General features: G+C 36.4%; 1 protein-coding gene and 1 long non-coding RNA gene across 2 annotated transcripts; one reads left to right on the top strand and one right to left on the bottom strand.

Moving 5' to 3' along the window:
* Window positions 1-14,196: 14,196 nt before the first annotated feature.
* Window positions 14,197-39,969, bottom strand: LOC309791896. The gene is made up of 3 exons (XR_014291577.1): window positions 39,883-39,969; window positions 18,744-18,810; window positions 14,197-14,926 (listed from the first exon to the last, which is right to left on the bottom strand). It is a non-coding gene; the product is annotated as an uncharacterized lncRNA (long non-coding RNA).
* Window positions 39,970-64,103: 24,134 nt separating this feature from the next.
* On the top strand, window positions 64,104-68,177 carry LOC309791689 (intersectin-1-like). The gene is given in 6 exon segments (XM_082600703.1): window positions 64,104-64,515; window positions 64,517-65,192; window positions 65,194-65,859; window positions 65,863-66,263; window positions 66,265-67,453; window positions 67,457-68,177. Coding segments are annotated over 6 exon segments (3,426 nt in total). The 5' UTR covers window positions 64,104-64,372; the 3' UTR covers window positions 67,808-68,177.
* Window positions 68,178-72,089: the final 3,912 nt, after the last annotated feature.

The raw sequence follows: 72,089 nt of genomic DNA, 5'->3' as shown, positions 1-72,089 counted from the left end.
GATAGCAAAGATTAATAAAACTAAAAGCTGGTTCTTTCAGAACATAAACAAAATTCATAAACCAAAAAAAATTTGATAAACCACTAGAAAAACCCATCAAGAAAAAAAGGGAGAAGACTCAAATCAACAGAATTAGAAATGAAAAATGAGAAGTAACAACTGACAATGCAGAAATACAAAGGTTCATGAGAGATTACTACAAGCAACTCTATGCCAATAAAATGGATAACCTGGACGAAATGGAAAATTCTTAGAAAAACACAACATCCTGAGACTGAACCAGGAAGAAATAGAAAATATGAACAGACCAATCACAAGCACTGAAATTGAAACTATGATAAAAAATCTTCCAAAAAACAAAAGCCAAGGACCAGTTGGCTTCACAGGCGAATTCTGTCAAACATTTGGAGAAGAGCTAACACATATCCTTCTCAAACCCTTCCAAAATATAGCAGAGGGAGGAACACTCCCAAACTCATTCTATGAGGCCACCATCACCTTGATACCAAAACCAGAAAAGGATGTCACAAAGAAAGAAAACTACAGGCCAATATCACTGATGAACATAGATGCAAAAATCCTCAACAAAATACTAGCAAACAGAATCCAACAGCACATTAAAAGGATCATACACCATGATCAAGTGGGGTTTATTCCAGGAATGCAAGGATTCTTCAATATACGCAAATCAATCAACGTGATACACCATATTAACAAATTGAAGGAGAAAAACCATATGATCATCTCAATAGATGCAGAGAAAGCTTTCGACAAAATTCAACACCCATTTATGATAAAAACCCTGCAGAAAGTAGGCATAGAGGGAACTTTCCTCAACATAATAAAGGCCATATATGACAAACCCACAGCCAACATTGTCCTCAATGGTGAAAAACTGAAACCATTTCCACTAAGATCAGGAACAAGACAAGGTTGCCCACTCTCACCACTCTTATTCAACCTAGGTTTGGAAGTTTTAGCCACAGCAATCAGAGAAGAAAAGGAAATAAAAGGAATCCAAATCGGAAAAGAAGAACTAAAGCTGTCACTGTTTGCAGATGACATGATACTATCCATAGAGAATCCTAAAGATGCTACCAGAAAACTACTAGAGCTAATCAATGAATTTGGTAAAGTAGCAGGATACAAAATTAATGCACAGAAATCTCTGGCATTCCTATATACTAATGATGAAAAATCTGAAAGTGAAATCAAGAAAACACTCCCATTTACCATTGCAACAAAACAAATAAAATATCTAGGAATAAACCTGCCTAAGGCGACAAAAGACCTGTATGCAGAAAATTATAAGACACTGATGAAAGAAATTAAAGATGATACAAATAGATGGAGAAATATACCATGTTCTTGGATTGGAAGAATTAACATTGTGAAAATTACTCTACTACCCAAAGCAATCTACAGATTCAATGCAATCCCTATCAAACTACCACTGGCATTTTTCACAGAACTAGAACAAAAAATTTTACAATTTCTATGGAAACACAAAAGACCCCGAATAGCCAAAGCAATCTTGAGAATGAAAAATGGAGCTGGAGGAATCAGGCTCCCAGACTTCAGACTATACTACAAAGCTACAGTAATCAAGACAGTATGGTACTGGCACAAAAACAGAAAGATAGATCAATGGAACAGGATAGAAAGCCCAAAGATAAACCCACACACATATGGTCACCTTATCTTTGATAAAGGAGGCAGAAATGCACAGCTGAGAAAGGACAGCCTCTTCAATAAGTGGTGCTGGGAAAACTGGACAGGGACATGTAAAAGTATGAGATTAGATCACTCCCTACACAAAAATAAGCTCAAAATGGATTAAAGACCTAAATGTAAGGCCAGAAACTTTCAAACTCTTAGAGAAAAACATAGGCAGAACACTCTATGACATAAATCACAGCAAGATCCTTTTTGACCCACCTCCTAGAGAAATGGACATAAAGACAAAAATAAACACATGGAACCTAATGAAACTTCAAAGCTTTTGCACAGCAAAGGAAACCATAAACAAGACCAAAAGACAACCCTCAGAATGGGAGAAAATATTTGCAAATGAAGCAACTGACAAAGGATTAATCTCCAAAATTTATAAGCAGCTCATGCAGCTCAATAACAAAAAAACAAACAACGCAATCCAAAAATGGGCAGAAGACCTAAATAGACATTTCTCCACAGAAGATATACAGACTGCCAACAAACACATGAAAGAATGCTCAACATCTTTACTCATTAGAGAAATGCAAATCAAAACTACAATGAGATATCATCTCACACCAGTCAGAATGGCCATCATCAAAAAATCTACAAACAATAAATGCTGGAGAGGGTGTGGAAAAAAGGGAACACTCTTGCACTGCTGGTGGGAATGTGAATTGGTACAGCCACTATGGAGAACAGTATGGAGGTTCCTTAAAAAACTACAAATAGAACTACCATATGACCCAGCAATCCCACTACTGGGCATATACCCTGAGAAAACCATAATTCAAAGAGTCATGTACCAAAATGTTCATAGCAGCCCTATTTACAATAGCCCAGAGGTGGAAACAACCTAAGTGTCCATCATCAGATGAATGGATAAAGAAGATGTGGCACATATATACAATGGAATATTACTCAGCCATAAAAAGAAATGAAATTGAGCTATTTGTAATGAGGTGGATAGACCTAGAGTCTGTCATACAGAGTGATGTAAGTCAGAAAGAGAAAGACAAATACCGTATGCTAACACATATATATATGGAATTTAAGAAGAAAAAAAAAGTGATGAAGAACCTAGGGGTAAGAATAAAGACACAGACCTAGTAGAGAATGGACTTGAGGATATGGGGAGGGGGAAGGGTAAGCTGTGACAAAGCGAAAGAGAGGCATGGACATATATACACTACCAAACGTAAGGTAGATAGCTCGTGGGAAGCAGCCGCATAGCACAGGGAGATCAGCTCGGTGCTTTGTGACTGCCTGGAGGGGTGGGATAGGGAGGGTGGGAGGGAGACGCAAGAGGGAGGGGATATGGGAACATATGTATATGTATAACTGATTCATTTTGTTATAAAGCAGGAACTAACACACCATTGTTAAGCAATTATACTCCAATAAAAATGTAAAAAAAAGAAAGAAATCAGAACATGCATACATTACCAACGTGACTGTAAAATGGTGCAATTGTTTTGGAAAATTAGTGATTCATCAAAACATTAGAGTCTACTCCTAGGTATATACTCAAGTTAAAGGAAAACACGTCCACAGAAAACTTTTACACAAATGTTTATAGCAATGTTATTCATAATAGGAAAAAGTGGAAGCACTTAAATATCCATTCAAGATAAATGGATAAACACAATGTTATATATTCACAAATCGGGTATTATTTGACAATAAAAAGAGTAGAATACCAATACATGTACAACATGGATGAACTTTGAAAACATTATGCTAAATGAAAGAAGTCAGTCATGAGAGGTGACATATTATATGATTCAATTTACATAAAATGTCCAGAATAGGGAAATCTACGTATAGAAAGTAGATTAATGGTCACCTAAAACTGTGAGTATTTTGGATGGCGGGGAGTTGGGTGGTGGTAATAAAGAATGACTGCTGATGAGTATGGGTTTCTTTTTGAGGTGATGAAAGTGTTCTAGAATTAGAATGTGGTAATGGTTGCCCTTTCTGAATATATTTTTTAAAAACGTTGAAGTGTACACTTTAAATGGGTAAATTGCATGGTATTATGAATATCAACAAAACTATTTTAAAACTCCTATTAGGAAGATATAATTTTAATTAACTCCTTTGTGCCCACATGCAAAGTATGTTACCTAGTTTTCTCTTTGAAAAGTTTTCAATAGAAAATTGTTTGCTTAATAATTTAGCATATTTTCACCTTTGTTTTATAGTTTTAGTTTAAAATCTTTAAATCTGTCATTTGGAGTATTTTGACTAAATATTGTTTTGCTCTTTTGTTTAATTTTCTATTTTAAATTTCAATCGCTGGAGGATAATTATTTTTATTATGAAGAGTATAATTTAAATGTTCCTGTTAAAAATACATGCTTCCTTCCCACGCTTATGAAAAAGAAGATACTTTATTATACTGCTAGGATTGTATTGCTCAACCACTTAAAATTTATCATTATCACAATCACTGTTTTGTATTTATAAAGTCCATTAGAGTCTATTAATGATTTTCAATTATTATTTAATAATTAAAACCAATGAATCATGAATGTAAGTGATAATCCTAAATCTTTATTATGTACATTCTGGGACACAGTACTCATGGACAAACTGTTCTGCAATTAATCTTGTTTAGGAGAAGTAATTCATACACACTTAAGCTATACATAGAAACTGGGTGTGATTGTGATCAGGGTTGTTGATAACCCCTTCATAAACTAAAGTCATGCCAACATGAGAATCCTAATAAATTTTAGTGGAGCTTGAAAAAAGAATAAGAAAAAGACATGTTAATTTCTCCAATTATAGCTGTATGTTTATCTATTTCTCTTATCTCATCAAATTTTGTGTCATGTATTTTGCATCTCATGTTTGGTGAATACACAATTAGAATCTTTATGTCTTCATGGTGAATTGATCATTTTATCAGTGTATACTGTCCCTTTTTGTCTCTAGTAATTTTATTTGTTCTGAAATCTACTTCTTTGGATAATAATATACTCACTCTTGCATTTGTTTCCTTAATATTTGTATGGCATATTTTTTTTCCATCCTTCGGCTTTGAATCTACCTTTGTTATTGAATTTGAAGTGAGTCTCTTATACATGGCATACAATTTGGTCATATTTTTCCTCCATTCTGCCAATCTCTCTTTGATTGAGTATTCAGACAATTTATATTTAGGGCAATTGTTGATAATATTAGGTCTTAAATCCATCATTTTATTATTTGTCTTCTGTTGGTTTCCTCTGCTTCTTTTTCTTCTGTTCCTCTTGTCTTGCCTTCCCAAGTTACTTAACACTTTTTGTGTTTTTGAATATATCTTTATATATTTTGCTTACTGGTTGCTCTGGGTATTGTAATAGAAATAGTTGATTTATTACCAGTCTACTGGTATCAACATTTTGAGTAAAGTGTGAAAGCTCTGCTTCCATTTAGGTCCCTTTACTGTCTCCACCTTTAAATATCATGTCGTGAGTATCATCTTGTGTTATAATTTTGTTCCAATCATTAAATATGATTTATAAAACTCATGAGGAAAAAGCTACTAATTGTATGTACATGTATTTCTGCTCTTTCTGTGCTTTTCCCCTTCCTGATGATCCAAAATTCTTTTATTATTGCCTTTCTATTTCAATAACTTCCCTTATACAATCTTTAAGGGAAGGTCTGCTAGTGACAAAGACATTTAATTGTCCTTTGCCTGAGAATGTTTTTAGTTACTTTTTTATTCCTGAAGGGAAGTTTTGAAATTTCAACACCTGAAAATTTTGTACTTCTTTCTTCTGGCCTCTATGACTTTACATAAGAAAAGTACTGTCATTAGAATTAGTATTCCCTTATAGGTAATACACCACTTCTCTCTCTACATTGATTTTTTTCTTTGTCCTTTATTTACTTATTTTTATTATTATTATTATTATTATTATTATTTTTTTTTTTTTTGCAGTATGCGGGCCTCTCACTGTGGTGGCCTCTCCCATTGTGGAGCACAGGCTCCGGACGCACAGGCCCAGCGGCTGTGGCTCACGGGGCCAGCCGCTCCGTGGCATGTGGGATCTTCCCGAACCGGGGCACGAACCCGTGTCCCCTGCATCGGCAGGCGGACTCTCAACCACTGCGCCACCAGAGAAGCCCTATTATTATTATTATTATTATTTTTTTTTTTTTTTTTTTTTGCGGTACACAGGCCTCTCACTGTTGTGGCCTCTCCCGTTGCGGAGCAACAGGCTCCGGACGCGCAGGCTCAGCGTCTATGGCTCATGGGCCCAGCCTCTCTGTGGCATGTGGGATCTTCCCGGACTGGGGCACAAACCCATATCCCCTGCATCGGCAGGCGGACTCTCAACCATTGTGCCACCAGGGAAGCCCTGTCCTTTATTTTAAAAAAACCTATTTATTTATTTATTTTTATTTGGTTGTGCTGGGTCTTAGTTGAGGCAGGCAGGCTCCCTAGGCATGGCATGCAAACTCTTAGTTGTGGCATGCATGTGGATCTAGTTCTCTGACCTGGGATCAAATCCGGGCCCCCTTAATTGGGAGCATGGAGTCTTAACCACTGTACCACCAGGGAGGTCCCTGTCCTTTATTTTTTAAATATAATTAACATGTTTCTTGGCGCTCTTTGGGTGTTTACTGTTTGGGACATCTTTAGCTTTTTTAATCTGTACGTTTGTGTCTTTCATCAAACTTGTGAATGTTCAATCATTATTTTTGTGACTACTCCTCCAGACCCATTCTTTCTCCAGTCCTGCTGGGTCTTCTTCAATGATATAAACGCTTGAACTAAATCTTTTATTATAGTAAGTAGGCAGTCATCCTGTTTTGGTTTAACATGCACATACCTGACTATTTGTTTGCTGTGTTTTCAAGGACAATTTAAAGTTAAGGACTTTTGCATGTTATTTTTGGTTGGCCTGGTTTATCTGGTGCTGCTGGGGCTCTAACTAGTATTTACTAATGCTACGTTAGAGGACATAAAGGTTTAATCAGCACCAGGCATCTGCTGTCCTTCAGTGGAGGAGGAGAATCTCAGAATTACATGGATAAAGAGAATTCAAGGGCTGAACAACTGTGTTGGCCAAATCTGTTCTGGCTCTGTTGGACAGAAACTGCCTGCTGGGATGGGCACATTTTGTGGCAGCCTCCCTCACCAGTGCCTACCTGGAGGCTATTTCAAAATTTTGTTTAATTGCCTAGAATTCCAGTTAATCATATAAAATTATTGTTTTTATAACATATTAATGTAATTATACATGAATACTCTCTTTTCTGTCTAGATTTTTATTTTTTTAATTAATTAATTTATTTTTGGCTGAGTTGGGTCTTCATTGCTGTGCGCGAGCTTTTTCTAGTTGCAGTGAGCGGGGGATACTCTTTGTTGCAGTGCATGGGCTTCTCATTGCAGTGGCTTCTCCTGTTGCAGAGCACAGGCTCTAGGTGCACGGGCATCAGTAGGTGTGGTATGCAGGCTCAGTAGTTGTGTCTCACTGGCTTAGTTGCTCCACGGCATGTGGGATCTTCCCAGACCAGAGATCAAACCCACATCCTCTGCATTGGCAGGCGGATTCTTAACCACTGCACCACCAGGGAAGTCCCTTTCCATCTAGATTGTTAATTAGAGTCTTAGATTTCAGAAGCTCCAATACTGCTATTCTACTATTTGTTTAAAATTTAAAATATTTAACTTGCTCTCAAGAAGAAAGTCTTTCAAGTCTTTTAAAATACCTAGAGCTCACTAATAGCCTAGTAGTTATATAGTTATTAAAGATGAAGTTCTTTTTTTTTTTCTATGAGCCTGACTTGTGATTGGGCATACTGGCTGGCAGCATATGCTTCATATGGAAAGACAAGGTAGAGATGATAGCATGGGAAGACCACACATTCTTTCATTCTTCAAGCATGATAGATAATGTAATCTGCAGGGTAAGAATCCCTTGGTTTGGAGTCAGGAAGACCTAGGCTTAAATGTTGTCCCCCCCACCATCTTCTAATTGTATAAACTTTACTAATTTGCATAATTTCTCCAGACCTCCTTATTGCTGAACAGTGAACAATAATATATATCTCTAGGTAAGTATGTCTTAAATGATAAAATGTAGGACGTTTCCTTTCATCAATTCTCAGTACCATTAGGGATTGTTCAGGTTGTAACTTGCCCCATGGTCAAATCAAATGTGACTATATCACTGTTTGAGAAGAATAATGAACTGAGAAGTTCTTTTTTTTAACTTCCTACAAATGGAAAGACATCAAATTTCCAAGAGTCTTCAACTATTTCTGACTCAAGAAATATAGCAAGAAAATGACTAAAATTGTAGAAACAGCTGCTGAAGGAATCCCTAGTTCCTCTAAAGAGCCCATTTCAACAGCACCAATTTCAGAGGATACTAACATTGCTCAGAGAAGTAGTAATAGTAACACAGATGAATAGGAAAGGAAAGCAAGTACTGAAGTAGTCCCATTAATGTAATCGCTCATCTTAATAACTTACTTTATAAAATAAGATTTATAGCTTTACAAGTCTACCTCTGCCTAAATATTATTCACTTATAGGAAATTAATATTCTTGAATAATTATCCTCAAAATGACTATTATTTTTAGCAAGGTATCTTGCATTAAGTGGAAAGAAATTAAGTTGAATTAATGGTTGAAATGTTTTTTGTTGTTTGTTTTTTGGTTTTTACTATATATTTTATGCCCTTCTCTATGGTCCTGGGTTTTAGTCAAACCATGTGCTAACTCAGAACTCAAGAACTCTGGCCCCACTCCAGACCTACAAATTAATTTTCTCTAATTATTCAAAATAGTTAACCATATGTTGATGTTTCTCTATATGTTGTTTAATTATTACTGGAATTCCTGGACATCCAGCATCTTAGTTTTATGATTTTTGTTCCATGTATATAGTCCAAGTTCTGTCTGATCAACATATACAGCATCAAGCCCTGTTAAATTCTGAAATAATATGCATCATGCCCACCTTTTTAACTGTTGTACTTATGCAACTGTTTTACTTATGCAACTGTTTTACTGTAAGGTAAAAGTCTCATATTGAATTTCCATTGTTCTAAGAATATTCAAGCAATCTCAACAGTAAGTTCTCAAAATATGTTTACTATTGTATCTATAACATGATTTATTATATTACTACTATATTTTCTTTTTTTAATCCATAGCTTAAAATACATTTATAAGGCATTAGTTATAACATGAGAAAATATTTTTGTTATCAAAGTTAGGAGGGAGTATTTAAAATAACATATGACAATGTCAATAGCTAACCTTTACTGAACATTTGCTACATATCAAGCACTGTTTCAAGTGGTGTATATGTAGAAGTGTCTCAACTATGGGGGAAAATGTAGTTAGAAAAATGGGACTAGAAATTCACCAACAATATTAAAAAGTTAATATCTCCAGGTGATACAGTTATAAATAATCTTAGTTTTTTCTTTTTTCTTTTCAGAACTTTCAAATTCTAAGTTTTATTTATATATTTTATTTACATTTATGATCATGTACTATTATACTAATGAGGAAAATCTTTGTATTTTTTAAGTTGACTATCTTTTCAAGAAAATTCAGGCCACACTGAACAACAGCAGAACAGATTTTCATCTAATCTCCCCTTGATATAGGATACAGAAAAGTCAAAACAAACAAGTTTGCAGTTTCTTACATATATTTTGGTAATCCTGTAGCAGCTAATCCACAAGTACTACATTTTCATTGTGCAATTTTCTTTGGAATTAATTTCCAACTTCGCTTCTACACTCAATCACAATTTTTAGACTTGTTGAATATTCCTGCTTTTTTCTATTTTTTGAAATAGTTTTCATTCACTTCTTTATTTATTTGTTTGTTACCTTAAACAAAACCAAATTTTCTACTTTCATATCTGGACTAGACTTTAAGACTCCATACAGTACTACCCCTACCTTCAGACAGATAAAATCAAAGTTTTTCCAGATATTGAAGACTTCTAGTTTTTAGACTTTAAGACTCCATATAGTACTACCCCTACTTTCAGACAGAGAAAATCAAAGTTTTTCCATATATTGAAGACGTCTAGTTTTTGAGCCACCCCCAAAAATATGCAATTTCCTTGTTTTTAAGTACACAAATACTTAGAGACTATAAAGACTATGGAGAAATATAGAAACAAAGACTTTCAAACTAACAAAACGGAAGTGTTCACTGCCAGAACACCTGGATTAACACAAAGAAATAGAGTGTTTTGGAATGAATTAAGTGAAGGTGAAATAAAATTATTTTTATTTCTTCTTAAAGATATATATATATATATATATATATATATATATATATATATTTTTTTTTTTTTTTTTTTTTTTTTTTTTTTGCGGTACGCGGGCCTCTCACCGCTGTGGCCTCTCCCACTGCGGAGCACAGGCTCCAGACGTGCAGGCTCAGCAGCCATGATTCATGGGCCCAGCCACTCCGTGGCATGTGGGGTCCTCCCGGACCGGGGCACGAACCCGTGTCCCCTGCATCAGCAGGCGGACTCTCAACGGCTGTGCCACCAGGGAAGCCCCTTAAAGCTATATTTTTAATAGCTTTTAAAAGATAACTAAGGAAAAAAATAGCAATTCATTTTGTGCTCATAGTATATATAAAGGTAAAATGCGTGACAAAAAATAGAACAAGGGTATGTAAAAGGAATTGTACAGTATTGCAAGAACCTTAAATTACAAAGGAAGCAGTATGATATTCTTTCAGGTATACTGATGAATAAGTTACAGATTAATAGAAGCCCAGCAAGAGGAACAGAATAAAGATTTTTAATTCCATCTTCTCAGCTTAAAATGAATTGAGAGGAATCATTCTACAGATATGACTCAGAAAGAAGAGCATAGTGTTAAAGTACAGAACATTATAAGTTACTGTAAACATCAAATATAGGAAAGTCTTAAGTTGTATATCAAAAGAACATACAATTTCTCAAAGAACTCACCCTTCCATAATTATGAATTAAGTCAAAATAACAGTAATACTATGAATTTCAGGCTACTGAAATTATTTTCTCCATCTGCTGTCTAACGCCTTTCTATTCAAAGTTTAGTCTGTAATCCAGTAGCACCTGCATCACCTAGAGTTTGCTAGAAATGTAAAATCTCAGGCCCCAATCCAGACGTACAATTTAACCAACCTCTAGTTGGTTTGTATGCAATTACATTTTAGAATCATTGTTCTACTGCATTTCTAGATATATTTAGATAGTATTTCTTATGCACTGATGAATGAGTCTGTTCTGTTGGCACCACAGTTGTTTCCCAATTAATCATACCACCTAACATAATACCTGCCTACTAAATGCAGGTGTGCTGAATGACTGTGTAAAGAAATGAATGAATGATCTACTTGGAAACTAACACCTACAATAGCAGTAAATTTTCTGCATCTCCAAACACAATGTCATGTTCAGCACTGGAAACAAATGAAATTTTTCATTTTAATTCTGATAATTAAAACTTGTTTTTCCTTCCCTTAAAAAATACAATATTAAATTTAAAAATGAATAGCCTATGTACTTAAGTGTCTGAAAAGTATTTTTATACAAGTTTTTAAAAATTTTACTATGAAATTTTAGGCTTAAATACTGGATAGATTTTTCTGTCATCATTCATTTTACAACATTTAAAATATGTATTTGCTAATTAATAGTTAATGCTCCCACCTGGTTCCACAAGAGATTTGAATATCTGGCAATAAAAAAATCCCTTATACTTAGTATAAACAAGTGTTCCATAAATATATAAAGAGTTTTCATGTTATTGTGGCCATTACGTAGAGTTGTTTGATATTCTCTTTTTAAGATTTACATTAAGAATCCAGAATTTAGAGACACACAATAGTAATATCAATTAATAATAACAATTCATATAACTGTCCTTTACATCAATCATAAAATCAGTCAGGTTGGTTTGATTTTCCTAACTAATGGCTACACAGAAGAAAAATGGTAACATCTGTGTCCTCAAAGAACTGTCTAGACTGAGTCACATATTCAACAGATTTTGAAGTGTTTGTTGTAAGTGTAAAAGTTGTTTTGGGAGGAAAATTGGAGTGGTACCCAACATAACAAGGGGAGGTAAAACATACACATAGATGAGATTTTAAATGTATGCTTTAATATTTTTTAGAGTTACTTTCTCTTGGCTCTTTAGTTCTGAACATACAAAAACAACTCACTATCCTGAATCTAATAACACTCAACAAATAAGATAAATTTATTTGAACTGTGGAAACCATGTTTATGAATTCTAGTTATGCTCCCTATTCACAATGTGAAAATTAATAACTTGCTTCAACTCTTTGAGACTCAGTGTCTTGCTCTAAAAGGAATAATCACTATCAAGAATGTTATAAATATCAAATAAGGAAGTATATATAAAAAAATTGTCAGAAAATTCTCTTAAATAATTAGTAAATAATTTCTGATTATATCTGTAAATATTTTTATTTCAGTTATTTCATGTAGTAGCTTTGGAAAAGAAGAAAATGTACTACAGTACATGTCTGTACAGTACAGTACAAATATGACTGTAATAAAATGTTTTAAACATGGCATTTTAAAAAATTATTTAAAAAACCACAATAAATCAACATCAATTTAATTATAGAACCAAATTGTTAGCACATCAGAATATTAAAATTTAAAGCAAAATAACTATTCATGCACCTGCAAAGGAATAATACTAACAATTTAAAGAGACAGTTTTAATTTTCAATACTATTGAAGATGAGAAACTGATTTTTTAAATAATTTACAATAAAGTTATAACAAAAAACATAATACCCAGCAAAACACATTATATCAGTATAAATGGATTTAATAAAAAAACAGAAGTTCTATTATTCTATTTTATTTATAAATTTTGTTATATATATATCAAAAAATATAAGGTATTAGCAATTACAGAGGTATAATTTCTTCATATAATTTTCTAGTTTACTCTCATTTTCTAAATACGTCTCCAATTCCTAATGTTTTCTTAAAAGCATTAAAAGCCAAATCAAAATATATAGACAAAATGTTTTAATACACAGAGAACAAAAAGTAAACATGTTGTAAAACGTGATTTGGAGGACTATACTATATATGCAATTATATTTACATATGGGTTTTAAAGTGTATATTAAATATAATAAGGAAAATAATCATGAAAGGCATAGTAATTTTTTTCCCTAGAAGCTTAGACAATGGAAGGAATCTAGAATATTACCTAATGGCTTCAGAATAGCAAAATATATTTCAGGCTATGAAAAGAAAATGGATTTTACAAGAAATAAAAGAAGTGCTATCCAACCTTACTCTAAAGTAATATACAGTTATATGTGTATTTTTATTTGTATTGTAAATATAACCATTACTGTTCTTCTTTCCTTTTTTCAATGCTTATAATGTGCCATTCTCTAAACTGAGTGCTGGAAATACATCAGCTAGCAAGGTTAGTTAACATGACCCCTCCTTTCTAGAGGTGACAGAGCACACTAGCAAAAAGCATATAGTTTGGATTCAGGTTCCTGAGTCCAAATCAGGCTTGGCCTCTCACTGGCCTTTTGACTTGGGAAGATGATTTAACTTCTCTTTGCCTCAATTTCTCCAGCAGCAATACTGGAAGGCATATGATTCCCTCAGAAGGCTGTTGTGGGATTAAACTGCTCAAAATGGAAGCTCATGAAGAGCATCTGGCACACAGTGAGTTTTCTTTACCTGTGAGCTATTTTCAGTTGAGACACTGAATAGCACAATGGTCAAAACCATGGGCTCTGAAGCTGAACTTCCTGGGTTAATTAAAAGTCCACCCTCACCTATTGGTGGCAGAGTGAATTGGAGCTCATTTTTTAATCTTGGTGAGCCTCAGGTTTTCCTCTGAAAAATGGACAAGATTAGTACCTGCCTTAGAAGAGTACTGAGAGTTTTGCCTTAGTTTCTGTATATAAAGCACTTTTAAAAAATGCCAACCACATGGTAGGCATTCAAAAAAGTTATCATCATAATCATCACCACCATGGAGATAGACAATACTAAATAAATTTATTAAAATATAAGCAATAAAATATCACTTAGAAAAATAGGCAATTCAAAGAATTAAATATGTTGCCATGATGAAGAATGATGGGATGAGCGGATATGAACTAAGGCTCACAGAAGCCTATCTCTGAAGGTGACACTGCAGTGAGGTTAGGGTGTCAAGAAAAATCCACAGTAAGATAAGGGAAAAGAGGTCAAGGGGGAATTTCACACACACAGGGAGAATTACTACCATGTATGAATGCACTTGGAGTGCTGGTTTGGGCAACAGGACATAGATTCAGAATCTGGTGAGTAAATGGGAGAATAAAGTGATGGAAGGTATGAACTCATTCCAGGACACAAGCTATTCTTTCGTCACAAAGCTCTCACCCATGAACACTGATACTTCTTTTCACATGTCCTAAAGATTTTGATCTAAACTATCATTTCACTCTGAAACACTGGTAGTCTAATTTTTTTAATGTTAAATTTTTATTTTGAAATTCTAGTATGTAGTTATTAATATACCAGCAATTTATTTTAGTGTAGATTTAGCTGATTTGAAATAGTATTGGCATTAAGTAAGGCTACTGAGAGATAGTTTCTCTTTAAAGAGGAGGCTTTAGTAAATGAGAAACAGTGTCAACAAAGCTAAAAACTAAATATCTTTTGTAGATCCAGGTCCAGAGAGCATCGCACACATAGGTCTTGCTCCATGTCATGGGAACAGAAAAGGAAAACTCCACCCAAATCCCGGGAGAAACGCCACTGCCACAGGTCCCGCTCCAGCAGCCGTAGTCACAGCTGCAGCCACCAGAGAAGTGGGCACAGTTCAGCAACACGTGTCCTTATTCTTAGGCATCATCTCAATCGTCTCTCTTCATATTCCATTCAAAGATTCAAGACAAATTGTTGCTCCACCTGGGCCCTTGCTGGCTATATTCCAGCTACTTCAGGACTGTCTGTAACAACTGCTGTAGAGAAGGACCAGGTCTTTTGCCAACTCCCTCGTAGGGTCCTCCACTTGATCCAGCTCTTCCCTATGTAAGGCAGCGGCCAGCAGAGTGGCCTGTTGTTTCATTCTCTTGTTCCCTTTTCTCCTGAGCCTGGTCCCGGCTTGCCAGGCATGTCTACATGAAGCACATCTGCCTCCTCCCGAGCTTTATCCAGCACCATTCTATGTTCTTCTGAAGTGAGAAGGGTAGTTTATAAATTTTGAACATCCACAAGACGTCTTCCAAACCCAAAACCGTCTGCTACAAAATGAAATGTCAGTGGCACCTGGCAGGGGAAATTTGGGGATGGTCCTGGAACAAGTGGACCAGGTAGCTGCTTGGACCCATCCACAGGCTCTCAATACTGGCAAGGGGCCAACAAGCCCCAAGCAAAAGGTCCATCTGGACTTCCCCTCCTGCCTGGCTGGCCAACTTTTTACCGAACCAGGGTTTTCTGGCCCGATGCACAGCCAGCCAAACGCTGAGACGCCAAAGTTTGGGGCAAAGAGCGGGTTTATTCCAGCTGAGAGAGGAGAGAAGAGAGCAGAGAGAGGAGAGGGAGGAGAGGGAGGAGAGGGAGGAGAAAGGAGGACAGATCTCAAATCTGCCTCCGGTAGTGTAATTAAGACAAAGGAACCAAATTTAAGGCAGAAAAACATCCGCTTCTGACAGTGAAAGCAGAGAATCTTTAGTATCTTGAAGCAGCTAGAATTTGCAAGCAGGGCATTAAGAGAGGAGGGAGTTGCACAGAGTGGGGTATACCAGCAGTCAGTGTGGTCATTCACTGTAGTCTGAGCCTGTGAGATAGACATAAATACTGGAATTCACTTAGGACTGACAGCTAGGAATTCAGCCCTAACTGGAATAGACAGAACTCCTAAAAACCTTGGTTATTCAACTGAGATGCAGAAAAGCCGTACAAAGGAAGAAAGATGATGACTTAATAGCCACACCCCAATGTTAAAGACAAAAATAGAGTGACACATGCTGTGGAGCAGCTAGGCCCGTGAGCCATGGTCGCTGAGCCTGCGCGTCTGGAGCCTGTGCTCTGCAACGGGAGAGGCCACAACAGTGAGAGGCCCGCGTACCGCAAAAAAAAAAAAAAAAAAAAAAAAAAAAAAATAGAGTGACATTGTCTAAGAAAGAATAACACTAATCCTGGCAGGATAAAATGGATGTACTAGTAATATAACTGCCTGCCAAAACAAAGCTCAGCTCCTTTTAAAAGAAGAAAACATAATTTGGACTCCGTATAAACTATGGTCTATATTGTCCTGCACAAGCAAATAAACAGGAAAACTGACCCTTAAAAAGAAATGTCATAGAATCAGGTACCAAGATCACTTGGATATTAAAATATGCAAGAATGGGGTTTAAAACAGCTATTTAGATAGATAGGTAGGTAGATAAGTAGGTAAATATTGAGTAGATAGATGATTGATTTAAAGAAAAAAATGGATACAACTTGTAAATAGGATATCTTGGGATAAATATAAACTATTAAAAACTACAAAAAGTACTAAATGAAAATTCTATAACTAAAAAGAATAATATTTAAAATAAAAGAAAAATTCTGTATAGGTAAAACAGCAGATTAAAGAAGTAAAAAAAAAGCCTAAAATCTTTAAGATAGATGAATACAAAGTACTCACTATGGAACACAAAGAGAAACATATATACAACAGTATGCATTTGCATTTGTGTGTTTAATTGGGTTTGCATACATTTTATAGGTAAATTTACAATAATAACTTGTACTACCCAGTTTTTCCCCAAAGACAGTTTAGGGACTATAGTAACACAAACACACAAACCAACTTCTATATACACAGAGGATAATACTTGTAAAGGGAAATAAGAAGGGGAAACATTATTTGATCATTTGTCCTCATTGTGTGTTTCTATTAAGATGGAGGGCTCAACTGATAATGGCAGTATTCAGTCAGTAGCCCTCTGGGGCTCGTAAGCAAGTATGTTTTTCTCCTGGAATGTTGAGGTAAAATTTAAATGAAATCCTTACCTATGTGATATTTTACTTGGATGTCATCTGAAGTAAAACTGATAACCAGAATTCAAGTCTATAACTCTTAGCTTTCACCCTATCAACAGGCACCATATCTTTCTGGGGGTAGAGGATTCTTTTTTTTAATCTATAGCCTGAGCCTCCAGTCTAAACAAAGCATTTTCACTTGTATTACAGAATACGTTTTCCTCTTAGCAAGTCTTCTGTCAATATTAATATGTAGCCTATTTTACCAATGTAGCTTATTTTACTTATTTACCTAAAATAACTAGCTTTTTTTTTTCAACAAAACTAGTTATTTTAGGTGAACAGACGTTATATGTCATATGTTATCTTACATATATATATTTACTGAAATGTATTAAAAATACATATAGATACTAATTTAATATCCATAACCATACTCATAATAATAATATTTATACAGAATTTTTGAATAAATAGCTTATAAAGTAGAAAAGAGAGAATTAGCATTTCTCTGCCATGAAGTGGTAAACTGTCCTGTTTTCTGACTTCCAAGTATCTTTTGAATATTTTTGTATCCTTTAGAGGATCACTTGTCTTACATGCCCTGATTTACCAAGGTGGAAACTAGAAAATTCACTCTCTCATCATTTCTGCTAAGGAACTAATAGGTGACATGAGTTTCACCAACATGATATATCTGTGTGAGCTGTCAATACAGAAAATGAACATAAGAAAAATTTTGATTTGGAGAATTTATCTTCTGCCTACTTCAGTCATTGTAAGTGTTCATCAAATCAAGGGCTGTAGAGACAAAGCTTCTGGCACCTAGGTGCAGGAGTCATCAATTCCCACACTGCAGTAGTTTATGAGCTGTTAAACTGATGTTTAGTGGCAGATGTGAGAATTCAACTGTGAGCTCCCTGTATAAGGTGCTTGTTCCTTGTAGCATTGGCTTTCTGCTTCCCAGATTTTTGCCCCCAGTATTGCTAAGTAAATGTTTCCTTACATTATCTCCTTACACTATCATTTGTCCCTACATTATCAAGTATCCTCTGAACACTTCAACAACTATACTGTCTACCTACAACTAGTAAAATTGGGCCACAAGAAAAAAATAAGCTTTGTATCAGTTATCTTGCATGCCTTAGTCTGAAGATAATGGAATGCAGCTAATATTAAAGGATAAGACTCTGGAAGATGATGATAAGCATTGTTAAGACTGTCAGTTCAGTGAATCAGGTATATCAGGGCATGTATCTGCATGATTCTTTTTTCCATTTCTCATTTTTATTATTATGTGGCCTCAATATTGATCCTGTATCTTTGCTGCAATATCTGCATTCCAACAGGATTAAGGGAGAGGAAAAAGGGGTGTGGACATCTTAGGAAAATTAAAATACAATCCAGGAAAGTACATCAGAATTTATGTCAGCCAAAATCATGGTACTTGGGCATCTCTTGCTTGAGAGAAAGGAAAAAATGACTTGGAAACATTGGATTAGGCCTAACAACAGTGGTGTCTGACACATGTTTCTACAAATTATATCCTCTAGAAATTTATTTTTATTCAGGTGAACAACAAAGCATAGATTCATTCAAGACAGATTCCTACACATCATATAATTTGTTTTATACCCATTGTTCTCTATCTTCATTGGTAACTCGGTTTTTCTGCATGTCAGATTTTAGAATAGATTTTAACACCTTTTAGTTCTCTATGCAGATGTCTTTACAGTGCAACAGTTATAAAGATTTAATTTATCCTCAAGTCCAACCTTCCATAACTCCTTGATTTAAAAAAATCTTTTATTTTCTCATACTTCCCTCCTTTTATGCATTTCTGACTTATACTTAAATTTAATGCAAATGATATTACATAGAGTAATTTTATTGTGATAGATAAGTGACATTTTTTTCTTTTAAATTATCTTACTACATCACAAGTATCTGTATTTAACTGAAATACATCACACGGACAGAAAGCAGTAAGAGCCTCTGCTAACTGAGGCTGCTGCTTACCTTAGGCTTCTAAAAATGCATCAAGCATCCACTGCATAGAAGTCTGATTTTCTCCTGTTGTAATTCACTGTCAAAGGGAAATGAACAATTGATGAAGCAAACTATTCCTTTATTTTTTCCAGGTCAAATATCAGTGATTTACTATTCACAACACTGATGTCTCCCTCTTTCAAAGATTATTTGTTTAATTTTCTTTTTACTATACCAGTAATATGTTTTCTGAAAAGAAATTGACTTTTCATATTTAGAATGTGTTTCCTATATCTAGTGGTTGAAAGGAAGCATCTGTCATATTATGTCAGCTTTTCCTCTCTGATCCCCTAGGGGGAAGTTCTGAATCATTAGTTTATAATCAGTTTTTGTTTTTAATTAAGTATCAGCCATATGACTCAGAGAGAAATAGGATTTTGCTCTTGGTCTCCCAAATAAATAGATTTATGGAAATAATATTTAGCAGAATATATGATAGGCTAATGGAATAAATTTTATAAGAAAAGCATTATTTGAGTTTTCATACATAAATTACTTTTAGGAAATCAGGAAAAAGTTTGAACTGTGTAATATCAAAATCAAAATATTATTCCTTGAGTAACTGCTATATATTCAGACTTCAGTAAGTATAATACATAAAATGACTTTAATTACTCATAAAAAATCTTTTACTAATTTATTCAATAAATGATTCTATCAGTTCATTACCAGATCTTTGAGACTGTGAGAGTATGCTGGTATGTGACTGTGTGTGTATGTTTGTGTGTGTGTGTGTACATGTCCATGTGCATGTATGCAAATAGACCTGTAATAATTTACATACTTGTTCCCAAGTAACCAAAAATATATTTAAGAGAATTTATTTTTAAGATACTTTTGAATGAGCATACCAACATATTTATTGATCTTGGGATGGATTAATTTATTGGCATATATGATAAAGAAAAATATTAGGCAAGTATGAAATTATGAAACAACTCTATTCAGATTCAGTAACTAAAATTTTATTAAACATATATGTTATAGAAATACAAGACATATAAACTTAATAATATATTATATATATATCAAGAGAGAGAAAGAAATATAAGGGAAACTGATTTTCAAGTGAAGACACCAAGAAAATCAGTGAAACAAATCTAAAAATTGTCTAATGGAAAAATTGAAAAATCATAGTAGAAACTTGTAAATTAGAAGCAGTAGAATTTTTCAAATATCTTTTTCTGTATAGAGATCAAACTGAAAAATGCCTGATTTTTTTAAAGTAAAATAAAAAACACAAGTATTCTAGTATACGCTGTTAGGAATTACATATGTTACATGATTCCAAACAAAGAGGAGATCGAATATTTACTAATTCTATAATATTAAATTAAAAACTCAACTCTATTTTTCTCAGAAAATTAAATTAACAAAGCCAATTCAATATGAGGCATAAAATGAAAGACCAAAGCCCTTGAAGGAAATTAATTCTTTTTTCCACAAACTGTCTTCTGGTGGTCTTTGGATCTTTTATGTTTATGGTAAAATACTTCCAAAACATTATGTTTGCTTACAAAATATGATTTAATATAGTAAGACTAAGGTTATTCTGTACACTATGGCAACATAATTACTAAAACCTTCACCCCTTCCCCATTTCTTACTAATACAACAAAATATTACATAGAACATTTATATTTTTACGTTTTAAATATTAAAAAGATAATCCTTTTTCAAATCTTTATACATTTGTGCTATGTTCTGGGAGAACTCCTATGCTCCATTTTCTACTTCAATAGCTTACTTTTTTTTTTTTTTTGGTGGTACGCGGGCCTCTCACTGTTGTGGCCTCTCCCGTTGCAGAGCACAGGCTCTGGACGCGCAGGCTCAGCGGCCATGGCTCACAGGCCTAGCCGCTCTGCGGCATGTGGGATCTTCCCAGACCGGGGCACGAACCCGCGTCCCCTGCATCGGCAAGCGGACTCTCAACCACTGCGCCACCAGGGAAGCCCAATAGCTTACTTTTCATTTGTATCCATTCTATCTAAAATTTATCATAACAAGTGTTGTTTCCATTTCTGTGCCAGGTAAGATACTTTCAGCTTTGAGAAACAGTAACTGGTTTAATTATGCCTCCAAGTTCCCATTTCTTCTTCACACTGTTTTACTTTTGTGTTTGCTTGTTTATCTTTGTTTTATGTTGCTCTTCTCTTTGGCATTTGCATAATTTTAAGCCTGTTTTTACTCATGGTTTGAAAATGACAGCCAGTAGAGTTCAGGGCTAAATGCTTTAATTTCAAGTCCAGAAGGAATGAGAGGGGAAAATAAATCCACAAGACAAAAAAAGAAGTAAACAAAACAGTCACCCAAATACCCCAGGATATGAATTTTAAAGCTTCCCACTAAAGCATACTGCAAAGAATTAAGCCACCTTACTAGAAAATAGAATGAAATAATTAGAATGGATGAACGAAAGACTCATCCTAGATAAAGGAATGGGTTGTCTTCCTCTTAGCCACATGGCAAAACAGCTGCACAAATATGTTTCTCTGTTAGTAGATAAAACAGCAAGAATGGGTGATGGTTAGACAACCAACAAGCTCCTAGTCAGCTCTTTTTAAAAAAGTGATCCTTCTTGTTTCTAGAATATCACCTTATTTCTCTGACTATATTAAGTATGCTCATTTTAATATCTTAGCATCCCATTTCTTAAGATTTGTCAGGTACTGTTGTCGACATTGCTTTTTTGTTAATTTATTTTCCCTTGGAGGACTATTGATTTGCTTCATATTGGTCTCCACTTGTATAATCACCTGGCACACACCCATTGCTGCGAGTGTTTCTAAGAAAGAAAAGCCTAATACCTATGCACAAGGGGTTGTCAGATTGCAGAACCTCTATACAACATCAGAATACAAAGGATTTATAAAATTGCTTTTATAGATCCTCAGAAAAACAACAAATTCCATTTCTAAGAACAAAAGTATTTCTAGATAAAGAAGAGATATGGCTAAACTTGAGGAAATACCCATTAAAAGGTATACTAATAGAAAGCAGAATTTAAAAAAGAAAGAGAAAAAGGAGGTAGAAAAGTAGGTATAGGGTCAAAACAGTTTACAATTATTGGAGGAAGGAGGAAATTTCAAAGGAGAAGGAGAATCAATAATGCCAAATGCCATGCAGATTGATGAAGAATAAAATCTCGAACAGATCAGTCATCTTGGTCTTTGGAAATCACTGGTGTTCATTTAAAGCATTGTTTTGTTCAATCATGGCCAACATTCTGTTTGCAAAGAATTTAAAGATAATTACAAAAAGTAAGAAGCAATGTTTACCACCTACACATATGAAAAACCTGGCAATAAAACAAAGAAAATCCAAATGATAACCTGATGAGGTGACAGAATTACAAATATTGTATTTAGAACAAGACAGAAGGTCTACTGAAATGTGGTAGTCAAAAAGGAAATAATGGAGGAGAAAAATGTCTAAAATATATGGTTTAAAATAGAGATGTATACTTAAAGCCTCAGGGAAGGCTTTGGACAGATATTCCCCATGGAGAATGTACATAATACATAAAATCACTATATAATTTATCATAGATACCAGGAGACTTTGGAGAGTGAAGTGGGACTATTAATTAAGACAATAAGATAAGCATGGCCCCAGATTGTCCAGGTAACCCAGGCCATACTGTCCTCTACTAATACATCACAATATTCTCCAGCATAGCTCACATTTAATCTGACAGTGAACAGCTAACTGGTAAACAGACTTTTCTATTTTTCCTTAGTACTACTCTTCCAGGTCTCCTTTAGAATTCTGTTGGCTTGAGGTCTAGCAATGATGGGCTGTGAGAAGTGATATGACCACTTCCAGAATCGGCCCATAAAAATCTCCTACACACTATCCTCCACGTTCTCTCCCATTTGGTGGCTTGAGTTTTTTTGAAAGTCTAATGTTAATATGGTGGATCCACTAGATTGAATCAGCATGGGTTATGAATAAATGATGAGAGGTAAAATTCACATTTAGAACTGTAGATTAATCATAAAAAATCTTCTACTAGTTTTAGAGACATTATATATTCAGAAATTTGTTAAGCAGCTATTATTATTATAAACAATACAGAGTTTCTCTGAATACAACACTTCAGTTACTACCGGTGGACTGAAATAAACATAGAGCAAAATTTCATTAACTATTTTGGCAATAATGGGTAAGACAGAAAACAGATTAATCTTGAAAAAGGAAACAGGCATCTTGTCTTGAATATAGCAAGAGCAGAGAGCAAAAGGGTACAGAGAAAAGATAACAGAGGCCAAGAACAGGAAACAGAATTAGGTGGGAACATAAAGTAGATTGAGATTAAAGTTATTATGCAAATAATAGAAATTTTAAGGATTTATTCTACAGGTGTAAGTAGGTTTTTTATTTGTTTGCATCTTAAGCATTGCTTAAACTACTAACATCTGAAACATAAAATCCTGTTCCCTCATATTGTTGACAATTTGGGTGTAATCAGGTAGAACACTTTAAACTTAAACGTTACATCAATACTTGTATCATTCTGGAGGTGAACACAGTAACAATGATAAAGTACTGAAAACTCATGGTGCAGGGAGATATACATAAACTATACATAAACTAAACTATTATATTCCATCTTTAATGTAAAAAATGCATGGCAAGCCAATCTGAAAAGGCTACACACTGTATGATTCAAAGTATATGATATTCTGAAAAAGGCAAAACAATGGAGACAGTAAAAAGATGAGAGGTTGCCAGGGAAGGGAGAGATGAACAGGCAGAGCACAGAGGATTTTTATGAAGTGAAATTATTCTGTATGTATAATGGTGGATACATGTCACTATAAATTTATCAAAACCCATAGAATGACCACCACCAAGAGTGGACCCTAATGGAAACTATGGACTTTGTGTGATAATGACATGTCCATGTAGGTTAATCAATTGCAACAAATGTACATCTCGAGTGGGGGGATGCAGGTAGCAGGGAAGGCTGTGGAAAGGGGCAAAGAGGGTGTACAGGAATGTTGTACTTTCTGCTCAATTTTGTTGTGAACCTAAAACTGCTCTAAAAATAGTCTATTAAAATATTTTTAAATGCAAGACAAATGAAAACATGAATTAAAGTAACTATAAAAGGTCCTAACTGAATAGAATTTTAAGTTGCTTAAAATATTCAATAGTTTACAAGAACCAGTAGGTGTCTCTCATGCTCTATATATTTCTAAAAAATAACCTCAAAAACTGATGCATATGGAAAGAGGAAACAGCATAATGGTTGAAAAGTAAAAATAATGACATCTTTATCTTCAGTTTATTTTTGGACAGAAGGGCAGGTTTGCTTATTATCTTTTAATAGGCACAAATAATATACTATATATTCAATCAAGTGGCAGCTTAGGCAATTCTTCCCTTGTGTAATACATTTGGAGAGCTTCCATTTCACATTTGTAACCACATAACTTCTGTTAAAATTAATGGAGCTCCATAAGAATTTGCAGCATTTTGGAAATCATTAGGGATAATCCATGATCCATGCATATATTCTTAAGATGCCTGCCACATTTAATCAAGGTCATCATATTTCACAGATACATAACCTTGTTAATTTCTTTTTTTCTACATGTCTCATTTGAATAAATCATCTATCAAATAAACAGACACAACTACATCCATGAAATTCACAAACATTCATTAGGCTGTGAAAAGGGGTCTGTTTTCAAGTGAAGAGGCACTTTTGCTTACCTAATAGGTGATTTGTTTCCAAATTCTATCACTAGGCACCAATCACCACACGCATTTGAAGATGTAGTACAAAGAAGTCATAGGAGTAGATGCCAAGTATTTAGACAAAATGTAAAACTGAATTAAACATTTTTAATGAAGCAAATAGTGAAAAGCATGTATATGTAATTTAAAAGTTAAGGACACGAAATGAGAAAGGAAATCATTCTTTTGTATTTGTCAGAGTGGCATTCTTCTCCAGACTTTTGTAGGTACCAGTGGTAAAGCTTAAATAAGTCTGATGTTTTAAATTGTAATTAGAGCTCAATGGATAAAAGAATCCTGCTAAATCTTGTGATTTGAAGAATCACAGGAAACTTCCTAGCTAATAGAAATGTGCCTTATTTCCCAAGATCTAAACTTAGAAACTATTATTTTTAGAATGTCTGTGCTAAATTATCTCAATTTATTTTGTGCATCCATCAGCAAGATGTGTCCTAAGGTAACTGCTTCTTTCATTTATGCCATTTCAGCTTACAAAAGGTTTCATAGGAATGCTCTACTTTCAGACTGTGAGGGAAAGCTGTATTTTATTTTCCAAATACATATTTTAAATAGCTATATCTAGGTGAAATTACATATTAAAGCTGTAATCTTATGATAATCATTTTAGATTTGACTACTTATTTTTAACATCATAATTCAGTACCTTCAATCAAATTTCTATCATTATCTCTTTGTGGCTGAAATTAATTTTATATTTTGTTTTTCTGTAGTAGTTTGAAATTCACAATATTATAACATGAAAGTCTAAACTATAAAATGTTTACATGTTAGGGAAATTTAGAAAAAATATAGTAGTATAAACCTCAACCTATTATATAATAATTTACTTTGAATTCTATATATAAACACACACAAATATACATATATATATATATAATCACTTATCCTTACTGAACTATGCACCTGATATTTTTGCAGTTCTAATCATAGTAATTATGGAAATGATAATGCTGTTGGAGATATTTCTATTTTACATTATATTCTGTGTGTCAATCAAAATGTTAAAAATGTTTCACTATCTGATATAGCACTTAAAGTAAGTTAAATAACACTTTTTTATTGTGGTAAAAAACATATAACAGCTCTACCCTCAACGAATTTTTGTACAATACAGTATTGTTAAATGTAAGTACAATGTTGTACAGAGGATCTCTAGAACTTTCTAATCTTGTATAACTGAAACTTTATACCCATTGAACATCAACTCTCCATTTCCCTCTCTCTCCAGTCCCTGGTTACTACCATTCTACCTTCTGCTTCTGTGATTCTGGCTACTTCAGATATCTTGCATAAGTGGAGTCATGCAGTGTTTGTTCTTCTGTGATTGGCTTATTTCACTTAGAATAATGACCTTTAGGTCATGCTGCAAATGACAGGATTTTCTTCTTTTTCTAAGACTGAATAAAATTCCATTGTATGTATTTAACACGTTATCTTTATCTATTCATCCCTTGATGGACATTTAGGTTGCTTCCACAACTTGGCTATTGTGAATGATGCTGCAATGAACATGGGAGAGCAAATATCTCTTCAAGATCCTGACTTCAATTCTTTTAGATTTCAACTTTTTTAGATACTCAATTTTAAATATCCAGAAGTGGGAATGCTGGATCACATGACAGTTCTATTTTTAATTTTCTGAGGAAACTTCATACTATTTACCTTACAGGCTATATACCATTTTACATTCCCACCAACAGTGTACAGAGTTCCAATTTCTCCCCATCCTTGACAACACTTGTTATCTTTTGTTTTGATAACAGCCATCCTGACAGATATGTGGTAACATCTCATTCATATTTCCCTGATGATTAGCGATGTTGAGCATGTTTTCATATACCTGTGGACACTTGTATGTCTTCTTCGGAAAAATGTCTATTCAAAACCTTAGCCCTTTTTAAAATTCATTATTATTTTTTTGTTACATTTTGTTTTTAGCTGTTGAGCTGTAGGAGCACCTTATGTATTCTGGATAATAACACCTTATCAGATATATGGTTTGCAAATATTTTGTCCCATTCTTCAGGCTGCTTTTTTTTAGTCTACTGCCTAAATTTAGTAGCATATTCCTGTATGTAACACTGTGCCCATTTTTCTAGGTCACGGTGTGGTATTTTAATATATAGATTCAGTTCACTGTTTTTCTTAAATTATAAGTTATTTCTCTATTATTTTAGTTAGTTATTATTTAGTTATCGTCACATGCAAACAATAGTTCTCTAAAATCTATTAATATATAATTATGTTATATGAAAGCAAAACAAGCAAAGAACAACAAGATGACTTTTTTCAAGAAGGAAAATTACTTCAAAATGAACAGACAGAAGATTTTCTTCTGGATGTGTTATTACATCAATACTTTCATAGATAAAGTACTACTTTGATGCAATCCAATGCAAATATCAAATTGTTATTTCAGAAAATGATAAAAAATGTGTTTTATATTAACCTGGAAGAAAAGAAAGGGACCCTCAGAATGGGAGAAAATATTTGCAAATGAAGCAACTGACAAAGGATTAATTTCCAAAATTTATAAGCAGCTCATGCAGCTCAATAACAAAAAAACAAACAACACAATCCAAAAATGGGCAGAAGACCTAAATAGACATTTCTCCAAAGAATATGTACAGACTGCCAACAAACACATGAAAGAATGCTCAACATCATTAATCATTAGAGAAATGCAAATCAAAACTACAATGAGATATCATCTCACACCAGTCAGAATGGCCATCATCAAAAAATCTACAAACAATAAATGCTGGAGAGGGTGTGGAGAAAAGGGAACACTCTTGCACTGCTGGTGGGAATGTGAACTGGTACAGCCACTATACAGAACAGTATGGAGGTTCCTTAAAAAACTACAAATAGAACTACCATGTGACCCAGCAATCCCACTATTGGGCATATACCCTGAGAAAACCATAATTCAAAAAGAGACATGTATCAAAATGTTCATTGCAGCTCTATTTATAATAGCCAGGAGATGGAAACAACCTAAGTGTCCATCATCGGATGAATGGATAAAGAAGATGTGGCACATATATACAATGGAATATTACTCAGCCATAAAAAGAAATGAAATTGAGCTATTTGTAATGAGGTGGATAGACCTAGAGTTTGTCATACAGAGTGAAGTAAGTCAGAAAGAAAAAGACAAATACCATATGCTAACACATATATATGGAATTTAAGAAAAAAAATGTCATGAAGAACCTAGGGGTAAGACAGGAATAAAGACACAGACCTACTAGAGAATGGACTTGAGGATATGGGGAGGGGGAAGGGTAAGCTGCGACAAAGCGAGAGAGAGGCATGGACATATATACACTACCAAACGTAAAATAGATAGCTAGTGGGAAGCAGCCGCATAGCACAGGGAGATCAGCTGGGTGCTTTGTGACCACCTAGAGGGGTGGGATAGCGAGGGTGGGAGGGAGGGAGACGCAAGAGGGAAGAGATATGGGAACATATGTATATGTATAACGATTCACTTTGTTATAAAGCAGAAACTAACACACCATTGTAAAGCAATTATACTCCAATAAAGATGTAAAAAAAAAAGGAGAAAATGTAATTAAAAAACAAACCATAACATAAAAAATAAACAATAGAAAGTAGTTAAATTTAAATCACAATAACATTATATCATTTGTAATATTAATCAACATAAAGCATTTACCTTTAAAAAGACAGTTATAATCTTAAATTAGAATAACTACTCATGTGTTATATGTAAAATCTAAATATCATATAAGGAACTTCCCTGGTGGTGCAGTGGTTAAGAATCGCCTGCCAATGCAGGGGACACAGGTTCGAACCCTGGTCCGGGAAGATACCACATGCCGCGGAGCAACTAAGCCTGTGCGCCACAACTACTGAGCCTGCGCTCTAGAACCCACAAGCCACAACTACTGAAGCCTGCGTGCCTAGAGCCCATGCTCTGCAACAAGAGAAGCCACTGCAATGAGAAGACTGTGCACCATAACAAAGAGTAGCCCCCGCTCGCCACAACTAGAGAAAGCCCGCATGCAAGGAAGATCCAACGCAGCCAAAAAAAAATAAATAAATTTATATATATATTAAAAAAATTGTAGGGCTTCCCTGGTGGTGCAGTGGTTGAGAGTCCGCCTGCCGATGCAGGGGACACAGGTTCGTGCCCCGGTCCAGGAAGATCCCACATGCCGCAGAGCGGCTGGGCTCATGAGCCATGGCCTCTGAGCCTGCGCGTCTGGAAAAAAAAATGTATAAAAAAATACATAAATAAAATAAATATCATATAAAGAAAGTGACTGTGGATAATTGTTTTAGATATCTCGCTGGTCCATTTTTTTAATTTAAAAATGTTTTAATATTTCAATTTTCAGTGTTTCTTTTTTCTATATTCACACTGATGTTACCAATATGATAAAATATTAACATAATGTTATCATCTAATTAGATTCAAGGAGAAAAAAAGACTCAATTTCAATTATGCTAAAAAAGTAAATAATTATCCTTGATAGACACCCTCCAATGTTTAGCTTTACACATCTTTATTATGTCCAAATAAAAATTAAAGATCAACACCATATTAAAAAGGTCCATTAACTATAAACTAGAAGTCTACTTGTAAAATTCAGTTGGGACACGACTGGAGAGGACGACATGGGAATGGAAGTGAGGAGGTGCTCCAAGGATCTTTATCTATAAAATTCCATTATTATATATTCATATCCTGACTGTTATGATAACATAAAACTATCTCTTCTTTATTGGGTGATAGATATTTTATATTAGTATTTGTAATTTTTATTTAAAATGTAAATTATTCTATTTTTTTCAAAATTGTGGTGGGCTGAATAATTGCCCTCCCCCCACAAATGTATCCATGTCCTAAACCCCAGAACCTGTGAATATCTTACCTTACTAGACAAAAGGAATGTTCCAGATGTGATTAAGTTAAGGAACTTGAGATGGGGGGGATTTTCCTGAATTATCCAGATAAACTAAACGTAATTAAAAGCATCCTTACAAGAGACAGGAGGGTCAGAATTTGAGGTGATGTGACAATGGAAGCAGTGTGAAAGAAGATATGATAATGGAAACAGAAGTCAGAGTGATGCAGAGCTCTGAGCCAAGAAATGTAGGCAGCCTCTAAAGGCTGGAAAAGGCAAGGAAACAGGCTGGATTCTGCCTTAAAGCCTCCAGAAGGAAGGCTGCCTTGCTGACCCATTTTAGACTCCTGACTTGTTAAACCACATGATAATACAATTCTGTTGATTTAAATCCAAAATGTGTGGTAATTTGTTACAGAACCAATAGATAACTAATAGAAAAATATATGTAGATATTTATACAATTATAAACATAAACACACTAAAAGTAAATTGTTTGCACACACATATACACTCATACACACACAAACAATAACTAGCTGACTTGAGTCAGATAGGCTTACTTCATTTTGTGAGAAAGAGAGAGAGAGAATGTGTGTGTGTGTATACTTTATAATTAGGAAGATCGACTGCAACTTCCAGGTTTCCCCCTATCTACCACCCTAACGTCTCATCTCCTAGTATTATTATGCTTTCAAGAAGAAGGAAGGGGAAGAGGAGGAGGAAGTGGGAAAATGAGGAGGGTGACAGGGAGGGTAAGAAGGGAGAGGAAGAGGAGAAAGAAGCGATGCAAAATCCTTTAATCCATTGTTCAATATTTAAAGATCCGTTTAATTGAAGATGTTTAAATAACTGTATAGCAATCATAATCTATAAATAACTACTTATCAGTGTCTTCCCCAACTTCAAAGATAAGTATAAAATGAGAAAAGCATAGGGCATTCTATTTGAAATTGAGGTTAACAATCTCATAGCAGAAAAGAAAGAAGAGACTGTACATGGACAATAAACTTGAAAGACTTCATAAATTTCCCTTGGGTTGACTGTGTTTGCTTCAATTGGCCCATAACAAATAGAGGTTCCTGAGTAAAAATATTTTTTTCATGTAGCAGCACAGCAGTCTGCTTCATCAGAATTATGAAGATTTTTTTTTATTCAGCTGACTCAGTATGAAAGGACATTTTCTACAGAGAACACACTAATTGAAGCATTACTACACAGTTCCTATTTAAAACCTTTCTATGTCTTACAATATTGGATACATCCATACTTATTTAGCAGTTTCTCAATAAGTCCCTTCCAACTTTTAAGTAAAAAATGACCCACCATATAACACTAAAAATGTGTGGGGGTTTACTTTTATTATTTTCCCTTAATTTGTATATTTGTTTTATTCACTACTGCTTTCGATAGCTCATCAAAAGATAATAGCTGTTTCCCTTGACTTTGATTGAAACACTTCATAAAAACACTAAGGTAAATGTTTTTGAGTTAGGGAATGAATAATCATGAATGCTTTAGTCTATAAAGAAAGAATTAAGCCCATCCAATATCTACAGGATCAAGGGAGATTTATGGGATTTCAACAATTCACATAAGCTTGCGTAAGTTTAGATGAACAAGCAGGGTATTTAAGAAACTTGGAAACAAATCATTTATAGATAATTAGAAATCCCACCTTTATTCATCATGTGCAAGAGAAAATTCTGAAATAAGAAAACAGAATGGCCAAAAACGTACATTTGAGGATGGAAGAAAATTAAGTCTCTATAGCCACAATTAACAGAAAATATGAATCAGCTGGAGGTAGAGTTTCAAAGAACCTGACTATTCAAAGAGCATACATTTAAACTTGTGGATCATGAGTTACACAGGTGTGGAATAATTCAATCATATATACTGGATGATCTTCCCAGAAATGTTATGGACCAGACTAGATTAGAAAGTTTCTTGTGACATTGTGTTCACTATTAACTGTAAGAACAAATAAAAGTTAAAAGTAGGAGGCTTAATTATTTTTTGAAAATTAGAGAAAATATTCCCTTCCCCTACTTTTCCTCCTTAGAGGATTTATAAAAGAAAACAAAATTATAAGTAATTCCTCCTTTCTTTGAGATTCATATAAGTTATTTGAAAACAAAATAGGCTTTTTGTTAGCTTTGTCAACCAGGGATGTCTTTTTCAAGGACCTATGAGCCATCATTTTGAAATGTGAACATTAAGAAAGACAGCATCCTTATTTCCCAGTTTGGGGGACAGTTAAGAGCCTAAAGCCTAACTTCAACAGACACCTTGCTCCAAGTTGCAAAATTACCTCCTATCATAAGGATATGAGAAGTTTGTTTTTCATCCGGATAGAGTCAATAAGCTAACACGGATGGTTACCCCAATTACTAAGTAAAGTTTGTATAAACTATATATGACAGAGAGTACTGGCAGGTCCTCTTACTTGAGAACTATTATTTATCATGAAAACATGTATTTAATGGCTTGTATAAGTTTGGCTATACAAGGGAGTAAATTCCTTCCTGTCTGTAATCTCTTAGTGGATTGCCTGTGATATGCATCACCTTCTGGTTTAGTCTTACTTAATAATAAAAGTATTTTCTTTCTCTACTACCTTTGTGAAGTAGTTGAGAGAAGATTTTATTTTTAATTATAATTCCCCAACAAAACCAAATGAAAAGCTTCAACTTCAGCCTTTATTTTTCTACCCTCCTCACAGCTTAAGGTCAGCCTATCAAAGAAACCTTGAATCTGAGCTGGGATTACTAATTTATTTGACCAATAAATTGGAGCAGGAATGACGTTCTTGGACTTAAGTAGCAAAGCCATAAACACTATTCTAGGAACTCTGGCATCATAAGAAGTCCAAGCCACATGAAAATATCATGGTCAGTAGCACTAGCTTAGCATCTAATTGACATCCAATATCAACTGCCACCCATGTGTAGAGCCCCCTCAGGCTTCTAACTCAGGCTGGTATAGCTTTAGATCACTGTAGCCTTTGCTTCTCACTGAAATCACATGTGAATCTTCCTTTTGAGTCCACTCAACCACAGGATTGTGGGAAATGTCTTTAAATGTTTTCGCTTTATGTTTGTTTTAGTGTCTAAAATTTGGGATGGTCTACTACAGATCAATAGGTAGCAAGAGTATTGCCAAAATTACAATATAACTTTCTTTTACCAAACATTTAAAGAACACATTATACCAATTCTTTACAAACTCTTTCAGAAGACAGGAGAGGAAATACTTCCTAGCTCATTCTATGAGACCAGTATTGCCCTAACATGAAAAACAAAGACATTACAAGAAAATGAAACTACAGACCAATATCTCTGATGAACACAGATGCAAAAATAGATCTTCAACAAAACACTACAAATCAAACCCAACAATGTACAAAAAGAAGTATATACCATGAACAAGTGGAATTTATTCCAAACATGCAATGCTGGTTCAGCATTAGAACACTGACTAATGCAATTCATCACATTAACATTCTAAAACAGAAAAATCACATACGTGCAGTAATAGATGTAGAACAAGTATTTGACAAAATCTAACACCCATTTGTAATAAAAACTCTTAGTAAACTAGGAAAGCAGAGGAACTTCCTCAACTTGATAAAGAAGATGTAAAAAAAAACCCTACACAGTTAACATCATACTTAAAGGTGAGTGAACAAAGCTTTATCCCTAAGACTGGGAAAAAGACAAAGATGTCTCCATTCATCACTCCTTTTCAACACTGTATTTGAACTCCTAGCTGATGCAATAAGCAAAGAAGATGAAATATATACTGATTGGGAAAAAAGAAACAAAGTTGTCTTTGTTCACAAATGAAATGATTCTCCATGTAGAAAATCTGAAAGAATCAACCAAAAAACCACAACTAATAAGAGATTATGTAGCAAGGTTGCAGGATGAAAAGTTAATATACAAAGGTCAATCATGTTTCTATATACCGGCAACAAACAAGTGGAAATTAAACTTAAAAACATAGTAACATATACACTAGCACCCGCAAAAATGAAATGGTTAGGTATAAATCTAAGAAAGTATACACAAGAGCTATATAAGGAAAACTATAAAATGCTGATGAAAGAAACTAGCTGATTCACTTTGTTATACAGCAGAAACTAACACAACACTGTAAAGCAACTATACTCCAATAAAGATGTTAAAAAAAAAGAACTAAATAAACAGAGAGATATTCCATTCATGGATAGGAAGGCTCAATATTGTCAAGATATCAGTACTTCCCAACTTGACTTATATATTCAATGTAATCCCAATCAAAATCCAAGCAAGTTATTTTGTTAATTTTGACAAACTGGTTCTAAAGTTTATATGGAGAGCAAAGGACCCAGAACAGCCAATACAAACATTGAAGGAGAAGAACAAAGTTAGAGGACTGACACTGCCCAACTTCAAGACTTAAAGAGTTACCATAAAGCTAGAGTAATCACCACACTATGGTATCTGCAAAATAATAGACAAATAGATCAATGGAACTGAATAGATCCCAGAAATATACATGCATAAATACCATATCTTGATCTTTGACAAATGAGCAAAGGCAATACAATGGAGCAAAGACAGTCTTTTCAACAAATGGTACTAGAAAAACCGTAAAAACACAAAAAGCTAGACAGAGACCTTACATCCTTCGCAAACATTAACTCAAAATGGATTGCAGACCTAAATGTAGTATGCAAAACAATAAAATAACATAGGAGAAATCTAGATGACCTTGAGTTTGTCAATGGCTTTTTAGATATAACACCAAAGGCTCAATCCATGAAAGAAAGAACTGATAAACTGGACCTAATTAAATGTAAAATTTTCTTTTCTGTGAAAGGCACTGTCATGAGAATTAAAAGTCACAGACTCAGAGAAAATATTTACAAAAGACACATCCAATAAAGGACTGTTATTTAAAATACAGAAAGAACTAACTCTTAAAACTCAACAAGAAAGCAAAGAATCTAATTTAAAAATGAGTCAAAGACCTTAACAGACACCTCATCAAAGAGAATATACAGATGGAAAGCATATATATGAAAAGATGTTCCACATCATCTGTCATCAGGGAAATGCAAAATCAAAAAAAAAAAAACCCACTGAGATACTATGACGCACCTCTTAGAATGGCCAATATCAGGAACACTGACAACACCAAATGCTGACGAGGATATGTAACAATAGGGGCTCTTATCCATTGCTGATGAGAATGCAAAATGGTAAGCCACTTTGGAAGACAGTTTGGCAGTTTCCTACAAAACTAAACATACTCTTACCATATGATCTAGCAATAACACTCATTAGTATCTACCCAAAGGAGTTGAAAACATGAGTCCACACAAAAATCTCCACACTTATGTTTATAGCAGCTTTATTCACAATTGCCAATGTTTGGAAGCAACAAAGATGTTCTTCAGTTGAAAAACAAACTGTGGTATATTGAGAAGTGGAATATTCAGAGTTAGAAAGAAATGAGTTATCAAGCCATGAAAAGACATGGAAGAACTTTAAATACATATTACTAAGTGAAAGAAGCCTATATGAGAAAGCTACACATTGTATGATTCCAACTATATGAAATTCTGGAAAAGGCAAAGCTATGGAGACAGTAAGAAGATCCATGCATGTTGGGGGGAGGAATAAATGCATAACAGAGTATCTTTAGGGTAGTGAAAATACACTGTATGATACTATAATTATAGGTATATGGTATCATGCCTTTGTCAAAACCCACAGAATGTACAACAGCAAGAGTGAACTGTAATGTAAACTATGAAATTGTTGATAATGATGTTTCAATGTAGGTTTATCAACTGTAACAAATATATCACTCTGGTGGGGGATGTTATTAATTGCGGAGGCTATGCATGTGTGGAGCAAGGGGCAATATGAAATATCTCTAACTTTCTCTCAATTTTGCTGTGAACCTGAAACTGCTCTAAAAAATAGTCACAAAATATATATAGCATAACCATAAAAATCAGGAAATAAATATTGATAATCATCCTACCATCTAATCTACAAACACCATTCAAATTTTACCCTCTATCCAATAAAGAACTTTATAGCACAATGATATGTCCAGGATACCTTTCATAATCTTAATATCTTGAAGACTACAAGCTTGCCATTTTGTTGATTATGTTAGTTTACATTTTTCTGATGTTTTCTCCCTCTCCCTCTGCTTAGATTCTAGTTATGAATTTTTGACAGAAATATCACAGAAGTATTTTATTTTCATTACATCTCATTATATCTTATCAGAACTGTGGGGTTTTTTTCATTATATTTTATCAGGTGATACAAGGTTTTGATATCTTCCAGTATTGGTGATGTACATTTTGGTCACATGGTTAAGGTGGTATCTGCCAGGTTTTTCCAGAGTTAAGTTACTAATTCAAAGTCTATAATTATTGAGTGTGTTGTGAGGTGATGCTTTGAAACTAGTTAAAGTCCTATTTCCTATTATGCTTTCATTCAACAATTTTAGCAACCATTGATGATTTTTCTCTTGTCAAGTGTAACTATTTTGGTTGCTAAATGGTGGTCCAGTAATTCCACCAGTCCTTAAACATTTTACTAGGAGACATTTTACAATAAGGAAGAACATTTCTTCTCCCTTATTCATTCATTCATTCAAAGGAGTATATAAACTCATGAATCTTACTTTTCTCAGTAGATTATAATCTGCCACTATTATATATGCTGATATTCAATTATCCCATATTTGGTAACTACATATAAGCTTTCTTATATATCATTTTAATATGTCTATACAACTCCTCAAGCACTTCTTATTTTCTGGACACATATGCACACACACATCCACATATCTTTGTCTATTTATATTTTAGTTCTTTCTTTTTAAAATTTTTATAGCCAAAACATAAGTTCTTCAAAGCCAAAAATGTTGCCTCAATATTTTGTTTATCCAAGATAACTTCACTTAGTGGTTTGCCTGCTTTGTCACTTATCACATGATAGCTGATTTATTGGCTTTGCTGAAGGGTCTTTCCTGAGGCAGAGGAGAACAAAGCTCTAGTTCTACATCCAGCCTATTTTTGGCCTTACTTTCGATGCCGAATCCCACTACTGCTAGTGCAGAGAAGCCAGTGAACAGGGAAAGGTGTAGGTGGTTGCATTAAAAATACATAATACTGTTCACCTGATTACCTTCTTTTCTTTTTTTTTGATTCTTAAGGAGCTCATAATTTATTGAAGCTAAACAAATAAATGCAATTAAAATTATCTTATTGTAAATCAACTATACTCCAATAAAATTAATTTAAAAAAATAAAATAAAATAACCTTTATTCTCTACTATCTCCAGGGGTACTAAGATAAAAACTGTTTTTATCTATAAGTAGATATTTTGTTATATCTATGGGTGATAAAATCCTAGAGCCTCTGTTAGGCACATAGATACAAACCCTGCTAAATATTTAATATTATCAGGCTTGTGTGGTTTGAGCTTGGTTTGCAGGCCAGCAACCTGATATCTCTTCCTGTCTGCTTGGGTGTGAGCCCTACAACACCACTGGTCTATGCTCATCATAGGCAGCTTCCTCTCATGCCATACATACAGTCATACCCTGCTTTTTTCCAGACTGAGGTCTACTCATCCTTTGATCATTTCATTTCTGCTGTTTTAATTGATGTAGTTTGTTTTCTTATTTTCTACCCTAAGGGCTAAAAATGCACTCTTCTCCAAAATAATCATGTCCACACTAACACTCTGTGGCATCATGAAGAGTGATCTCCTGCAGCATTTTGGTGGCCATGTATTTGTAGATGATGCCCATGCTGGACTGCATGATTTTGACCAGTGCAGATACAATCATTTTCTTCCTGTCGAGTAATAAGCCCTGTGTTCTAGGTACACTTTGATGAACATCATATGTGCCAAAGCAATCTCTTTAAATTAGGGAACTCATCAGTTCATTATGTGGAAGAATAGGAGTGGTGGTGATCTTCTAGGGAGAGCTTTCTGGAAGAGATGACATTTAAGCTGAGTCTCACCTAAAATGAGTGGGTGCTTGCCACATGCATGTGTTGGTGTCAAGAAGGACAGCCAGATTGGGCAGAAAGAGCAGGGTATGAGACTTGAAGAACAGTCAGAGGGCAAGATGTGCTGGAAGCAGCATCAGGATACAATCAGGAGAAAGAGAAGGAAATGTTTTGACCATAAAATTCTGATGCTAAAGCTATGTTTGAACTCAGTCTCTTGGAATACATTGGTGTTTTTCAAAATTAGGGTCTCAGATAGGCTACCATGAAATAGAAAAGGGCAGTGTAATAGGTTTTACATAAATTTAGTTAATTTAAATAATTGAGTATTGAGAAGAGATGGTTCTGTTTGGTGTTCAGTGATCTTTTAGAAAAATATTGTTAGATTGTGGGGTTTTGTTTGTTTTAAAGGGTTGGCAGCCGTATGTGAGATGATGCAGATAGAGGGTGGGAAGTCATGGAAGGAGTGTAAGCTGAAGTGATGGGTGATCTGAACTCTACATTTTCAGTCCGTACTTCTTACCTGTTGTTTTTATTACCTATTTATTTATTTGTCAGTCCCACATTTCGTCATCAGTGAATTTTAAATTTATCATTATCTCCCTTCCATTCCATACTGTCTTGATATATGTTCACATAGCCAGAGATAGAGGTCTCGATTCATCCTCGATTCCAGCATCTTGACTTCTACATGGAGAGTTGCCTAGTTCCAGGTCAGCCCTGCTTCTCCCTTCGTCCTTGCCTTCCTCCCCGGAGGTCCCTGTCACGCCTCTCTACTGCTTCACTTGCTTTCTCCCTCTGCTGGGATGTTTTCCCATCCTATCATCATGTGCTAAACACATCCTTCCAAGATTTCTTTTGAATTCATCTTTTCTTCTGAGCATTCTCTGAGTCACTGGGGCAGATTACCTGTTCTTTCTCCATGCTGTTTTATAGTATACCCTGTGCATACTTCTATTAAAATGTGAGTCACAAGGGAAACGACTGCCTCTGTTTCATTCAAGATTCTAGTGTCTAAAATCATGTCTGGCCTACAGTGGGTACTCAATAAATAAGCTTTTTCTCCCACCAGACTATGAACCCTTTGGGAACAAATGCTTTATTTACTTAAAAAATACCTAGCATTTCACGTGTAATCTAAAAAATAAAACAAATGACATATATAACAAAACGGAAACAAACTCACAGATACAGAGAACAAACTAGTAGATACCAGTGGGGAGAGAGAGGTGATGGGAGGGTCAAAATAGGGGAAGGGGACTAAGAAGCATAAACTACTAGGTATAAAATAAATAAGATACAAGGATAGCACAGGAAATATAGCCAAATACTTTATAATAACTTTATATGGAGAATAATCATATAAAAATATCAAATCACTGTACACCTGAAACTAGTATTACACTGTAAGTCAACTATAATTCAAATTTTTTTTTAATTTAAAAAGACAAGGGACACAAAGTTTACCATAAAATGCCAGTTCAGCTTTTTTCACAGAGAGAAAAGTGTGACAGTGTATATAATTGAGGTCTATAAATTATAAATTAATAATATGCAGCACCTGAATTTGTAACCAAATTCCAGATCAGAACAAGAGCCTCTCCCTGTATTCCCCATCTCAGAGAATGTCTCCATTCAAAAGATATTCAAGGGCTTCCCTGGTGGCGCAGTGGTTGAGTCCGCCTGCCAATGCAGGGGACATGGGTTCGTGCCCTGGTCCAGGAAGATCCCACATGCCTAGGAGCGGCTGGGCCCGTGAGCCATGGCCGCTGAGCCTGCGCGTCCGGAGCCTGTGCTCCGCAAGGGGAGAGGCCACAACAGGGAGAGGCCCGCGTACCGCAAAAAAATAAACAAAAAAAAAATTTAGGGGCCTTTTACCTCAGGAAAGTTTCTAGAGGTACAGTGGTGTGGGCATGTCAAGCTCTCCTTTTTTTTTTTTTTTTTTTTTTGCGGTACGCGGGCCTCTCCCTGTTGTGGCCTCTCCCCTTGCAGAGCACAGGCTCCGGACGCGCAGGTTCAGCGGCCATGGCTCACGGGCCTAGCGGCTCCGCAGCATTTGGGTTCTTCCCGGACCGGCGCACGAACCCGTGTCCCTTGCATTGGCAGGCGGACTCTCAACCACTGCGCCACCAGGGAGGCCCTCTCCCTTTTATAGCCATGAATAAGTTCCTGTATCTGGCCCTTCCTACAGAAAAACAAAACAAAAACACAACCCCCCCCCCCCCACACACACACAACGGACTAGTGGGCCTCAGAATTTTGAGGCAGTATAATCCTCATTCGCGTGTGCTACTCCCGCGCATTTACTAACCCGAAAAGCAGCTAGTTTCCAGCGGAGCCTGGAACAAAAGAAAGCTTTGCATCAGGTACAGGCTGCCGTGTGAACAGAGGTTTCCTTAAATGCCTGAAGCAAAAGTAAGAAAACACTACCTTTCCAGTCCTTGCAGATTGGCTTTATTACGTCACTCTTCTGACGCTCAGCAAGGTTGCTCACCGCTCCAGCCCGCAACTCGCTTCCCGCCTTTAAGCGGGAAGATCAGACCAGAGGAAAGCTTCCGGTCTTCTCAGGTCTCTGAGCATGCGCGTTGTCCTGGGCATGCGCGTGACTTTTAAATCCCCAGTCTGTGTCGGATCTTTCCCATACCCCGCTTCCCCGGAAAAAGCCCTCTCCTCAGCTTTTCCTCTCAGACTCCCTATAGTTTTCTGTTTTCCTCAGCTGGGAATCGTTTGTCCCAGGTGGCAGAGAGGTTTTTCATTTGGCTTTCAATGTTTTGAGGCTGCCAGCTACATAGCAACTTTTCCTCCCTCAGAGAGTTCCAATTTCGTTATAACAGAGCAGTACTTAAGGCAGCTTCTAGAAAAACGGACAGATGCAATTTTATGAGAAGGTCTGCTCTGCTCCGTGTGGAGCCGGGCCGCACACTGGGAACCTGGGCTGCCTTCTTCAATTCCGCCGGTGAGTCGGGGAGTCTGGTGGCTCAGGACAAGTAAAAATGTTGCAAAGCCCTCTTACTCCTTTTCAGGTGGCTTTTATTTGATTTAGCGTTCACTTGGTTCGTGTAAACTTCTCACTGTTTTCCAGAGTTCCCACAAGTTGATTCTAACACTTCTTGCTCATTTTTTCGCTGTTTTTGTGGAGAGATGAGCCCTGGAAACTACCTACTGTGCCATTGTTGCTAATGTCATTCCTCTTTATACTAACTTTTGAAGTCAGGCAGTGAAAATTCTCCATTTTTTTTTAAGGCTGTTTTTGATTCTCGATGTCTTATGCTTTTCCTTATGTATTTTAGGAGTTACCTTGTAACTTTTGAAAAATTCTGCTTAGACTTTGATAGAGACTGCACTAAATCTGTAGAACAGAAATTGCCATCTTAATAATCATAAGCTTTTGAATGCATGGACATAATATTCTTCTGTACTTAAGATTTATTTTAAATTTACCTCAGGAAGATTTTGTGGATTTGTGTCTCCCTTTTTCCACTTCTGTTGTCAACTATACTTCTAACTATTCTTTTTGATACTATGTGTATATACTTAGTTTCTTAATTTCATTTTTTGGATTATTTATTGCTAATGTTTGGAAATACATTTGACTTTTGTATATTGATCTTTTTTCTGAGTCCTTCCTGGACTCATTAGTTTTCATAGATTTTTTTTCTGTATAATTCTTAAGGTTTTCTTTATACATGTTCATACTGCCTGCGAGTAAAGCAGTTTGAAACCCGGATATCTTTTATTTTTTCATCTTGCCTGATTGGCTGATTGCACTGGCGAGAACCTTATGCACCATACTGAACAGAAGTGGTAAGAGGGGACATTTTGCCATAGTCCCGATTTTAGGGAGAAAAAGTCATTCTTTCACTATCTTAGTTTGTTGAGAGTTTTTTTGAGATACTTTCACGGTAAAATATGTTTACCTTGAGCCATTTCCTTATTAATATAATACAGATGACATGTTTTCATGTGTCTGATGATCATTTAAAAAAACAATGAACACACTTTTGTTCTATCACGAGCCAAAATAACATATTTGCATTTAGGGAACATGGATATTAAAAATTTAGTTATTAATCTACAAATTTGCAACATAAGTATCACTTTAATTGCCAAGAAATATCAGTAATTATTCCTTTATTCTAAAGCTCATATGAGTTACTTGAACTATCAGATGTTGTTTACTTAATAAGTCTGAATAGTAAACCATCTACTGTGATTTTTCAGCAAGCCTCTTTTCATATTCTCTTGCATTTAGGTCCACTAAATGTTATTTTCTTTATATATTAATATGTTGATCTTTGACTCCATAGTGTCAAATATGCAGATAAAAATTATTATAAAGAAATAAGCTGTAATGTTAGGTGAGGTTACCTCTGAATGGATAGACAATCATATATCAAAGGACTAGGAAGGAATACACTAAAAGGTTAACAGCAGTTATATATCAATGCTGGATTATGATTAATTTTAGTATTTCACATGCATATTTTCAATTTTATTTTTTAAATATTTTAATATTTAAATAGGTTAAATAATTCATCTTGATTTTAGCAAAGAATAACACCTCAATTCTTGTCCCCAGGCTATCATTCCCCTATGGATAATTTTTTCACAGATTTTACACATTTTTTAAAGTTATCTTCCTTTTATGCATCTAAATTGCTTAGGAATGTCAAGTGATAGGAGCAGGTAAAAAGGGATAAATATGAAGTGCACCGTAAGAGAGAAATAAGGCTTTATAATGGCATCTAGGAGAATTTGGGGACGTGTGTAAACAAGGGAGGTTTAAGAAACATCAAACATTTAACTTAACCTTATTTGCCATTTGCATTGCAATGTTAATGATTTTCCCATAGATCTTGAGTATTTTTGCTATCTAAATATACATATATTGTTTAATTAGTTTATAAGAGACATCATGTGAAAATTGAATATTCCATATTTGAATTGATGCTGGGCAGTGAAATGAGACATGGCAACAGTGAGTAAGAGAATTTGGTAGCAATAGGATTGGAACCAGAGGGAAGCATGAAATCATAAGCCATGGGTATTTGTCAGCATATTGCAAAATATATTGACCTTCCACAAGACTAAGGAGGTATTTAAATCACCTGTAATTTTAGTGATTCATGCAGCCACCTGGATTAAAGTTTGGTTTCTTCACATATAAAGCTATTTGAACTGTGGTGTAGTAAGAGTCCAAACCAGCCAACTCTTTTTCATATTGTGCTTGTGATTTATTCCTACAATTGTCAAAGTTTGGAATATTTTGAGTCTCTCTGAATTTTATTCACCATCTGTTTGTCTCCTTTGAGTGCAAAAGTCACCATTTGCTCTATTGTTGCTCAGAAGCCAATTTAACTTGCTTGTATGAAACTCCAAGGTTTACTGTGCATCTGCACTATTGCACATTGGAGTTCAGAAAAACATGTCTCTGAAGCTTAATTTATATATTCAACCAAATGCAATTATTTGGAAAGTACAGAATGATCACTATACTAAAATTTATCTACTCTAAAGAGATTTAATATATTCAGTGATCAATTCCATGCAAGTAGTGTAAATTTCACAGAGACTAACACTAACAGATTGCAGGGATTCTAATGAGTGAGTTTCTGTGTCTTCTAGGACCTGTACAAATATGCAGCCATGGTAAATTAGAAGAGCTGAAAAAAAGAAAAGTATGCACACTCTTCACAAGGTAATTACCCAAGTGGAGATTATATTAAAATAGATAGTTTGCTCAATTTCTAAAATAAATTCACATGTTTTTACCTTAAAAATGGCAACATATCTGGAATATTGCCTGAGTATAAAATCATTGTACAGGTGTTTTCACTACAGTGAGGGGATGTTAAGAGAGAGTATTAAACTCAATAATTCAGCAAATTTCAAAAGGTGTTACAGTAACCTGGAGTTGGCAGTTATCATGCATAATTTTCACATACAATTGCATAAAACTTTCTAATTCTAGGCATCAACTCACATTCTGAGAACTTATAATTTACTTTCTATTGACACCAGCACCTTGGTAATAATATATGATATGTCAATATTATCTGAGTAATGTTTGTATGTGAGATATCAACATAGCTAAAAATATATTAGAAGGAAGTCTGAATTCCTTCCCCTAAAAGACAAAGAAAAAAAATATGGTCTTTCAACAGTTTGTCTACTCTTTCCAAACTTTCACAAAATAATGCAAATGTAATCCTACAAAGAGAAATCAAGTGCTGTTTTCAATATCAGTAAAAGAGATGAAATAATTGAGCATAAATGTTGCTGCTAAAATTTATCTCTAAGTTGAGCAGTTAACCAAATTATGATTTGTTATAAAAGATAACTGTGATGGCTATCTATATGAGCCATATTGCCCCATTTACACAATGATAAAAGTTTAGTAGTACTGGACATTCAGTGTCTAATTTGTGTAACTGTCAGGGTGAGGGGCCAGGGTCTTAGACTACACATATTAAGATGTTGCTAATTCTGGGACACCAACTCCTCCAAAAATTTCAATTCTAATGCTTTTATCATTTGTGGTATTGAATGCTCTTACTTGTTTTCCAGTTTTTTGGGTTTCAAGTTCTGAAGGCAAATTTATTATATCATTCATACAGCCCACAGTCCTCCCTTAGAACAAGGATAGAATATATTACCAAATTGTTATAAACTCCAGTATTGTCACAGATTTCTAGATGGCAATTAAATGTTCCAGTTAGACTAATAAAAGTGATCTCCTAAAATGGTGCAAACTGACAAAAGTATTCTGATTTAGACATTGCCTCACTTTATTTCTAGTATCCATTTCTTTTATTTTTTCCCCGCAGTGGGAAAAGATGGGTAAAACAGCATCTTTTTTATTCTCCAAAATGGAAAGAAAAATAGTGAAATAGATTATAAGCCTGCTTTTCAGCAACTTAATTTGGCTTTAAAGACACACACACACACACCGCCCCTCCCGATATGTGTTAGCTGGTTTCCAAAGATAGTGTGAAACCTATTCACCATCCCCTTCACTATCTACCATCAAAAGTGGTAATGCTCCTCCCCTTGAACCTGAGCTAGTCCTGTGACTGCTTTGTCAATAGAATGTGGACTTTAAAGTGGGGTTTCAGGGCTTCTGACCCAGCCATTAAGAAGACCTGGCAGCCTAAGGTCTCCATCACAGAGTCCTGAGCTGCCAAGAAGTCCAAGTTGTCCTGCTAGAAAGAGAGCCACGTGATGAGGTCTTAGAAGATTAGACACAACATAGAGAGGCCACAAAGAGAAGCAGCAGACAGCCCAGCTACTATCTGATTACACCTACGTAAGATTACACCTACATCTACGTAAGAGACCTCAAGCTATATCTGTAAAGCAACCTGCTAGCTCTTTCTGGCCAACCCACAGAATCACAAGATAAAATAAAATCATTGTTCTATAAACCACCAAATTTTGGAGTTATCTGTTATTTGACAATATTGAAGTGAAATAGACTTATATAGAAATGGTATATTGCTGTCACACCAAAAAAAAAACCCAAAAAAACCCCTGGGCTTCCCTTGTGGCGCAGTGGTTGAGAGTCCACCTGCTGATGCAGGGGACACGGGTTCGTGCCCCGGTTCGGGAAGATCCCACATGCCGCGGAGCGGCTGGGCCCGTGAGCTATGGCTGCTGAGCCTGCGCTCCGCAAGGGGAGAGGCCACAACAGTGAGAGGCCGGCGTACCAGAAAATAAAACAACCTTAAAATGTGTCATTCATTTTGGGACAGTGTGGTGGGTAGAAGCTGGAAGCACCTTGAGAAGACTTAGGATTGAAGGAAAGAAGGAAATTATTTGAGCTGGAAAGAAAGAGACCTAAGTTATAATAAACAAAACAAAATAATAAAACAGTCAACGAAGGCATCACAAAAGATTGAAAGGAAACCTATAAAACTTGTTGGTCTGGCTAATGAGATATCTAGGCAGAATGTTGAGAATGTAAACTGTTTTATGGTTTTGTTTGGTTAAAAACAAAATAAAATCTGTCGATGATGAAGTATAGAAGAAGCCAGATGAGCTAAAAAGGGACTCCTCAATTTGGCAGGATAATTTAGAGGAAACATAAAGAAGCAGGAATGTTCTAACTCCAAAAATAAAACTTTGTCTTATTTTCAGTTTTTCTAGAAGGAAAAGGAAATAAAGTAGGCAGTAGCCTCAGAGTAAAGGTCAAATCTGGGCCATTGCCAGTAAAACCTAACCTCAGAGTAAATTTTAGATCAAGGATTAGTGTAAACACCTTTGTTAAACCTAAGAAAAATCTAATTTGTTATCTCTAGACATTTTCACCTAGATGAAAAAGCCTCTTGGTCCAAAATAGGATTTCTAAGAATCTTAAGGACACTTTACCTCAGCAGCCTCACAGGAGGCCCAAGGTGGCTAGGATTTCGCCTTTGAAAGAAATGAGTGGTATTTTTTTTTTAATCTAAAGGATTTTATTATAATTTGACACACAAAAATCCATAAATATTATTAAAGGAATTATATCACAGTGTTCTGAAAGGAACAGATGAAATTCATAATGGCAAGAGTCACGCTGGGACCTCAGAATCTATAAGCAGGATGCAGGCTGAAAAAGTTACTGAGCTGCAAACATGAGTCATTTCTTATACAAAAGTGAGGGTAAGTCAGAGGACAAAGTGAATGCTGGAGATTGGAGCCAACATCTGTGGGGAACCACTTTAATGGAGCTGGAAGCTCTAATCAAGGAACTAGATATATATATCCAGTTGCATATTAAAATTGCTTTGAGGGCTTCCCTGGTGGCGCAGTGGTTGAGAGTCCGCCTGCCGATGCAGGGGACACGGGTTCGTGCCCCGGTCCGGGAAGATCCCACATGCCGTGGAGCGGCTGGGCCCATGAGCCATGGCCGCTGAGCCTGCGCGTCCGGAGCCTGTGCTCCGCAACGGGAGAGGCCACAACAGTGAGAGGCCCGCATACCACAAAAAAAAAAAAAAAATTGCTTTGAGCTGCTTATTCCTCTCTTCCTACTACTTTCCACTTATTTGTGTGAGAGCCAACTACAGATTCTTTGTCCCTGCTTGCTGTTATATGTTGGGTGAATGGAGTACAGAAAACTCCCTATTTCAAAGGTTCCTAGTTCAAAAGTGTCAGTATCCAAGGAGGTGAAACAGAAATTACACCAGAGGAGCCTCATCCACACTGTTCCTAATTTAGACAAGGGAATTCTAGAATTCAAGCTGATACTGTAAAGGGACAATACTTTGGGGCATCTAGTAAGGAATGGGTATACATGGCACATGGAAGGAAATAAATTGTTATGGCCAGGAGGTGGATGGCCTCAAAACATCTGCCCCTCACAGTATGCAAATGGTACTCCATAAATCAGGAGGTGGGTCTTTCCAGTTGAATTCAGGCTAGAATTGTGACTAATTTGATAAATAGAATGCAGAGGAAGTGGCATTCTGGAAGTTCTGAGCCCAGGCATTAAGAAGAGCATTAAATCAGAATGGGAGAAAATATTTGCAAATGATGTGACTGACAAGAGATTAGTCTCCAAAATTTACAAGCAGCTTATATGGCTTAATATCATCAAAACAAACAACCCAACCAAGACATAGGCAGAAGACCTAAATAGACATTTCTCCAAAGAAGATATACAGATGGCCAAGAGACACATGAAATGTTCAGCATCATTAATTATTAGAGAAATGCAAATCAAAACTACAATGAGATATCACCTCACACCAGTCAAAATGGCTCTCATCAAAAAAAAAAAAAATGCCCAAACAATAAATGCTGGAGGGGGTATGGAGAGAAGAGAACCCTCCTACACTGTTGGTGGGAATGTAAATTGGTATAGCCACTGTGGAGAACAGTATGGAGGTTCCTTAAAAAACTAAAAATAGAGCTACCAGATGATCCAGCAATCCCATTCCTGGACATATATCCAGAGAAAAACATGGTTCGAAAGATACCTGCACCTCAGTGTTCATTGCAGCACTGTTTACAGTAGCCAAGAAAGATTTGAAAATATTAGCCAATATTGTACACACATGCCAAAACATTTATATAAACACCAAACATTTAGGAATAACAAGTTTCTAACCATAGCAACATACTTAATAAATTAAACCACCTCTGCCACCCTCAAAGATAGTTGCACCTCTCCCAAATGTTTGCTAGAATATGCAACTACAACCACTTTTGAATTAAAGACTCATTGGGTTGCTTTGAACTGGCAGTACCTAGGAAGCTGCATGCACACCAGAAGCAAAGGAATCTGGAAACGTTTATTGCCTAGTTTTTACCTTAGGAAACCCAGGCTCATAATGTGGAAAATTACTATGTTATAGAGTGCATGCCCTACAATGTTGGACACAATATGTGTTCACTGTAAAAATGTCTGCTTTCTATGCTATTTATATAAATATGTGTACTTTTTAATAAGCATGAAAAAGACAATTCTTCCCTCCTTTGATGGTCAGAATTCTTCTCCTTTTACAATGAACTCAAGCAAATAGGTTTTTATTGACTTGATATGCAAGTTAAACGTTGCAGAACATCTTTTTTATCTAATTTGATTTATTATTTTGTGGTGAAACTTAATCACATATGTTTTAGCGACAACAGCATAATTTTAAGCATAGTCATAGCAGTATATACATAACTTGTTTTTAAATCCTGACTACACCATTAATTAGCTATATGATATGAGTAGTGATTTTACCTACTATTTATTTTTTTCTTCATCTATAAAATGTAGTAATAATTGTGGTTAAGTAATAATGTTGTGAGGACTGATCTACTTGATATGTATAAAGAATTTAGAACAGTGCCTGGCAGAGAGTAGGCACCTTATAAAAGTTATTAAAGTAACTTTTTTCCAGATGTGGAACTTTTTTTTTTTTTTTTTTTTGCTGTACGCGGGCCTCTCACTGCTGTGGTCTCTCCCGTTGCGGAGCACAGGCTCCAGACGCTCAGGCTCAGCGGCCATGGCTCACGGGCCCAGCTGCTCCACGGCATGTGGGATCCTCCCGGACCGGGGCTCGAACCCGTCCCACCTGCATCGGCAGGCGGACTCACAACCACTGTGCCACCAGGGAAGCCCCAGATGTGGAACTTTTATTCAGACAGGCATACAGAGGACTATGATTTGACTATCTTTATTGTCCTCCGTGTGTCTTTTCCAATTGCCTACCCACATACACATGTTTTTCAATACTATTTTGCAGAAGTGAAAGTTACTTCCTACCTCTGTTTATCAACTATTCATTTCTAACTATGCCCCCCCCCCCCACACACACACTTTGTACTCACTGGAGGAAACTCACAGCATTCCTAGTTTTAGGATGTTACAAATAGGCATGAAACTTTATTTCAAGCATTTTATGTATTTAAACAAGAGTATAAATTGGTTTTATATGAGATATACACATTAAAATCATAGCAGGAAGAAGTTATTTCAGCTCTTTCACCTGAGGGTATTAGGGAAGACTCACTAAAAGGAAAAAGAAGAAGGAAACACAGTATACCATTGCTATTATAGGGCTTGTGCATCCTCCCCTCTCCCGATTGAGGACTGATTGTTATTAAAGAGTCATGAGGGTAAAATTTGGAGATTCATTCCTTCCACATTTTTGCATGCTCAGATACTCCTTATACTTGCAGATTTGGTGATCTTCTATGCATGTTGATGTACTAAAATCCTGCCTTGATAGAATGCTCTGATATAAATGATATTATGTGGTTCCTGGGAATGTTTTCTTTCTATGTCTCGATGGTCTTAGGAGTACCTGATTCCAAGAAAATTATGCTAAATCCTGCTCAGATCTGTCTGTGGAAGACAGTCTTCTTTAATATCATAAGCTCCTCTGTTGAAATGCTTTGTAAAGTAAAATGTCTCTGTCTTATGGCCTTTTACTATTACAAACTTTCTAATATAATTTCTCATTGATATCTTCTCGTAAACTAAATTTAAGACTCAATGTTTTAAACCCATTATAGTTACAATTTATCCATCAATTCATACCTATTAACACTCACTGCCATATCCATTCATAGCACCTCACACTGACAGTTAGTATTTTACCCTACAATAAAAAATGCTATTAATACATTATAACAGTTTCATTATAATAGTTTCATTGGTAACATAATATTAGCTTTATTGTCTTCATCTGAAGATAATATATAAAGTGACCTGAATGGGATTCTGTTTAATATACTATCAGTGACCTGTACAATAGATTTAAGACAAATAGTAGGTGTGTAGTTAAATACCAAACATTTCCTTTAATAAAATGTGCTGTTTCTACAAAAGTAGCTATTAGCCTATCCCATCATTATCCTGTTTAATGAATTATTTAAATTTTTCTGAAAATCAGATTCCTGTTATAATTATTTTCTTTATGGCTTAGAATTAATGTTATTTTTAAAATACCAGTTTAGCATATAGAAAACACTAGCAAAACATATAATCTCACTTTGCACAAATTATTGTATTGGTTTCAGTATTTATGTTTGAATCTGTCCTGGTCCAGCCAGGAAATAGAAACTGCACAACAGTAGAAATTAACACTACATTTAAAAAAACTATACCCCAATTTAAAAAAAACACAATTGTTTTAACAGACAACATTTATTATAAAGTTTAGTTCTTGAAAAACTAAAAAGGCTTTATCAGTTTTATACTACTATGTAACCAACCACTCCTTTACCTAATGACTTAACACAATCATGATTATTTTTTCTAATGATTCTGTGGGTTGGCAGGGATCATCCAGGCTGTCCTTCTATTCCAAATGGTTCAACTAGGATAAATCAGGCAACTTCATGCAACTGGGAGTTCAGCTGGAGCTAGAAAATCCTAACAGCTCATCCACGTGTTTGGCATCTCAGTTAGGGTAGCTGAAATATCAGGGTCTGCTTCTGCTTCTCTGAAAACAGCAAAGTTGGACTTCTTACATGGTGGTGCAAAACTCTAAGAGAGCAAATATAAAGTTGCCTCGCTTCATTTCTGTCCCATGCTATTGGTCAAAGCATGTTGCAATGCCAACTCAGATTCAGGAGGAAGGGAAGTAACTCCACTTAATGGCAGGAATTGCAAAAATATACAAGGATGGGAGAATAGTGGACAATTGTCCTTGAAGACAAGGCATTAAAAAAACATGAAGTACATGGAGGTAGCAACTTCAAAAGGTAGCTCTCCACCTAGGGTTGGTGGAACAAAGAGAAAAGAGGGGGATAAAACTTAAAAGATAGGAAGAAAAGCCACATGAGTCTGGACTCCTGATGAGAAGGTACTACTCAGCTGGTACTGTTTTCTCGAAGCCAACAGAGGGCCCCATGGATGGGTCCAGACATTTAATATTAGCATATTAACCCTCTATTCAATCTCATTCAGTCTTTCATGAATGCTGGCATCTCTGAAGGTATATGATGAGGATGGTTTTGAAAGTGTTGACTTTTTTAGGAAAGGAATCATACTCTTACTAGAAGAAACTGTTCACTGGTTGTCACTGTTGTGAATGGCCTACTACTATGTCACTGTAGTGAATCAAATAGGAAGCAAATAGAAAAAGAAAGAAAAATCAACAGGTAGAAAACAGAAAGGAGAGTCTATTCTCCCTCTAGCCTTTTCTCTCCCTCTTGTACCCCCTACAGGTGAGCATGACAAAAAGGCAGCAGTCAGAGCAGAAATATGGTTTGAATACTCTCTGCCCCTGCATTACAAAGCCCAGTGTGGTCTTGGGGGTTTAAATCTGAGTACCAGTTCTGGATGTAAAAATCCCTGTACCTTAGTGGATAATTATAGGGGAAACATGGCATAAATTAATTTACTATGAAATTGTAAAGCTAATAAAAGACATGCTTCCTGATGTTGACTTTCATAATGTCTCCAATGTTTAGTGACCCTTACCTAAATAACATATTATACAAAAGTTATATGATTTTTCCTGTATTAAAACATTTATTAAGTTCTATGAGTCTTAACAAGTCTTAAGAAAACTTCAAAATTAAGTTCAGTGATCACATTGTTTTAATAAGTTCATAGACCCCAAGGATGGCTACTTATAAAGATAACATGTATTGGGGTATTTAAGGTCTAATATGTATTTTTGTTTTTTTTCTTATCAGTATCATTACTTTTATTTACACCACATATATATAGTATGCCAATATAAAGAGTTCAATTCTACCATAGAATTATAAGAAATATTTTACTTGTACATATTTTATTTAAAAGCATATTTAATTTTTTTAAAGATAAGTACAAGTTTTATTTATTTATTTATTTATTTATTTATTGGCTGCGTTGGGTCTTTGTTGCTACGTGTGGGCTTTCTCTGGTTGCAGCGAGCAGGAGCTACTCTTCGTTGCGGTGCACGGGCTTCTCATTGCGGTGGAGCACGGGCTCTAGGCACGTGGGCTACAGTAGTTGTGACACACAGGCCCTAGAGTGCACAGGCTTCAGTAATTGTGGCTTGTGGGCTCAGTAGTTGTGGCTCACAGGCTCTAGAGCGCAGGCTCAGTAGTTGTGGCGCACTGGCTTAGTTGCTCTGCAGCATGTGGGATCTTCCCAGACCAGGGATCGCACCCATGTCCCCTGCACTGGCACGCAGATTCTTAACCACTGTGCCACCAGGGAAGTCCTAAAAGCATATTTATAGATATGCTCAAATACTTAAAACAAAAAGATATATTTACAGAATTTTTGCAATAAATAATTCTTAGTTGTGAATAGCAGACCCACCTTCTCATTTGTCTTTAGAAAATAAATGAAGCCTCACATTTATTTCAAGACAATTATCATGGTCAAGCCTCTGTTCTCTTTTTTACTCTTTAGTTCCTCTTGATATGTTTTTTTATTATTTATTATTATTATTATTTTTTTTTTGGCTGCATTGGGTCTTCATTGCTCTGCGCGGGCTTTCTCTAGTTGCAGTGAGTTAGGGCTACTCTTCGTTGTGGTGCACTGGCTTCTCATTACAGTGGCTTCTCTTGTTGTGGAGCATGGGCTCTAGGTGTGCAGGCTTCAGTAGTTGTGACACGTGGTCTCCGTAGTTGTGGCTCGTGGGCTCTAGAGCACAGGCTCAGGAATTGTGGCACACAGGTTTAGTTGTTCTGTGGCCTGTGGGATCTTCCCAGACCGGGGCTCAAACCCATGTCCCCTGCATTGGCAGGTGGATTCTTAACCACTGCGCCATCAGGGAAGCCCCAGTTCCTCTTAATATTAACAAAAGGAGAGTTTCACAAACAGGTGAATAGGTTTTTAAAAATTGCTTTTATGTAACAACGTGTAAGTGGATAACTAGAATTTCAATATTTTTAAGAAATTAAATTTTACATCTATTTGAAATTGGGATAAGAAGGAATTTGGGATGTGAATGACTTTTAAACATAAACCTTGTAGCTGAGAAATGGGAATGGTAAAATAAAAGTTTAGACTGCAGACCTAAGGCTCCCATCATGTAGTATCCATCATGCAGACCTAGCTACTTGTAGAACAGGTGTGCTTCTTCTGATGGCATTCTGACTAAATGGACTGCTGGCTTGCATGGCTATAATTACATGATGTCAGTATTTCATGCACTAGGCAGAGATTTTCACTTCATATATCATTCACAAAGAGCAGCAGCGATTCCACAGTCATCAGTTCACACTTCAATTGTTTTAAACTTTAGGAGCTGTTTTTAAGTTAAAAAGAATCAAAGATCATATAGTCAGTCATTATGACCTGCATCCATATAATTTTAAACCAGAAGATGTGCCACTCATTTGGGCCAAGGCACAGCAAGTATTCTTGTAAGAACCATGGATAGAGGAAAGAAACTACTGTCAAAATGCCTCAGTCTTTTATGAGGAAACATTTTTTTGTTTTATTGTTCTATGTGAAGTACTGCACAATAAATGATGGTTTCAAAAATGTTACCTCTGATCCTCTGAATACATAAGGGAGAAAGAGGTAAAATGTATTTTGCATCAAAATGCTTTCACATTGACACATTTACGAAGGAAATCACAGCATAGACTCTTCTGGTGAATTCTTCTGGTGCATTGTAACAAGCATTTAGAATGCTACACTCAGTAATTTAGAAAATCCCTCTATTAGCTTTCTTTGATTTTGTGTAGCCATGGAGAAATTGTAAAGTAGGCTAAGTTCATATTCTATATTCAAATATTCTCATTGCCCTTATGGGGCCCCCTATCTCCATATGACATTTAATTTGCAATACTATTTTCTGGTTCTGATTCTTTGTCCTCACCATCTGAAAATCCTAAAAACTGAGGTGTAGAAACATTCCCTAGAAGTTCTCTTTCTTGTGTTGTTGCTCATAAAATTCAGTATGCTTTTGTGCAAAATTAATAATACATGGCCATCCACTTATGTTTGAAATAATTTTTATATTTGTGGGGGGTAGTGAACAAATTTATGCTAAGGGTTTGAAATGTTCTAAATCTTAGTATGTAAACCCTTTAAGATTTTTAAAAATTTCCTCAATGTTATGTGTATGGTTATCTTAATTTATGATATGAAGTAAAGGATAGAAACTATAAGCATCATAAGGTAGAATAGGATTAAAGAGAACATACTCTGAGCCAGAATGCTTGTTTAGAATCCTGGCTCTGTCACTTGTAAGCATTGTGCCTGAAGGGATTCAACCTCCCTGTCTTTCCACTTCTCATCTCAATGGGAGAGACAGTAATAATATTCACCCCATAGAGTTTTATAAGGTTTAATGGATTAGTGTTTTTTAAGTATGTTGGTATATTACAGTAATTTTGAGTAACTGGTACATATTAAGTACTACATGTAAACCTCCCAAGGACAGGGAATTGGTCAATCTTGTTTATTACTGAATTCCTATTACTTAAAAGAGTGCCTGGTGCATAGTTGGCATTTGTACCAATTTTTATTATTTGAATTTCAGTTAATTCCTTACTGTTCTCCTGAGAACTTTATTTTTTGGGGTTTATTTTTTGTTTTTGTATTTGTTTTTGTTTTGCTCAGTGGCTACTAGTTTAGCCATTGAGGCACTGTTGGAAAATGAAAGAGAGAAGGGGAGAATCCAGGGTATTCCTCTTTCTCTAGCTCCCTCTCAAGTTGAGTTTTCTGCAGTGGGTGCATCTCCCCTGTTTGCCTTGTTGTCCAGATCCTTCCTGGGAGTCCCTGTATAGTTACAGGTGGTTTGGCTTCTGAGTTCTAATAATACTATTTCATTTCTGTGTCTGTCCTATCCTGGATGTTAACTATCCTCCCAATTGTTGTTCATGTCACTTCACCATCTCTTCTTTATCTTTTCAGGTCCTGTACTATCTACACAGTTCCCTGTATAAAATTATGACTGAACAAAATACCTAGAATGTTTCTCATTTCCTTGTAAGACACTTATTTTTACATTGTTCAATAAATAAATGTTGTCCAAATGAATTAATAAAGAAAGCAGCAGTTACATTAGTACACTATACATTCTGATTACTGAGGCTGTGACATGTTTAACCAATAAGGAGAAAGTTGTAGCTCATTGTGGGAGTCTTCAAAGGAAAGGTGTCTTAGAGGTGAGGCTTTCTTTGTAATATTATAATTTAGAGAGTAATGAGGCAGAGAGAAATCAGACTCTATTTCTAGAGACTGAAATTTAACAAAAGAAAGAAGATTGATTCCTCATTCCAGACTAGAACAGTTATGGTACAAATTTCTGCATGTGTGTACAGTACTTTAAGACTTGTCCAGGTGCATCAGCTTTCACCCAAAAAAAGAGAAGGAGGGAGAGGGGAAGGAGAAGGAGAACACTGAACTTTATAGATATAAAGCCATGTTTCAAGAAGAGTGACTACTATCATACCCATCATAGTGTATCAATTCAAGTGGAGGGTGAATAGAGTGTGAGGCTAATGCAAGACATTAGGGATGTAGTAAAATTTCTTTCTACCTTATTTTTGTCCAGTGCCTTAATAGATTAGACTCCCTACTTCCTAGAATGTGCTTTTTTTGAATGAGCCCTTTTGTGTGAATTAGAGTTTGGTAATTAGCTATACTTCCATACTCCAGAGGGTTTTGTTTTGTTTTGTTTTGTTTTGTTTCTCTTCTATCTTATTCAGGTACCATCTTGTAAAGATACAATTCCATTTTAGCAGAGAATAATAAGTTAAAAGTAAATCAGTAATTTATAACAGTGGAATTTCAGATATAGGAACATTCTCATGAGAAAAATAGTTTAGGGATCTGGAGCTTTCCTGGCACTCCAGAAGTCGTATAAAGTAAGAAATTTTCTACACATTTTTTTCATAGAAGACATATTTTGTTTGTTGCCAAATTGTTAACTTTCAACCTTCTGTAATATCTTCAGTGCATAAACATTATTCTTACTATATAGTAGCATCTTATTTAATAAAATCCTTTCATGTCAACAGAATTGAACTAATTGAAACAAGTATTTTCCTTTCTGAGTACAATATTAACTACACCTGTTCTGAAACTAGTATTGCGTTAATGCTCAATCTTTGATTGACTCAGGCTATGACTGTTTCCTGAGCTGCATGACATAGAGTTAACAAGCTTCAGTGCACCTCCTGTAACTGAAAAATAGGACAGGGTTTGCTGTCAGCCAAACTCCTAATACTCCTAAGGACTCAAGGATTGTCCCTACGCTGATTCTATTTCAGGATATCAGTGTGCACAAATGGATCATTTAATGTGATTCTTTCGAGAGCTCACTGAAATTATCTTGAATGTGGCAGTAGTAGTACAAAAAAAAAGTAAGAGGCCATTTGCTACAGATAAAGGGTACTGAAACAGAAATCAGAAGAACTGAGTATCATCTCATTATTACCACATACTTTGCTGTGAGACCTAACACAATTGAGAGGGTTGGGCTGGATGATTTTTGAAATGCCCTTCAACTCTAACGACCAGCCATCTAAATGAGCTTTTCTACTATTTAGGCAGACCTAACATGTCTTTTGGTTATAAATTAGACCTTGGTAAAATAATAATTTATTAATTATACTGACAGAAGAAGAAGGAAAGTAGATTGTATTGATTTTTGAACTTTAATAAATATCAATAGAAAAATCTTTAGTTTTTGAAAAACTGAAAAGCAACTAAACATTTCTGCCTAAATGAAATTATCCATTCATCATAAAATGTTTATTTGTTGTTTATATTTAAATCTCAAAGACAATCACTATTTCTCCAAAAAAGATCTTCCCTCCATCTCCTAGAAGTTAAACCAATCAGTATAACTATTTTAGGATCCATATATAGAAATAAAGATGTAAGCTTGAATTTTATCAAATACTTGCTTTGACTTACAGATGTAATTAATGCAAAAACAATTAGCCCATAACTTGTTTCCATAAACTTTCTTTAAAGATACAGTTTGTATTTTTAGTAATTGTTGTTATATATTTAGCAATTTATATATTTAGTAATTTAGTATGTTATTGAATATTTAGTAATCGTTTTTTGCATTAAATGATATCTAAAACCAGAAGTTACTGAATGTTATACATTCAATAGTTTGTGAGCTTTCAGATGATTCTCTTCATCACTCTACTCAAATATAAGTAACAAAATAGTCCCATACAGCTGTTTTGCCTTCATTTTTCACCTTTCTTTACTCATTCTACTCAAGAAAAGGTAGGCTTATTTGCCTTTTGTAAAAAGTCAGAAAATGAACTGGGCATCTTCAGTTCAGTTATACTTGTCTCTATTAGAAGATAGCTTCCCCATATCCTTCAGAGAACAGGCTCTCCTCCACTATGTGGGGGTCCCTGCCACTACAGGATTGCCTCTGTGTGTCTAGGGTCTTCCCAATCTGGGGTTCAGTTTGCAAGCCCATTTTGATCTGCAAAGCAACATTGCCAAGCTTAATGCCAACATTAAGCTATTAGCAACAAGAGTAATATTTGAATCACCATCTTTTATTCCTTTATTTCTCAACTCTGCCAGAGAATAGAGGGACAATTTTGGGAGTTGCCACAAAATCTCCAACAATTGGGCATTGGTCAGAAATGGAGAAAAACAAAGTAAGGAATAGAATTTCAGACCAAAATAACATGTCAGTGTCCTGTGGTGAGGTACAGTATAGAAACATTGGTTAATATGTGGACAGGGCATTTTGAACTTGCTAGTTTGTAGAGACTTCAGTGTGGCTGAGCAGGTTGTTGCAGTAATTAGATGATTTTAAACTGTTCTGACCTAAAGAAGGAGCCACACAGTATTTTGACTCCTACTTATAGTAAGGCTATCCACTGAGTCACCTTGAATACAGTTAGTAAATTTTAGGCCTTAGCAGAAGTGAGGGCTGTGTGTCCAGTCTTGGCAAATTTGTGGGTAATTTCAGTAGACTGCTGCAGTGTCCAAGAAGTATATACTACCCAAACAAATTTCAGCAAGGAACCAGCCTGGAGGGCCTGTAGCAGAGGCACACAACTTTAGAATGAAAGGCTGCTATTTGTCTCTACACAGACATGCATTTTTCTAGTAGGCATGGTTTTGTTTTTGAAATAATGTAATCTTTCTAGACCTTTTGAACTAATGAGTTTTGCTTGCCTTAGAGAGCAACTACTGAGAAATTATCAGTATGAGATTTAGATAAGTAACTTTAGATCCATTCCTTTAAATTTGGATAGGCATAAATAGACAAGGAAATCTTTAGAAGAACTAACCTTAAGTGCATGTAGCTTGATCATGCAATCAAGAGTAGGGGAGAAATTATTATTTAATTTCAAGCTGCTAACATTTATGTACATGGGCTTACAAGTTTGCCTACAAAAATATAAAAATCTAAAGAGAAGAAAGGCAGCACCTGAAGGAGAACAAGACAGAGGTACTGGTTCTCTGTAGGTTGAGTGGAACTAAGATTCAAATTTAAAATATTAGCTTTAGTTATGTTCTCCTAAATGTTGTTTACTAGCTGAAGACATATGAATACCACCTGAAAGTCTTCCCTAGGAGGCAGGGTTCTTGGACCTAAGAGATTTAAGCATATTTTTAGCCCAGATATAGGAAACACATAAAGCTAAACAAAAGTCTGTCTATAGTTGAATAACACTCATTGCTGTTCAGCGAGTTCAACTCAAGTTCACACATTGTTAATTCTGAACAAAAGTCATTAACCTATTTAATATCATGCATTTGATGATTGATGCATTTGAAAACAAAAATCTTCATAGACACTTGCTCCCTCAAATATCACTGAATCTTTGCTACAGTCTTGGACATCACCAAGAGATTGATTCTCAAAACATAATTTTGCCTAGGCGTAATTCCTCTCAAAGTGGGAATAAGCTTGTTTTTAAATAGTTGTGACTTCTGTAATATTTCTCCCTATTAAATAACAGTATGAGATACCTCAAGACTTGGCCTTAAGCTAATACAACTTTTGGGTCGCTAAAAGAACCACAATAGTCCCAACAAAAGATATCTCATATTCAAGCAGCTGACAGAACTCAAACACTGCCTGAGGTTAAAGAACCACTTTGGCTAAGGCAAAGTGATGTATGATATTGGGACAGATTCTAATTCCTTTGGATCTTTAACATATATATTAAGGCAGGATATTTTTATTTCAGACTTGAAATTTAACTAGTGAGAGGATTTAATCTTTGAACTTTAATACCTTCTTGTAAAGTTCATATTGCTAAGGGGCTCATATTCAAATTTATGGCATGTCTGTGGTGTTGACATTTTATTATTGAATGTCTTTATGGATTTTATTATTAAATTTCTAAGTCATTTAAATTAATTGGATAATTTCTGATAGGCTATGTTGTAATCTGGATAAACCTAATTTGGGATGAGAAATGGAATAGAGAATAGATTTTCAGCCTTGGAGCAGTGTAGATTTGACATGAAATTTAATTAGTGTATTATTCAGATCATTTCAGAGCCCCAGACAGCAAAATGTTAACCGTTTTCAAGAAAGGAGGGGTTGTTTTCCGAGGGGCAGTATCAGGAAGGTGGGAGCAGCCTTGTGCTTTCAGACTGTTAATCACCTATAACAAGACAAATAACCTTGTCTTTGGTTAATCATGGTCTTAATGATTAAGTCAGATAGGTTAAGGAAAAGCAGCTGAGGAATGATCATGGGGACATTATTTAGTCTCTCTTCCTGATGGTTCTTTCCAAGTAGTAAGAATTCTCTTAAAACTCTTCTCACTCCAACCCCCTTTAACTAATTTCACCAAGGGAAGCTTGGAAATGATTTAAAAAACAATGCTTAATTAACACTGCTATGTCCTTCTTTCCCTTGGGCATGAGTTTCCCACAGGAGAGGGTTCTGAGCCTGAAGAGGGGGAAAACTACCTTCAATTAGTTATACTATGACTGAATGGGTAATCTACTTGATTCAGAGATTAAGCTAGTGGGTCAGTTTGGCTGACAAATTGTAACCTCCACATTAGACTTAATCATAAATAAAGTTTGTATCTTTCTCTTTGTTTTCTCATAGTTTGTCCTGGTATGAAGGTGGGGATATTTACTGGGTGTCACTTTGAGATATGTAATACATATTTTGACATAATCTTTTAAAATTTACTAATCATGGCCACAATAAGAAATGTTGTAATATTTTTTCATTCTGTAACAATATAAATTTAATCTGCTGGGGCTTTGTTCTTTTGGAGCAAATATACACAAACATCAAAGATACACACATAACTTACATATTGAAGCTCTTGAAAACAGAAGATGCTGAAAAAGGAAAATCTCCTCTTTATAGAGTCACTAGGTTATGTTTCAAATAAGCCCTTATGTTGGGTCATTTCCTATTCAATTGTTATATCAAAAGAGTAAAGAAAATATGAAAGAGTAAGTATAGTAAAAACAATCCAGATTCCCATTATAAAGTGAGATAGTTTATAATATTAACTAAGAAATTACTTTATAAAAGTAATAAATTAGTTATTTTATAATACTAAGAAATTAGTTACTTTATAGTAGTAACTAAGAAATTAACTAACCTATTTAATTAACAAAAGCAATCCTGTTCGTAGGTATTAATTCTGTATTCATTTTAGCAAGGAATAAACAGAGTCTCTTATAATAAGTTAAAATCACGTATCTAGAAATGGTAGATTAAAAATTTGATTCCATGTTCTGTGACTCCAGACTATACACTTAATTAAAGCTATGGTGCTTTAATAAAAACCAAGATGGGTAATGATGAAAGGACAAAGATGAAGCCTAGTTATTTTTTCATTTGCCTCTGATTGTTTCCCCTTCTCACTTGGAAATAATGCTTCCCCCATAAAATGACATTTACTTCTGTATTTCCAACATTATGCCTACCAGTGGATGATTAGGTAGTTATATGAGAATGGATCATTATACTGAACAAACTTAAACTTATAACTAACAAATACATAATGAGTAGTTACTATACAGTTTTATGTAGCAGCTATTGATACACATTAGTCTAAGATAATGTATATTCCAAGAAGTAAACAGCCTTGATGAGATAAACATGAAAGTAATTTTTAAAACATTTTATTGAGGTATGATTGGCATACCAAAAATTCTCCATATATAACGTGTACAATTTGATGAGTTTGGAGGTAAGTATACACTCTTGAAACCGTCACCACAATCTATGCTGTAAACATATCCATCACCTCCAAAAGTTTCCTTCCACTCTTATTTATTATTTAAAAAAATAAAAATATTTATTTAAATGGAAGAGTATTAAAATGCAAAATAACAAAGTGGTTTTTTTCCTTAATTCTGCAAGAGTTTATCATATCCTTGTGTATTCAATTTGACTTCAAATAATTTGTATGCAGGGTGTCACTGTTGAACTGGTTAGTTCATGATCATTCTGATGATATCAAGTGCATTCATGGTGGTATGGCCATAGACTAGTTAGTGATCATTCTGAGTTATTTTTATTGATTTTTTCCATTGATTTTACTCTATATTTTAAAAGACTATAGTTATGTCTTTTGAAACATTGAAATCAGAAAGTGAAGCTTAACTACTGTCTTGACCTTGATATATTTCCCATCCTTTCCATCTTATTTCCATGCCATTTCTTGTTCTTCACTCCATCGTTTCATTTCATACATTTATACTGCCATTTATATTCAGAAACTTTTTCAACCTACATTTTATGGCTTTCAAATTGATTTATGATATATTTTTAATAGTGAACTAGTTAAATCATTTCTAATAAGTAATGTTAAGGAGAATGATGTCAAATATTTTCAATAAAAGTTGCTATCATATAAATGTAAAATTCCATTAATATCAAATGAACATTTGCACAATAATTTTCCCTTTAGATATACAAGCCAGTAGTCATTTCCTAGTTGGAAGATTTTATATGGCTTTAATTTAAAATATCATATTTGGATAGAAGCGACGGACCTTCAAGATGGCAGAGGAGTAAGATGTGGACATCACCTCCCTCCCAACAAATACATCAAAAATACATCTACATGTGGAACAACTCCTACAGAACACCTACTGAACGCTGACAGAAGACCTCAGACTTCCCAAAAGGCAAGAAACTCCCCATGTACCTGGTTAGGACAAAAGAAAAAAGAAAAACAGAGACAAAAGAATACAGATGAGACCTGCACCTGTGGGAGGGAGCTGTGAAGAGGAAAAGTTTCCACACACTAGGAAGCCCCTTCACTGGCAGAGATGGGGGATGGGCAGAGGGGGAAGAAGTTTCGGAGCCATGGAGGAGAGCGCAGCAACAGGGGTGCAGAGGGCAAACCAGAAAGATTCCCACACAGAGGATCGGTGCTGACCAGCACTCACCAGCCTGAGAGGCTGGTCTGCTCACCCGCCAGGGCGGGTGGGGGCTGGGAGCTGAGGCTTGGGCTTTGGAGGTCAGATCCCAGGGAAAGGACTGGAGTTGGCTGCGTGAAGACAGGATGAGGGGGCTAGTGTGCCACAGCTAGCCAGGAAGGAGTCCGGGAAAAGTTCTGGGACCTGCCAAAGAGTCAAGAGACCATTGTTTTGGGGTGCAGGAAGGGAGGGGATTCCTTCCCCATGTGCCCACAGAAGGCAGAGCACCACCTAAGCAAGCTCCAGAGATGGCTTCAGGCTGCGGCTATCAGCTCAGACTCCAGAGACGGGCATGAAGCACTAACGCTGCTGCTGCAGCCACCAAGAATCCTGTGTGCAAGCACAGGTCACTATCCACACCTCCCCTCCTGGGATCCTGTGTAGCCCGCCACTGCCAGGGTCCTGTGATCCAGAGACAATTTCCCTGGGAGAGTACATGGAGTGCCTCAGGCTGTTACAACATCACACCGGCCTCTGCCACTGCAAGCTTGCTCTGCATTCCAATCATGACTACAGTACCCCTCCCTCCCCTCCGGCCTGAGTGACCAAGAGCTCCCTAATCAGCCGCTGCTTTAACCCCCTCCTATCTGGGCGGGGAACAGACACCTGAGGGCTACCTACACACAGAGGTGGAGCCAGAACCAAAGCTGAACCCTGGGAGCTGTGCCAACAAAGAAGACAAAGGGAAATTTCTTTGTGCAGCCTCAGGAGAAGTGGGTTGAATCCCCATAATCAGCTTGATGTACCATTCATCTGTGTAATACCTGAATAGACAATGAACTGTCCCAAAATTTAGGCAGTGGACTTTGGGAGCAAATGGAGACTTGGGGTTTGCTGTTGGTGACTGATTTATTTCTGACTTTTATGTTTACCTTAGTTTAGTTTTTAGCGCTGGTTATCATTCACGGATTTCTTTATTTGTTTAGTTGCTCTCTTTTTTTATTTTTTTATTCTTAATTTTTTATTTTAATAATTTATTTTTATTTTATTTCTTTAATTTTAATTTTAATTTTTAAATTTTCTTTCTCTTTTTTCTTCCTTTTCTTCTGAGCCTTGTTGCTGACAGGGTCTTGGTGCTCTAACCTAGTGCCAAGCCTGAGCCTCCGAGGTGGGAGAGCCAAGTTCAGGACATTGGACCACCAGAAAACTCCCGGACCCACATAATATCAATTGGCAAGAAATCTCCCAGAGATCTCCCTCTCAACGTTAAGGCCCAGCTCCACCCAACGGCCAGCAAGATCCATTGCTGGATGCCCCATGCCAAACAACTAGCAAGACAGTAACACAACCCCGCCAATTAGCAGAGACGCTTTCTAAAATCGTACTAAGTTCAGAGACACCTGAAAGCACACCACCAGACACAGCCCTGCCCACCAGAAAGACAAGATCCAGCCTCAGCCACCAGAACACAGGCACCAGTCCCCTCCACCAAAGCTTACACAAGCCACTGAGCCAACCTCACCAACGGGGGGCACACAACAAAAGCAATGGGAACTACAAACCTGCATACTGAGAAAAGGAAACACCAAACACAGTAAACTGAACAAAATGAGAAACATGCAGCAGATGAAGGAGCAAGATAAAAACCCACAACACCAAACAACTGAAGAAGAAATAGGCAGTCTACCTGAAAACGAATTCAGAGTAATGATAGTAAAGATGATCCAAAATCTTGGAAATAGAATGGAGAAAGTACAAGAAATGTTTAACAAGGACCTAGAAGAACTAAAGAGGAAACAAACAATGATGAACAACACAATAAATGAAACTAAAAATTCTCTACAAGGAATCAATAGCAGAATAACTGAGGCAGAAGAACGGATAAGTGACCTGGAAGATAAAAGAGTGGAAATGGGAGGAGATAGGCGGGAGCGAGGGAGCGAAGGAGGTAGAGAAGAGCGGAGAAGAGGGGAGGGAGCGCAGCTTGGTTGCTCCGTAGTACGGCGGCTCACAAGGGAGAATCCCGAGCGGGCTCCGGGACGTACGGAGAGGCGGGCGGGCGGGCGGGCATTGTGTGCAGGGCTGCGGCTCCTGCGTTCCCTCCCGCTGCGAGTGAGCTGCACTGATTTGTCCCTGGGGCGGCAGCGTGGACCCGCCTGGAGATGAGGCGTCCATTAGCAAGGGGAAAGTAACAGAAACATGGCTCAGTTTCCAACACCTTTTGGTGGTAGCCTGGATATTTGGGCCATAACTGTAGAGGAAAGAGCAAAGCATGATCAACAGTTCCATAGTTTAAAGCCAATATCTGGATTTATTACTGGTGATCAAGCTAGAAACTTTTTTTCAATCTGGGTTACCTCAACCTGTTTTAGCACAGATATGGGCGCTTGCTGATATGAATAATGATGGAAGAATGGATCAAGTGGAGTTTTCCATAGCTATGAAACTCATCAAACTGAAGCTACAAGGATATCAGCTCCCTTCCGCACTTCCCCCTGTCATTAAACAGCAACCAGTTGCTATTTCTAGCGCACCAGCATTTGGTATGGGAGGTATCGCTAGCATGCCACCGCTGACCGCTGTTGCTCCAGTGCCAATGGGTTCCATTCCCGTTGTCGGAATGTCTCCCCCGCTAGTATCCTCTGTTCCTGCAGCAGGAGTGCCTCCTCTGGCTAACGGGACGCCCCCTGTCATACAGCCTCTGCCTGCATTCACTCATCCTGCAGCCACATTGCCAAAGAGGTCTTCCTTTAGTAGATCTGGTCCAGGGTCACAGTTAAACACTAAATTACAGAAGGCACAATCATTTGACGTGGCTAGTGTCCCTCCCGCAGCTGAATGGGCTGTTCCTCAGCCATCCAGACTGAAATACAGACAGTTATTCAACAGTCATGACAAAACCATGAGTGGACACTTAACAGGTCCCCAAGCAAGAACTATTCTTATGCAATCAAGTTTACCACAGGCTCAGCTGGCTTCAATATGGAATCTTTCTGACATTGATCAAGATGGAAAACTCAACAGCAGAAGAATTTATCCTGGCTATGCACCTAATTGATGTAGCTATGTCTGGCCAACCACTGCCACCGGTCCTGCCCCCAGAATACATTCCACCTTCCTTTAGAAGAGTTCGATCTGGCAGTGGTATATCTGTCATAAGCTCAACTTCGGTAGATCAGAGGTTACCAGAGGAACCAGTTTTAGAAGATGAACAGCAACAACTAGAAAATAAATTACCTGTAACCTTTGAAGATAAGAAGCGTGAGAACTTTGAACGTGGCAATCTGGAGCTGGAGAAACGGAGACAAGCACTCTTGGAACAGCAGCGCAAAGAACAAGAGCACCTGGCCCAGCTGGAGAGGGCGGAGCAGGAGAGGAAGGAGCGGGAGCACCAGGAACAGGAGCGCAAGAGGCAACTGGAGCTGGAGAAGCAGCTGGAAAAGCAGCGGGAGCTGGAACGTCAGAGAGAGGAGGAGCGCAGGAAAGAAATCGAGAGGCGCGAGGCTGCAAAACGGGAGCTTGAAAGGCAACGACAGCTTGAATGGGAACGGAATCGAAGACAAGAACTATTAAATCAAAGAAACAAAGAACAAGAGGACATAGTTGTGCTGAAAGCAAAGAAAAAGACTTTGGAATTTGAATTAGAAGCTCTAAATGATAAGAAGCATCAACTAGAAGGAAAACTTTAAGATATCAGATGTCGATTGACAACCCAAAGGCAAGAAATTGAGAGCACAAACAAATCTAGAGAGTTGAGAATTGCTGAAATCACCCACCTACAGCAACAATTACAGGAGTCTCAGCAAATGCTTGGAAGACTTATTCCAGAAAAACAGATACTCAATGACCAATTGAAACAAGTTCAGCAGAACAGTTTGCACAGAGATTCACTTCTTACACTCAAAAGAGCCTTAGAAGCAAAAGAACTAGCTCGGCAGCAGCTACGAGATCAACTGGATGAAGTAGAGAAAGAAACTAGATCAAAACTACAGGAGATTGATATTTTCAATAATCAACTGAAGGAACTAAGAGAAATACATAATAAGCAGCAGCTACAGAAACAGAAATCCATAGAGGCTGAACGACTGAAACAAAGAACAAGAGCGAAAGATCATAGAATTAGAAAAACAAAAAGGAGAAGCCCAAAGACGAGCTCAGGAAAGGGACCAGCAGTGGCTGGAGCACGTGCAACAAGAAGATGAGCATCAGCGGCCAAGAAAACCCCACGAGGAGGAAAAACTCAAAAGGGAAGAGAATATCAAAAAGAAGGACAGTGAGGAAAAGGGCAAACAGGAAATGCAAGACAAGCTGAGCCGGCTTTTCCTTCAACAACAAGAGCCAGCTAAGCCAGCTGTCCAAGCACCCTGGTCCACCACAGAAAAAGGCCCACTTAGCATTTCTGCACAGGAGAATGTAAAAGTGGTGTATTACCGAGCACTCTATCCCTTTGAGTCCAGAAGTCATGATGAAATCACGATCCAGCCAGGAGATATAGTCATGGTGGATGAAAGCCAAACTGGAGAACCGGGTTGGCTTGGAGGAGAATTAAAAGGAAAGACAGGATGGTTCCCTGCAAACTACGCAGAGAAAATCCCAGAAAACGAGGTTCCTGCCCCTGTCAAACCAGTGACTGATGCTGCCTCCACCCCTGCACCCAAACTGGCTGTACGTGAGACCCCTGCTCCTTCCGCGGTGACCTCTGCAGAGCCCTCCGCGACCCCCAACAACTGGGCCGACTTCAGCTCCACGTGGCCTACCAGCACGAATGAGAAACCAGAAACCGACAACTGGGATGCATGGGCAGCCCAGCCCTCCCTCACCGTTCCGAGCGCCGGGCAGTTGAGACAGAGATCAGCCTTCACTCCAGCCACAGCCACGGGCTCCTCTCCATCTCCTGTTTTAGGCCAGGGCGAAAAGGTGGAGGGACTACAGGCACAAGCCCTGTATCCTTGGAGAGCCAAAAAAGACAACCATTTAAATTTTAACAAAAATGATGTCATCACAGTCCTGGAGCAGCAAGACATGTGGTGGTTTGGAGAAGTTCAAGGCCAGAAGGGGTGGTTCCCCAAGTCCTACGTGAAACTCATTTCAGGGCCCGTAAGGAAATCTACGAGCGTGGATTCTGGTTCTTCAGAAATTCCTGCTAGTCTAAAGAGAGTAGCTTCCCCAGCAGCCAAGCCGGCCATGTCAGGAGAAGAAATTGCCCAGGTTATTGCTTCCTACACTGCCTACCCTGAGCCCGAGCAGCCTACCCTGGCCCCTGGTCAGCTGATTTTGATCTGAAAAAAGAACCCAGGTGGATGGTGGGAAGGAGAGCTGCAAGCACGTGGGAAAAAGCACCAGATAGGCTGGTTCCCTGCTAACTACGTCAAACTTTTAAGCCCTGGGATGAGCAAAATCACTCCGACAGAGCCACCTAAGCCCGCAGCATTCCCAGCAGTGTGCCAGGTGATCGGGATGTACGATTACACCGCGCAGAATGACGACGAGCTGGCCTTCAACAAGGGCCAGATCATCAACGTCCTCAACAAGGAGGACCCTGACTGGTGGAAAGGAGAAGTCCACGGGCAAGTGGGGCTCTTCCCGTCCAATTACGTGAAGCTGACCACAGACATGGACCCCAGCCAGCAATGAATCATATGTTGTCCATCCCCCCCTCAGGCTTGAAAGTCCTCAAAGAGACCCACTATCCCATATCACTGCCCAGAGGGATGATGGGAGATGCAGCCTTGATCATGTGACTTCCAGCATGATCACCTACTGCCTTCTGAGTAGAAGAACTCACTGCAGAGCAGTTTACCTCATTTTACCTTAGTTGCATGTGATGGCAATGTTGAGTTATTACTTGCACAGATAGAAGCAAAAAAATTACAAAAATACACAGGGTAGTGGGTCCTTTTCTGGCTTTCCTAGTGACTCAAATTGACTTCCCCCCACCTTTGCACAGGTGCTTTCAATAGTTTTCAAATTATTTTAAAATAAATATCTTAGCCTTTTAATAAAAAAAATAAACGAAAAAAAAAAGAGTGGAAATGACTAACACAGACCTGAATAAAGAAAAAAGGATGAAAAGAATTGAGGACAGTCTCAGAGACCTCTGGGACAACGTTAAATGCACCAACATTCAAATTATAAAGGTCCCAGAAGAAGAAGAGGAAAAGAAAGGGTCTAAGAAAATCTTTGAAGAGATTATAGTTGAAAACTTCCCTAACATGGGAAAGGAAATAGTCAATCAAGTCCAGGAAGCTCAGAGAGTCCCATAAAGGATAAATCCAAGGAAAAGCACGATAAGACACATATTAATCAAACTATCAAAAACTAAATACAGGGGCTTCCCTGGTGGCGCAGTGGTTGAGAGTCCGCCTGCCGATGCAGGGGACACGGGTTCGTGCCCCGGTCTGGGAGGATCCCACATGCAGTGGAGCGGCTGGGCCCGTGAGCCATGTCTGCTGAGCCTGTGCATCCAGAGCCTGTGCTCCACAATGGGAGAGGCCACAACAGTGAGAGGCCCGCATACAGCAAAAAAAAAATAAATAAATAAATACAAAGAAAAAATATTAAAAGAGCAAGGGAAAAGCAACAAGTAACATACAAGGGAATCCCCATAAGGTTACCAACTGATCATTCAGCAGAAACTGCACGGCAGAAGGGAGCAGCAGGACATATTTAATGTGATGAAAGGGAAAAAACTACAACCAAGATTACTCTACCCAGCAAGGATCTCTTTCAGATTCAATGGAGAACTTAAAACCTTCACTGACAAGTAAAAGTTAAGAGAATTCAGCACCATCAAACCAGCTTTACAACAAATGCTAAAGGAACTTCTCTAGGCAGGAAACAAGAGAAGGAAAAGACCTACAAAAACAAACCCAAAACAATTAAGAAAATGGTAATAGGAACATACATATCGATACTTCCTGTAAATGTAAATGGATTAAATTTTCTGACCAAAAGACATAGACTGGCTGAATAGATACAAAAACAAGACCTGTATATATGCTGTCTAAAAGAGACTCACTTCAGACCTAGGGACACATACAGACTGAAAGTGAGGGGATGGAAAAAGATATTCCATACAAATGGAAATCAGAAGAAATCTGAAGTAGCAATTCTCATATCAGACAAAATAGACTTTAAAATAAAGACTATTACAAGAGACAAGGAAGGACACTACATATTGATTAAGGGATCAATCCAAGAAAAAAGATATAACAATTGTAAATATGTATGCACCCAACATATGAGCACTTCAGTACATAAGGCAAATGCTAACAGCTGTAAAAAGAGAAATCGAAAGTAATACTAGTAGGGGGCTTTAACACCCCACTTTCACCAATGGACAGATCATCCAAAATGAAAATAAACAAGGAAACACAAGCTTTAAATGACACATTGAACAAGATGGACTTAAATGATATTTATAGGACATTACATCCAAAAACAAAAGAATACACTTTATTATCAAGTGCTCATGGAACATTCTCCAGGATAGATCATATCATGGGGCACTAATCAAGCCTTGGCAAATTTAAGAAAATTGAAATCATATCAAGTATCTTTTCCGACCACAGCGCTATGAGACTAGGTATCAATTACATGGAAAAAAACTGAAAAAATACAAACACCTGGAGGCTAAACAATACACTACTAAATTACCAAGAGATCACTGAAGAAATCAAAGAGGAAACCAAAAAATACCTGGGAACAAATGACAATAAAAACACAATGACCCAAAACCTATGTGATGAAGCAAAAGCAATTCTAACAGGGAAGTTTATAGCAATATAATCCTACCTCAAGAAACAAGAAACATCTCAAACAACCTAACCTTACACCTAAAGCAATTAGAGAAAGAAGAACAAAAATCCCCAAAGTTAACAGAAGGAAAGAAATCATAAAGATCAGATCAGAAATAAAAAGAAATGAAGGAAACAATAGCAAAGATCAATAAAACTAGAAGCTGGCTCTTTGAGAAGATAAACAAAATTGATAAACAATTAGACAAACTCATCAAGAAAAAGAAGATTCAATTCAATAGAATTAGAAATGAAAAAGTAAAAGTAACAACTGACACTGCAGAAATACAAAGGATTATGAGTGATTACAACAAGCAACTATATGCCAATAAAATGGAAAACCTGGAAGAAATGGACAAATTCTTAGAAAAACACAACCTTCCAAGACTGAACCAGAAAGAAATAGAAAATATAAACCGAAAAATCACAAGCGCTGAAGTTGAAACTGTGATTAAAAATCTTCCAACACACAAAAGCCCTGGACCAGATGACTTCACAGGCGAATTCTATCAAACAATTAGAGAAGAGCTAACACCTGTCCTTCTCAAACTCTGCCAAAATATAGCAGAGGTAGGAATACTCCCACACTCATTCTACAAGGCCACAATTACCTTGATACCAAAACCAGACAAAGATGTCACAAAAAAGAAAACTACAGGCCAGTATCACTGATGAACATACATGCAAAAATCCTCAACAAAATACTAGGAAACAGAATCCAATAGCACATTAAAAGGATCATACGCCATGATCAAGTGGGATTTATCTCAGGAATGAAAGGATTCTTCAATATATGCAAATGAATGTGATAAACCATATTAACAAATTGAAGAATAAAAACCATATGATAATGTCAATAGATGCAGAGAAGGCTTTTGACAAAATTCAACACCGATTTATGATAAAAACTCTCCAGACAGTAGGCATAGAGGGAACTTACCTCAACATAATAAAGGCCATATATGACAAACCCACAGCTAACATCTTCCTCAGTGGTGAAAAACTGAAACCATTTCCTCTAAGATCAGGAGCAGGACAAGGTTACCCACTCTCACCACTATTATTCAATATAGTTTTGGAAGTTTTGCCATGGCAATCAGAGAAGAAACAGAAATAAAAGGAATCCAAATTGGAAAAGAAGAAGTAAAACTGTCACTGTTTTCAGATGAAATGATACTATACATACAGAATCCTAAAGATTCTCTAGAAAACTACTAGAGTTAATGAATGAATTTTGTAAAGTATCAAATGCACAGAAATCTGTTGCATTCTTTTACACTAATGAAAAATCTGAAAGAAATTAAGGAACACTCCGATTTACCATTGCAACAAAAAGAATAAAATACCTAGGAATAAACCTACCTAAGGAGACAAAAGACCTGTATGCAGAAAAGTATAAGACACTCATGAAAGAAATTAAAGATGATACAAACAGATGGATAGATATACCATGTTCTTGGATTGGAGGAATCCACATTGTGAAAATGACTATACTACCCAAAGCAATCTACAGATTCAGTGCAATCTCTATCAAACTACAAATGGCATTTTTCACAGAACTAGAACAAAAAAATTCACAATTTATATGGAAACACAAAAGACCCTGAATTGCTAAAGCAATCTTGTGAAAGAAAAACGGAGCCTGAAGAATGAGGCTCCCTGACTTCAAACTATACTACAAAGCTACAGTAATCAAGGCAGTATGGTACTGGCATAAAAACAGAAATATAGATCAATGGAACAGGCTAGAAAGTCCAGATATAAACCCATGCACATATGGTAACCTTATCTATGATAAAGGAGACAAGAATATACAATGGAAAAAAGACAGCCTCTTCAATAATTGGTGCTGGGAAAACTGGACAACCTCATGTAAAAGAATGAAATTAGCACAATCCTAACACCATACACAAAGATAAACTCAAAATGGCTTGAAAACCTAAATATAAGGCCAGACACTATAAAACTGTTAGAGGAAAACATAGGCAGAACACTCTATGACATAAATCACAGCAAGATCCGTTTTGATCCACCTCCTAGATAAATGGAAATAAAAACAAAAACAAATGGGACCTAATGAAACTTAAAGCTTTTGCACAACAAAGGAAACCATAAACAAG

The sequence above is a fragment of the Mesoplodon mirus genome (genome assembly GCF_964341445.2).
Source record: "Mesoplodon mirus genome assembly, chromosome: 16".
Taxonomy (NCBI): Eukaryota; Metazoa; Chordata; class Mammalia; order Artiodactyla; family Ziphiidae; genus Mesoplodon; species Mesoplodon mirus.
The sequence above is the reverse complement of the archived record's forward strand: the minus strand, read 5'-3'. Positions and strand labels throughout refer to the sequence as shown.